This window comes from Gallinula chloropus (genome assembly GCF_964237585.1).
Source record: "Gallinula chloropus genome assembly, chromosome: 12".
In the NCBI taxonomy this organism is placed as follows: Eukaryota; Metazoa; Chordata; class Aves; order Gruiformes; family Rallidae; genus Gallinula; species Gallinula chloropus.
In genome coordinates, this window is record NC_140097.1 from 14,186,065 (window position 1) to 14,257,144 (window position 71,080).

The 71,080-nt window shown below is 42.2% G+C and overlaps 4 protein-coding genes across 4 annotated transcripts; 2 read left to right on the forward strand and 2 right to left on the reverse strand.

Moving 5' to 3' along the window:
- Positions 1–1,474: 1,474 nt before the first annotated feature.
- On the reverse strand, positions 1,475–9,551 carry CHCHD4 (coiled-coil-helix-coiled-coil-helix domain containing 4). The gene is made up of 3 exons (XM_084269748.1): positions 9,489–9,551; positions 7,478–7,576; positions 1,475–2,574 (listed from the first exon to the last, which is right to left on the reverse strand). The coding sequence occupies exons 1-3, from the start codon at positions 9,508–9,510 to the stop codon at positions 2,279–2,281; spliced, it is 417 nt and encodes a 138-aa protein (XP_084125874.1). The 5' UTR covers positions 9,511–9,551; the 3' UTR covers positions 1,475–2,278.
- Positions 9,552–9,840: 289 nt separating this feature from the next.
- On the forward strand, positions 9,841–21,810 carry TMEM43 (transmembrane protein 43; the record flags this gene model as incomplete). The annotated part of the gene is made up of 13 exons (XM_084269562.1): positions 9,841–9,991; positions 10,645–10,847; positions 11,412–11,546; positions 12,250–12,344; positions 13,976–14,025; positions 14,917–14,986; positions 16,190–16,260; positions 16,419–16,540; positions 17,158–17,232; positions 17,328–17,429; positions 18,920–19,037; positions 20,058–20,270; positions 21,680–21,810. The coding sequence occupies 12 exons, from the start codon at positions 9,841–9,843 to the stop codon at positions 20,258–20,260; spliced, it is 1,395 nt and encodes a 464-aa protein (XP_084125688.1). The 3' UTR covers positions 20,261–20,270; positions 21,680–21,810.
- Positions 21,811–23,630: 1,820 nt separating this feature from the next.
- Positions 23,631–34,930, reverse strand: XPC (XPC complex subunit, DNA damage recognition and repair factor; the record flags this gene model as incomplete). The annotated part of the gene is made up of 16 exons (XM_084269506.1): positions 23,631–24,009; positions 24,609–24,698; positions 25,241–25,334; positions 25,554–25,723; positions 26,213–26,347; positions 26,817–26,898; positions 27,153–27,313; positions 27,777–28,712; positions 29,130–29,219; positions 30,359–30,479; positions 30,692–30,849; positions 31,324–31,408; positions 32,056–32,179; positions 32,954–33,087; positions 33,973–34,171; positions 34,825–34,930. The coding sequence occupies 16 exons, from the start codon at positions 34,928–34,930 to the stop codon at positions 23,803–23,805; spliced, it is 2,892 nt and encodes a 963-aa protein (XP_084125632.1). The 3' UTR covers positions 23,631–23,802.
- A 103-nt stretch (positions 34,931–35,033) lies between these two features.
- On the forward strand, positions 35,034–38,256 carry LSM3 (LSM3 homolog, U6 small nuclear RNA and mRNA degradation associated). The gene is made up of 4 exons (XM_084269603.1): positions 35,034–35,076; positions 36,012–36,122; positions 37,420–37,515; positions 37,844–38,256. Exons 1-4 carry the CDS (start codon positions 35,056–35,058, stop codon positions 37,922–37,924), a joined length of 309 nt encoding a protein of 102 aa, XP_084125729.1. The 5' UTR covers positions 35,034–35,055; the 3' UTR covers positions 37,925–38,256.
- Positions 38,257–71,080: the final 32,824 nt, after the last annotated feature.

Consider the following 71,080-nt stretch of genomic DNA (forward strand, 5'->3'; position numbering starts at 1 on the left):
TTTTTATTCTTTTTAGTCCAAGTTACATCATTTCCACTTTTAAGGGATTACCCAGAATGTAAACGCAGTGAAGTGATGGCAGTCGTGCTGGTTTCTAATTTGACAAGGATAGGAGGAAAAGAAAGTGACAATTTCCACAAAGGATTAGAGCTACGACTTCCTTTCTCAAAGCATCTCACATGACATAGTGGTTTTCAATGTAATTCTTGTGAATACTCCACACTGTACTGTATCTAGCACAACAGGTTACCAAGCCACAGCAGAGTCTGAAACAAACAACTCCATCCTAAACACCTCCAAATATATTAGATGATACGCTCCAAGTTCTGTCAGTATCAGGTTGAGGCCCCAGGCTACTGTAGGACCAGTATTCTTGCATTTTGTGTTCTGTACACAGATGCTCTAAGTACTGTTACAGAGGATAAATCCAAACCAAGGTGAAGCATTGAGGAAACGTGAGAAAGAAAAGTACAGCAGTAAAAAAGGAACAAAAGCAAACCCTTCTTAGAACAGAGCACCCCTTCACAAACAGCTCTTGCTTCTTCACAAATAATGCATGTGATTTCCATTTGAACAACCAAAAGCTTCAGCACATGTGATTTTTTTCTCCAAATTTGGTGCCCAGTGTTTATCTGATTGCCAGAGATTTCATTTTCATGGTCCGATTGCCTATGAGCCAAGGTTTATCACTGCTGCTTTTGTGCCCATTTACTCAGGTTCACTTGGCATTTGTCTTACTGTGCCTGAAAGAGTCACACTGAGCAGCTCTGTCACACTCTGTTTCTCTTAAAAGCAAACCCAGGCTAAGAGTACCTGCTACCCATGCCCTCGGAACTGCCTACAATTTTTTTTTGAGGATCAAACAGCTGCACTGAAATGTAAACAGCTCAAAGACACTGTAAAGCTTAACAGAAATTCCACTCGAAGCTTCAGGAGCATCACCACCATCAATGAAATAATTTTAATAAGAAGATACCAAAGCATTCTATGGAAGCAGTGCAGCTGAGCACTCAAAACTGCTGCTGACCCAGGCAAGCGTTTAACTTAGTGTCCTGCATTACTGCCACTACAACTTTTGATGCTTTAAGTTAACCAATGCATAAGAAGAGAAGAAAAAACCAACACACGCAAACAATCCTGCAATAAACAGTTACTGAAGCCACAGGTATCATTTGTTCTTTATAATACAATTCTCACAGCCTAGTTTTTCCTAGGAAAGAAAAACAATGCAATTTTCAAATATTTTAACAGCTATTCAGGCCCTCTGTAGTGCTGGTTCACGATCCACAGACTACCATCTCTCCTTAAAACGCTTTATATGCCTTCCTGCCTAGGTCTGAGGAGAAAATGGGACAAGAATAAAAATCTGACAAGTTGGAGCAACTGATCTTCATAGGCCATAAATTCAAAGTCTGCTTACAGTGCAGAACAGTATTTCAAATCCAAAAAACACCACAGAAACAGAAGCTTTCAATGAAGGTAAAAAGTATTTGCTTTTTAATATGCACTTCAGTCACAGTATCTGTTTCGAGATCATTACACTACGTAACATTTTCATTGGATTCTCAGAGTTTTTTACAAGAGCCTGTCTATACACCAAAGGAACAGGTACTAAAGGATCACAAAGAAAAGCCAGTGAACAACATTCTTTCCATTAATCTTTATCAGTGCTTTCACAACTTACTGTTTTTAAAAATGCAAAAGCCATCACAGTAAGTAAATGAGGATATACATTTCAACAGTTACCTGATGCTGGTAGCAAAACACAAACAATCTAAGAACACCATTCAAATTATTTTATAAACTCTAGATTTAGGCCAATTTCAGTGTCCCACATCACACTGGAAAAAAAAAAATCTTTGAGGAAAAGCAATCATTTATGGTAATTTCTATTAATAGAACAGAATACATTAAAAGAGAGCAGCTGTTGATCAGAACATAGTGAAATGAAGGCAGACCTGGTGTGCTAGTGGAATTTTAGTTGAAAGCTGAATCTATTTAAAGACATTATTCAAGTCAAAACTCAAAAACTTGAGGGTAAGAAATAGCTGCTGAAGTGTTAACTCTGCAGGTTACACAACACATACTCATTCTTTTTGCTGTAACTATTTGCAAGGCTGCAGCACCGAGATTTCTCCTTCGGCAATAAATTATTTACTATGATACAGTGTACAGAACAACGCTCAAACATTTCCTGAAGACTCCAAAGACAGACATATTGCAAAAGTCCACATCTCTGAAAACGAGAAATGGAGACAACGGCCTCCTTGCATCTTCATTAGCTAGACCGCTTCTCCTCTTTGGCAGCAGAGGCTTCTTTGGGAGTAGCTTCCAAATCTTTGCTTGACTTCTCATTTTCTTCATTTTCATCCTCTTGAGGGTAAAGATCTGGGTATTTTTGCATGCATTCCTGCATGGCACGGAATTGGTCCACACAGTCTGATCCCTTTATTTCTTCTGTGCTATAGTGGAAACAAGAAAAGGCTGACTTGAACTGTTCCCCACAGGGACCACTAGCCATTCCACCCAGACACGGGCAATTCCAATTGATATCTCCATTGGGCAATATCAATCCTGAACAAACAAGAGAGAAGAAAAGTTAAGCGCTCCTTCCAAAGATTGATTTCCTTCAGTGAAAGCTGCTAGGTTGAAGGTCTAAACTGAAGCACTAGCAATGGCATTGGTTCTGTACCTTCAAGGGTGCTAAACACCTTTTGCTTCCTGGCCAGTGTGTTTCTCTCTCTGACCTGTACGATCTTTCACTGGGCAGAAGTGAGATTAAAAACGACTGTACTGAGAAGAGGGAATATCTAGTCCAGTTCATCATGGCATCTTTAGATACCTAGAGGAAAAGCAGAACTTTGAGACAGGGAATTGCATGGCTGGTGCCAGATTCCCAATTGCCAAGGATGACATAAAGCAGAAAGATGTTGATCATTCAATGTAGAAGTAGTATGACTTGCTTTGTAAACTAGTTGGAAGTCCTACATTCCTCTTCACTAATAGCAACCGGTCATTTTAAACAGTCACTTTTCTAATACTTCAAAAATATTACAAATTTAAGAATAAACTTAAAATTATTCCTTTTAGAACCATAATTGCCTTGGAAGCATGCAAATTTTAGCAATATAAGCTACATAGAAACAATACATTCTTGTTTATCACATAAGAGAATGGTTTTGCACCTATGTGATCACTGAAATAGTATCAGTTTCACATCTTATATGCAGAGAAACCATGCTTTAAAAAAAAAAAAACAACCAAAAAATGCAGTTGAAAAAGGCAAACATTTCCACACTGGTCAGTGTGGCAGAATGCATGCTTCAATGAGGTAGTGCATCAGCTAGCTTAGAACACAATTAACAGCGAAACAGATTACATTCATCACAGTCCCTAAACTATTTTTAATTAAAATTGAATTCAAACTACTGTCAAATGCAGTCTGAACCACACTGATCTAGTGGGTTATAATGTACTTGACCCTGTGCTTAGGTAAGAAAAAACAACCCTGTTTCCATTATAGCAGATCAAGGCTTGTGTTAGCAATGATTGCTGACATCACACAACCATATCTGTCTTAGCTCATGGAATCTACTAGTATCATGGGATGTCAACATCTGTCTTTGTACTTGCTGTAGTGAAGTCCCACTTTTGTTCTAAGAAAAGTTTCTTCCTTGTTATATGACAAGCATTCTAATAAAAAGCTTGTCTGCCAATGATTCACAGTGTAAGGTGACAGACACACAGGAAGCAGGATTGAAAGGGACATCATCAGGCAAAGCCAGCCCTGCACATCTGATCATTCCTCAAGTTTCCTTAGATGAAGCAAAAGCCTGAATTCTTTTATGGCATAAATCAATATTCTTTCCCAGAGGTGGCTGTTCTGTGTAATGCACAGCAGAAAAGATGAAAAAAGTAATTCTAGTTAAATGATGCCACGGAAGTTGAACATTGTAAACCTAAGTCTTCTATCCAAAGTAGAAGCTATATTAGAAAAGTCTGCATGTTACCTTATGTACTGCAAAGCCCTTTCCTATTTTCTTTTAAATAAAAAAAAACCTGAGCCAAAGCTTCTGTACTTCAACATGTTTCAGTGTTTTGCCCATGTCTCCTACCCACAAATTTCACTCCCAATTCGATGCAGCTGCATTCTATGTCAATTGTTTCTCTGCTGTGATCTGATGCATTGTAGCCCAAAATTATTCAAGTGAGTTTTCAGAGAACACTTAAAACATGATAGTAACTCACCACATGCCAAGACACACACAAAACTCCCCCCACAAATATCTAAAAGAACACAACTCAAACTTTTAAACTGTATTTAAACAGTGTTTACAGACTTTCACATTTTGAATCACAGATATTTTCACACTGTAAGGTGTTTCTGACATAACTAGCTTCTGGCTTTCTGTTTCCTTCCCTGCTCTACAGTTTAGGAAGTGATCTAAGATTCTGTAAATACAGGTTTGCTAGGGAAAAAAAAAAAACCACCCTCACTGCCTCTCCTCAGTATGGCCTTTCCACATCCAGCAGCATACACATAAGAGGAATCAGTTAATATGGCATTTAAACAAGGAGAAGGCGTCTCTTAATCTTAGCTAGCTTATTACCCAAATATATGGCACAAGACAATACACTTGTGGTATTTGTACAATCAGAAAAAGAATAATTTCATAGAATGGTTTAGGTTGGAAGGGATATCAAAGATCCTCTAGTTCCACCCCCTTGCCATGGACAGGGATACCTTCCACTAGCCCAGGGTGCCCAATGCCCCATCCAACCTGGCTTTGAACCCTGCCAGGAATCCAGGGGCAGCTACAGCTTCTCTGGGCACCCTGTGTTGGGTCCTCCTCACCCTAGGAGGATGAATTTTTTCCTAGTATCCAATATGAATGTTCTTAACCTGAAGGAGGGGACATTTATTACCTCCTGCCCTATCACTACCTGCCCTTGTACACAGTCCTTCTCCAACTTTTGGGGCAGAGATCATGAGATAGAAGAAAGAGAATCCCCTCTTTAGAGGTACCAAGAGAATTGTCTTCTATGCTCACATTCTAAGCATTTGTAGTATGTCTCTCTATTATGCTGGATTTGAGCCAAGTACCTTCCCTTTTCTCTTAAAAGGAAGTGTGAAAACAGATGCCCAGTCACAGGATCAATACGTATCCACATATTGCTGCTAGACACCTTTTACTATCAGAATATTATCACCAGAGACCACGAATGTAGGGAGGGAAGACAGGTGAACTGTAAACAGCCCCATACAACATCAATGCAGAATGCATTCACAACTTTACTTAGCTAAACAGCAAGCTACGTTGTTTAGCTGTACACCACACACAGTGACTTAACAGTTGAGTGAATAATAAAAGCTCCAATGTTTTACATGTTCTCCAGATGCAGGATCCACAAAAACTATCTTTCTTTGCTTTACTTTACTCTCCATTTTTTTAGAGGAAACAGACAGCTACAGGCCACAGAAAAGGAATGGGGAGCTCAATTTCATGTTCTGATCGTTAGAGACTGTGAACTCTTCAGTTAAGAAACTGGTAACAGATTTTAAATTTGCCTGAGACAGGAGTTAAAAAAATCTGATTTTGTTTTACTTCCACACAGCATACTCACAGGAGTAAACACTTAAAAATGAGCTCTGCTCAGACACTATTTTCCACCTAAGAAAGAATTACTTTACACAACTCATTTGTACGTCCCATCTTCCATCCTGGTCAAGGCAGTAACAGATATAATTGTTTTTAACCATCTTTCTGAAATTGAAATTCTATCACCATTTCTATCATTTGGGTCATTACAAAACTGAATGGACTCATGACTGCTGACAAGCAAAACCTTTATATATATATATATCTACTGATTACATCCAGTCATAATGAAGCCAAGATATGCAAGTAAACACAAAGTCATTCTAACACAAATCTATGTATGAAAAGTTATTTCGGTGACCGAGGAAGATACAGTTCCAATTAACCTGCAGACCCTACCAGTAACAAAGCCACCCTGTGCGCTCCAGCTGCTGAACTGTGCTCAAATGCTGCCCTCTAAAGGTCGCTGAGCCACTCGCATAACCTTTTCTTTCTAATATATATTTTTTTTTCAAAGGTGAAGAATTTACTTCAATCTCAGCTGAACTGAAAGCAATGAGATCACTTCACAAAGTGAAGGGGCTAAAAGGCCTGTAAGCATGAAGGCTATTAGGAAAGAAACCCAAACGCACAGAGGTCGATGACTCTTTATTAACCTAGGGCAGCAAGTATCTGATCACTATAAGATTATTTCATTTACTCATTAGGAACAACTTAAAACATGCTCTGTGCAATTATTAGAAGCCTTGATCTCAGAAATACTCTGAGCTCTTAAATTTCTGTTTGCAGGTTACATCTACTTAATGTAAGAGCTGTAATTGTCACTGAAAACTTTAAATTACACCTTCACTGGAAACAGAGTTAATTTGAGTTTACCTGTGTTCTGGTTTTGGATGGAATAGTATGGGGCTGTGTTTTGGATTTATGCTGAAAACAGTGCTGGTAACACAGGGATGTTTTCATTACTGCTACAGCCAAGGGCTGTTCTGCTCCTCACACCACCCCACCAGCAAGTAGTCTGGGGGTGCACAAGGAGCTGGGAAGGGACACAGCTGGGACAGCTGACCCCAATGACCAAAGGGGTATTCCATACCATATGATGTCATGCTCAGCATAGAAAGCTGGGGGAAGTGGTGAATTAATTCCTTGGTTTGCTTTGCTTGCATACATGGGTTTTGCCTTACTTTTACCTCAACTCATGAGATTTTCTCATTTTCACTCTTGTGATTCTTTCCCCCATCCCACCAAGAGGAAGGGAATGAGCAATCTGCTCCGTGGAGCTTAGCTGCCAACTGGAGCAAAACCATAACACCTATCACGTGCCACTGGAAGATATTACTACTAGTTATTGATTATATTGCTACTAGTGTAGTACAGGATTAGCAAGGTAGAATTTGTATTAAACCAGATATTGAGACTGCCAAATTAGGCAACTTCTGCTACACAGGCCAGTAAGCAACTCACACCAGTGACAGCGGTACGTAACTCACTTCACCTTCTCTAAAAACTGCACTTTGCCATTTAAAATCGTGAAGAAACAACTATAATTTTCACTGGTTAAGTTTTAACTTTAATAAAAGGAAAGGAAGGTTTTTCATGGATATCTCTGGCTACTAACTGAAACTAAGCCTTCAAGTAACATATTGGAACAGGCCACTTTGAAAGATCATTAGAAGCATACAAAAGCCCCACCAAGAGGAAAACACGTTATTTGTGACGTCCTGTTTATCTACTAAATAACCACCTGCCCATAGTCTTTAAACATTTATTACTAATTTCTTCCTACTTCATACAATGGGTTTGTTCGTTAGGTTTTTTAAGATTGATAGAATGTGATGTGCTTGCTGCATCACTCCTCACTTCCACCTATTACTAACCTTGTTCTTCATAAGGATCATCTGGGTCGTCTGCAACCAGCTCAGCACTGCTTGGTGTCTCGTGGTCCTCCTTGGTTGCAAATATAATTCTGTCTTTTCCTACCATATAGGAAACAACAAGCAAAATTTCAGAGAAAGCTGAGACAGGAGTTAGTTACAAAGCTGCTGAACACCACAAGATAATGAGATGTTAAACATGTTAATAGTGAATGCATTCTGTTGAACTTCTTAATCACCTTCAATTAGAACAGTTGTTGCTCCAGAGGAACACACACACACACAAGTGAAATTCTATTCTTCTAAAGTTACAGTTTTCACAGCAACATACTGTTGCAGATCACTGAACTGTGAATTTAAAAAGCTGTTTTATAACGGGCTCAATCTACTGTTACCAGGACTCACACAGATGAGTTAGACAAAAAAAAAAAACAACAAAAAAATGAACTGTGAAAGAAAAACTAAATTGAATTACAGGAAAGAGTTCAGTAGGAAAATTATTAATAAGAATACTCTCTATTAAAGACTGGTGTAATATTTTACAGTAATTATCTGAATTAAATAATGAAGAGCTTCATAACAGTGTAGAACCAACTATATTGAAAAGGTGCAGTGAACATTACCAAGGGCAGAATAACAACAGTGTCCTTTCTACCCCTGATTTAAGAAAAGTTATATAGAGTTGGAAGAAGGCTTGCCTGGAAACAGGAGTAGTTTTCTCAGGACTTGTAAAACTATAAGAAACACTGAAGCAGACACAAGCAGAAAACAAAACCCCAGCTAACTGATCAGAACACAAAACTCTGTATTGATCGAGGGGAAAAAATGGGTAAGTTCCTCAAAAACATCCTTTCATTCTCCAAATTCATAAAGGCCACTAAAGTGACTCAGCATATTAGAAATTAATATCTTCTTGCCCCTCAATGTGACCTCAACTAGCAGATGTTTTAGCAACTCCCTCTACCCTGCAAGCAATGCGCATTTAACCGCGCCAGAGACAGACACACAACTAAAGCCTTTATAAGGGGAGAGCTTTCTGTCAGCTCTGCGTTGTACTCCAGCAAACTTTGCAATGCACAACGCCCGGCCGTTTCTTTTACGTAAGAGCCTAGAAACACAGGAACTCTCACCCTGCCACCGTGATTTGCTAAGATGCCATATCACAGCCTGCAGACCTTGCAGAGCTTCAAGGTGTCAAATAAAGACATAACACAAAGAGGTCCGCACCTCACCAGTTTACAAGAGACATTCTGTGTGCCAAAGTTTATAAAGCGGCATTAAGAACTACCGAACGGCTTTTCCACCCAGTTCGGAACTTTATGAAGGAGGGAAGGGAGGAATACATCCTCCGGGATAGGGAGCGGCCATGTCTGCTAACACCACAACGCCTTGTACCGGGACAGGAACATAAGGCTCGCAGGCTGCCCACCTGTCCCCCGGCCACCCGAGCTGAGCCGCTCGGAATTCCCGCCCTGCGGGAGGACACCGTTCCGCGCCGCGGCGGGAGGTGCCCGCACGCCTCAGCCACGCCGCAGCGGAGCCCGGGGAGCTGAAGTCACAGCCGGGAGGTGCGCACACGCCCAGCTCTGGCCGTTCACCGTGGGTGTTTGAATCGCCACACGCGCGCCGGCACTCCCTACCTGCCGCCGGGACGCGCGTCCCCCGCAGCGCCTCGCCCCGGGGCGCAGCCGGGAGCCGGCACCCACCGGCCATCACCGGCGGCGGCCCCCGCAGCGCAGGCCGGCCCACCGAGCGGCGGAGGCCCTAAGCGCCCTCTCCCGCCTCTTGGCCAACCGCCCCGCCGCGGCTTCCCGCCCACCACGAGGAGAAAGGTCTGAGGAGAGAGCCAAGGCAGCCCTTCCCCCGCCGCACGGCCACAGGCGGCTTCGCGCCTCTTTTCCCACCCCCCGGCTGCACCTTCCCTCCCCGAGCTGCGGTGGGCGCGCGGCCGCCCCCCGGCGAGCCCGCTCGTCCCGTCCTGGCGGCGTGACATTGGGATGACACCCGTGCGCACCTTCCTGCCGGCAGTAGGACATGGCGGAGCCGTCCGGTGCTATCCCCCGCAGCGCGCGCTGACTGAACCCCGCCGGCACCCCGCCGCCCCCTCCGCACGGCCTCCGCCACCGCCGCAGCAACGGGCAGCGGCGCGCCGCTCCACGCTATGACCTCCCGCCTCCGGAAGCGCCTTCCCTGCCCGCCGGCGACCGCTGACGCACCTCCTGCCGACCGCGACCCGAGGGAGGGAACAACCAGATCCGCCACGCTCGGCCTCATCGCTGGACTACATCTCCCAGCGTGCCCCGCGCTCGGGGTGTGTGTGTGTGTGGGGGGGGGTCATTTCCCCGGCGGGAACTACGTGTCCCGGCATGCATCGCGGCGGCCCGGGTGGGGAGCGGCGGAGGCGGGAGGGCCGGGTGAGCCCGGAGGCGGGGGACAAGGCGCGGCTCTTGCGGTGGTTCCTGTGGTCTTTCTGGTGTGGTGCCCGGCGAGTGCAAGAATCTCAAGATGTCGAGGAACGTAAGTGCTGCTGGGGCCGGTCCTGCCGTAACTCTACGCTGTGCGGGGCGGCCGCTCCCCAGGGTGGTCTGTCTGAGACGGGAGGCCCCGCGTAGCGCCTGGGGTGGCGGAGGGGCCGCTGCCTCATCCCGCCTGGCACCTCGGGATGAGCACGAGAGAAGCCTCGTCTCCTGCCTTGGCTCCCTGTGCTAATGTGAAGTTACTTCTTGGCTCCTCCTCGCAGCCAGCAGCTACAGCTAAACCCCATAGCTTTTGTGCTTTAATGTGGCGCTGGCTAGGGCAGCAGTAGCAATTTTGCTTTAAGCTATCTCTGTTGCTCTAGAAGCAATTATTTTTACCACTGGTGAGGTGAAATGTAACTTGTTATTTATAGCTATGTTTTAGTTAGTCTGGAATTCAGGACTATTACTCAATTTGTCATGGCCTGAATGCAGGGTGTGGACACCAAATAGGGAATGTAGAGGCAGGCTGAAGAAAGCTTGAACTGAACCACTATAAGAGCAATTATTTTTTTCTATTAGTCTTGAGTTTTATTTATTGACACTGTTTCTGGTATCTGAAGTGTGGCATTTAATAAACGTGGAAAAGTTTTGATCCAGGTGTTACTCTGTAGAGCAGCAGTACTAATGAAGCTGAAAGACTTATTTTGAAAGAGAATGCCTTTGACTGTCACACCAATATTGCATTTTTTGTTTATCTCCAACAGTTCTCTGACACAGGCAGCAGAAAAGAACATGTTAAAATCACAAGTGAGCCTAAACCAGGGTTCCTGGAGAGGCTCAGCGAGACTTCTGGGGGCATGTTGATGGGACTCGTGGCATTTCTTCTGTCTTTCTACCTTCTTTTTACCAATGAAGTAAGTGAAATATTGTTATTGTTAATACATAGCTTTAAAATATCACAGCTGAGGTGGTGGTCAACTAGTTTTGCACTTATAGGCTTGCTAAAACGATCGTGTTAAAGCTTTATTCATCAGTAAGAAGAGGATATTATGATTTGGAGAATCTGGTGCTTATCCTTGGAATATAACAGGATAGTAAAATCACTGAGCCATGAGACAGTGGCAGTGTGTGATGAGAGACAAGATCCAAAACCTGTGAGCTGATTCAGAAGCAGGCTGTAGCATTACTGTAAGAGGGTTGCACAAGTCCGCCCCATTCCAGTCTTATCTCTTTTCTTGGGATAACACAAGGTCCTCAGTTTTAGTGTTGTTACAATTGTCTTAAAGCAATTCATACTGCATGTTTCAAAATTGAGAGTGTTAATTATTCAAAATGTTATTTTATGTTTTTTTTAGCCTTGAGGTGAAATATATAAGGGTTCCTTGTGGTCTTCAGATAACCTGTCTGCTAACCTTTTTCACAAAATACTACTGCACCATTAATTCTCCACAACTTGATTTTGCTGTTCGTGATTGCAGGGACGAGCTTTAAGGACAGCCAGATCTCTGGATGAGGGCCTTTCTCTTGTGGTCCCTCTCGATACCATCCACAGTGTGTCTCAACAGAATGAAGGGAGTCTGGTGCACTTAGCTGGCTCTCTGAGTACCTCTAAGGTAAATAAAGTAGTATCTGGAAGATATGAGTATATCAAGCTTGGAGGGAGGGAAGAGTCTTTGCCAATTATGATTATCTTTGATATCCAGGGAGAAGACACATAGCTTCTCTGCACTCATGCAAGTATTGCTGGCAAACACCCAAGTTTTGGGTCTTGGGTCAGAATCAGGGAGATGCTGTATAGCCTTGGTCTCCCTACTCCCAAGTAACATGCTATGTGTAGCTGTGTTTACCCTCCCACTGCCTTTGGTGGAGAAGTTTGGTTACCCTTTGTATAGGGAACCTGTTGTATATTGATGGTATTGTAACGTGGTACAGAGTCTCTGCAAGTTCTGGCTCTTCAGTAGCAAGAGCTGTGGTCAGCCTGCATTGCAGAAGGTAAAACAGCACAGTAGCTTTCAGCAAAATAAAAGATCCCCCTGGTGTAAACACTTTAACATGTGTATTATTAGCCAGCGTTGCCAATTTTATTCTTCGCTATGGCAATAATTTTTGATTAGGAGTCTTTAGGTCAGAGTTATGAGTGATGTAAGGTGACACTCCTTTTTGACTTTGCTACCATTTATTCTGTATTCAGTTGTGTGTGATGTAGTGCTATGCACAGTGAGGTATGTAAATGGATTTGATGGTAAAGGTTTGGTGGTTTGAGTTTGTGAAGTACAGCATTTGTACTGACTTGCATTTTCTTTCATTTTTAAACAGCCTTTGTTTGATCCCAGCTATGGACTCTCTATCCAGGCTGTCAAACTGAAGCGTAACGTGGAAATGTACCAATGGGTAGAATATGAAGAGTCAACGTAAGTAAAAGATAGCTTTAAGAGTTGTTGTATTAACAGAATCCCATTGCATTTTTTTTCTCTCCCCCGCTCCCAAAGGAAAAATTCCAACAAGTCTTTATAGCAGGAGAATTCTAGAGCTCTTGGGGTTTTTTTAGCACTTCAATTTACGGGGAGATGTCAGGTTTTGTATATGGTCAATGCTGCAGAATTTGCATATGATAAAATTTGCATAGCATCCAAGGCCTTTTATCAATTATTTTCACTTCCTGATTCTGTATATGTTCATGTGAGGTTTCTTGGCCTCTGTGCTGCATCTGTGGTGTCTTGTTTTCACTATTGTTGTCTGATGCTGGCCCACCTCAGACCCTGTTTTCTGTCCTATTGTCAACAGAATTCAAAGGTATTCACTGATTTATGAAACGTAATAGAAAAAACCACCCCACTTGTGTTTTTCCCAAATACTCAGTTGATTTCTGTCTTTTCTAATTTTCCTAAAACTTTTTTTATATATTGATGTACTTTCTGCCCATCAGGATTTCTGTAACTCCACCCCCAGAGTACTCTCTGCTTGCTAGTTGATTAGGAGAATCAAAACCATTGTCTCAAAAAATTCAGGACCAAGTATTTTAAAAATAAAATTTTGTAATCCTTTTTTTCTCTGCATCTGTTGGGCCTTTCCTGCTGCCATTCTCTAGAATATGGTCATGGACCCTCAAGCCAATTTTTTTCTTATCCTCAAAAGGATTGCCTGGTTGAAACCTACAGCCTAAGATGCACTGGAATATGTCAAAGCAATTAAAACCCCCCTATTGTATCCAATTGAATTTAGAAATGAGATTCTTTTCTCAGACTTGTTGACACTTGAAATTTCCTGGTATGTGACTGTGATGGAAGTCTCTTATTTTCTTTGGTACTTCATATGTGTCCAAATGGAAGTACTTAATTAAACCAGTATATTTTTAGAGTACTCAGCTGCTCATCCTTAGTAATCAAAACCCAACATTAATTTCTAGCTGTGGAAGCAACCTGAAAATTTTAGTTGCTTGAGAGACACCCCAGTTAGTTACATTGGGCAGTACTGCAGCCTAGGTACCTTTTCAAGGGGATTTACATAACTGCAATGAGATGTTAGCTACTCTGCTAACAGTTGCAAGTGAAAATAAAAATATTTGTGTTATAATATTTCCACTGGCAGGATTATAAAAGTTACTAGCCATCATGTAGGTCTGACTCCACAGAACTTACATTCCAAATGTCTTTTGTGTCATATAAAAAAAAAAGTTTGTTAGAGGTTGTGAAGGTGTGAAAAACAACATTTCATTTTTAACATGGTTATAGTGCAGCATCTCTAAAAGACTGGTTGATTTAGGTCAGCTTGTCTCGATTATTCCACATAGATCTAGTCAACACCTCCTTGTTGGCAGCATGGGAATAAAAGGGTTATGGCTGCTTAGCATTTGTGTGCAGTTTTCTACTTGTAAAAAGAATCTATGACTTCAGACTAAGTACTTCAGAGAAGAGTTAGTTTACTTGTAAAGATAAGTTTGTGTTGCCAATGAGCTGTCTGCATTTTTTGTAAAGCGCATTCTGCCCTGAGCAGGGGTGTGTGTACACTGTTTTGGTTCTCATCCCACACCTTTTCTCTGCAGGGAATATGAAGAGAATGGTGAGATTAAGAAGGAGACAAAGTATTCCTACAGTAAGTTGATCAGCAGAAAGTCCCTTTTCTTTTATGAATGTGACTTTGGGCTTTTACCTGTGTGTATTTTGATATTTCTTTGAGAAACTGTATTTTCTTCTTGGGGAAGAAAGAAAAGGAATGTGAAGAAATAAGCAAAAATTCTGTTTCCTAAACAAGTGGCAGGACCTGCCTTTCTTGAGGTAGCTGAGATGAAAGGAGGTGTGCTGTTAGCAAGCAGTGACCACAGAAAGTCTTGTCTTGACACTCCTAGAGGTTCAGGCAGCATCCCGAGATAGGACCTATAAGGTCCTCAGTGACTGGAGATGGGCAGAGGTGGGAGTGTGTTCTAAGTCACACCCCAGATGACTCTTTAGAAGTGGAGTATGTGGGCATATGTCGGGCTTGAGCAGAAGAGAATAGACAGGGAAGAACAATGTAGCTCTGGCCTGTAAAACAGCCTTTTGTGAGTCTGTTTAAGTGTTGAAACCAAGCAGTGAAAATCATTAGTGCCTTCTGATGTGTGCTGTGACTTTTGCCAAATGCTTTTTTGGCAGTAGCAGAACTAGAGGTTTATTCTGAACTAGCCAGTGGCAGAAAAATACTCTGAGTCATTGTGTATCTGGACATTGGTCTCTGTGCCTCGTTTATCTCTGACTGAAGCACGTGGATGTTTAATGTGGGTGTACAGTAGTTTCTGGGTGTGATCATAAAAATAATCCCAGTGAAGCATGAGACCCTGCAGCATGGATTTAAGTATCAGTAGAGACTATCACATACATACTTTGATGTAAACACTGTTACTCCAAGTGTAACTTAAAACTGATTTTTTGATTGAAATGTGTCTTCAGTAACTTAAGATCTGGGGCAATTTTTCTGTTTTCTCCTCAATCCTCCTAACGTTTTCTTTAGATACTGAATGGAAATCAGAAGTTGTGAACAGCAGAAACTTTGATCGAGAAATTGGACACAAAAACCCAAGGTAATGTGCCATCTAGCCCAGTCCCTCTAAATTCTGTCACTGTATCTGATCAAAGGTGAAGGCTTAATGCCTAATCTTTGTGACACAACAAAGTAGATGGAAACTGTTGATCTTTTGGTGGTTGTGAGAACTAATGCATGGAGAGATTAGAGAGCAGTTCAGAACTGCCTGGTGGAACCAGAATTAAGCTCTCCATTAGTAATGGCTGGAAGTCAGGCTATTATTATATTACTTCTGGACCATGTGGTCTCTATGTAGGAGAACTTGAATGGGTTCCTTTCTGACTGTTACTGTCTATTAGTGCAGTCTATTAGTAATTCTTTCCTCTATTGCAAGATTAGAATAGCAGTATCCCAGGAGCTTGTCATACCACTTCTGTGTTGCTTTTTTAAGCTAGCTTGCATGACCTCACAGGCTTATTTGTGGCAATCACCTATATAGAATTTGTTTCATATACCTCACCTGCAGCATTTTAGCTACATTACAGTGTGCCATTTTTAATGCTAAGTTTTAGCTTGCTCATCATTCCAGAGGACCTGTTTGGTTCCTTAGGATGCAGGCTGACATCTGGCAAAAAACATGATGTGTGAGTGAAAAAACATCTGGAGCGATAGTAGTACTAGGATTTCAATAAAATTTTTAACTTTGCAAAATCTCTAGTTACTTTGGTTTGGTTCTGTGGGCTCTTGCAAATACAGTGTCATTTATTTGGAAGTACTACTTCAGGGTAGAAAGTGAAGATCTGTGTGGTTTTGATACAGGTCCTAACTACCAGACCTGTATAGCTGAGAGATAATGGACAAAGGATGCACAGATGAAACCCCTTCTTTGTCTTGCTTCCCCATGCACGCATTTTGTTAATGAAAATTCTCCAAGTGTTCCCCAGTAAATGCAAATCTCCAGTTGAGAGTAAAAAACTCCATTTCAGCCCAGTTCAGTACAGAAAAAAACAGTGAAATCCTATAGTGTGAACGGAAGGTCAGGCCAGGGGATGAGATAGTTATATCTTGTCTTTGCTTGTTTTAATGGCTCCAACACTATGAAGTCTGGATAGTTTCTTGATGGATTTGGTTTTGCATTGTAACAGCCATTTAGCTCTTGGGATTTCTCATGTTTGGCCCTTTATGTGCTGCAAATAGACATACTGCAAATCAAGAGTTTGATCATGATTCTGGAACTAATCAGGCTGTCTCTCTCCCTCAGTGCCATGGCTGTGGAGTCCTTCACTGCCGTTTCTCCTAACGTCCAGGTTGGCAGCTTTGTTCTTTCCTCGGGTAAGGATTGCTTTGTACTCTGTCTGCTGTTGCATCAGCAGTGGACTTTGGTTCTTTCCACAATGACAGTCATTTCGAATGACGATCAGGAAGCCAGCCAGCAAATTGGCTGTTCAAGTTAGACACAGAACCTGAGCTTGTTTCTTTGTTCTGCTTAGGTCTTGTGGATAAAATTGATGACTTCAAGCAGTTGAGCTTGTCAAACCTTGAGGATCCACATGCTGATGTTACCCGAGGAGGAGATTACTTTTACCACAGTGAGAACCCCAGACGTCCAGAAGTAAGATGAGAAAGATATACCAGAGCAGCAATTACTATTATGGGAAAAAGAAAGTTGAAGCATGTCCCATTTCTGTTTAAATAATGTAGAAATTGGAGTCCAGACCATCACATAGGATGGCGTGCTTAGTACATCCCTTAAGAATGAGTGCTTCTCTTGCAGGAACCTTCTGGTTCTGCTGCTTTGTCTTCAGTTTTCTTGAGTCTGTCATACTTTTAAATGGAAGACATGGGCTGGTGGATGGGAGGTGGGTTCTACCTCTGCCTTATACTGAACAGAGTACAATGAAGTAGTTGTTGGCAGCTTGTGCAGCCTGCCCTCCTCTGCCAAAAGATGAAATGATAAGGGATGGATATAGGATCTCATTGGTGTTAAAGTGCCCCTGCAGCTAAATCAGAATGGGTATTGCAAAACAGCATTTGGGCTGTCCTGTTGTGGCTATCAGCTAGGCCTGGAAAAAGTACAGCTTGGAAATCATTCTGGGTATCCTCTGGCTTGACATAAACATTCAGGAAAAGTGTTGATACATAAGGAATGTTTCCATGCAGAGTTGTCTTTCCTGTGATTCTCCTTTGTAAAGAGATCATTTTGAACTTCCAATATTCTCCTCTTTGTAGGTAGGAGACCTTCGTGTCTCATTCTTCTATGCAGGTCTGAGTGGAGATGACCCCCATTTGGGCTCTGCTGATAAGGTGGGTCTTCAGCTGTTTCTGTGTTTTGCAAACTCTGTTCCCAACTCAGTAACTCTGTTCCTAACTCAGTAAAATATGTTTCTCTTTATTCCAAGGTGACTGTGGTTGCTCGCCAGCGAGGCAATCAGCTAGTTGCATATCATACCAAGTCTGGAGAAGTCCTGCAGATTCTGTACCCTGGGGATCTCTCTGTGGAGGTGAGATACCACACTGTACTAGAGAAGCATTAATACTGGAGATGGTAGTGCAGAAGCAGCAAGGGAGTAAGCTCTCATTCTTCTTCAGACCTGCTCAAGAAGAGGAGATGCTGGATGGAAACATTGGCTTTTCTCTCTCCTTTTTCTAGGACAACACGTTTTAGCCTGTGTTCGCCCTCTGGATTTCTGCATGTTCTTTATGTTGCAGCATAATGCTGTGTTTCACCTGTGAGCTGTGCATAATTTGGCTGTAGCTATTCCTGATGTTTTATTTTAAAAAGGAACTGTGGCTAAGGCACTGTCTTCTTTTTTCTAAAGTCTCCTTGTGTTGCTGCTAAACATCCTTTGCTTTAAAGGCTGTTTCTGTGCCTTCTCATTTTCCTTTTATTTGCTCTTCAGTAGTTTCCCACTTACACATACAAACATGTGCTTTTGAAAAGGTCGTATGTAAAACCAGTAAAAATCAGGTTTTAATTAAACAAACTGTAGGAACTGTTCTCTCTCCAGCTCCTAATAACAGGAGTTTAGGCTTGTTTGAAATGTTTATTGCTATTCTGGCTGAGAAAGAACCTTCAGGCAGAACATTATGCTCCAATAAATTCTGCATGCTCCAGCAATTTAGTGATTCATTTACTCCTTTTAGTAGGTTTGTTTCCATTAATGATTGTTTTATGCCCTGCTGCAAAAATCCCAGATGTCAGGAATTTACAGGAGCTCCCAAAAGCAGTTAAAGAGGCCTTTGTTTTGAGTTCAAAGAGAGTAGCGGTAGAATCAGCTCTCTGCTGCAAGCTCTGAATCTTCATTAGACAGAATTTTAGTTCACTGGAAATTAACTCACTACAAATTAATAATTTGTAGAGTACTTGCTTACAAGTAGTCAGTCAGTCATAGGTGTCTTGTCCCACTAAGTGCTTTATTATGTCTTAGCCATCCTTGTCTATGTTTTTACAGAGTCAGAGGTGTGCACAACCCATTTTGAGAAGATCTTATTTGGAATTCTTGCAAATAGCTTTGCTTTGCCTGATGCAATATACACATACCTGTTACCTTCCTGCATACTGCCAGAGTTCCTTCATACACCTTTCCTTTAGCCATCAGCGGATACTGTTGCCTTTTCTCTCTTCTTCCAAGTATAGTGAAGTCAGATCATTATTCTTTATTACATTTACTTGCTTGCATCTTATTTTCCACAGTAATGTTGATGAACCATTTACAGCAAAACCTGGTTTCTGCTTGTGGTTCCAACGTGCTGAATGGTGCTTGTTTAGCTGTCTTAATGTAGAAAAATGCTGCTTTCCCTTGTGCTGCACTTAGAAATCTGTTGTGCTGCACAGCAACACGGTGCAAAGAGATGCTGCAGAGTGAGCTGCAAAATCTCTTCTAGGAGAGAATTTGTACTCTTAAAATGCTGTCAGCTCTGATTTGTTCATATCAAGAGGATATGAAAATAAATTCAGAAACAGGCTGCATATATTGGTGTTTGTTTTCAGGAAGTGTTTCAGAAAGAGCATGAGAGTAACACCATGAAGACCTGGGCCCTCCGTGCAGCAGGCTGGCTGGCAATGTTTGTAGGCATCAGCCTAATGACCAGAATCTTTTACACTTTGGGTAAGCTTTTTACAAAAAAGTAAAATGATTTAGAAACAGGATCATAATCCCTAGAGAGGGTGCTCTTGCTCACATGTGCTATTAATTAATTTGGAGGTCAGGAGGAGTTGCATTGGATTTGATCTGAAAGTCACTGTAGGCAACTGCAGGTAAACGGGAACCCAGAACCAGATGGTTACTTTATGAACAAAAAACCCCCAAACCAACCCTCCAGACAAACAAATAAACAAAAAACCCCCCCACCAAACATCTAGTGCTGGTCTTGGAAGTTCCCAGCCCAGGGCCTACCGAAATCAGAAGCTGAAGCCCACGTTGGGCTGGTTCTTTCAAGTCTATTCATGGTGCTGCAATCCAGTTACTTTTTATACCCACACACAAGTGGTCCTCAACAGGTCTGCATTAGTAGTTGTATAGTAACATGTCTGTCTGGTTATTCTATGCCTCTGTGAACACACAGCAAAAAAAAAAAAAAGTTCTTTGTTTATCCTTTTCGCGTAGGAAAATGTTGGAATAAAACGTAAAGAAAAGCAGGATGATGCCTCCAACTTGTATAAACTTCAGACATCAAAGCTATCGTTTGCTTTGTAGTGGTGCACTCTTTTTTTTGTTTTTCTTCACCCCCGTTCCCCCCATTTCCTTACCCATAGAGATGCTACTGCCAAATTTACTGTTGCCAGAAATTACTTTTTTTGCATTTTGTATCAGTTGCTGTGGACTGGTTCCATAGCTGCAAGGCAATCAGTCCACTCTGCCTCTCCAGCTTTGGACAAGACTTCAGACTTAATTTTAGGCTACTTTCTGAAGAGATGAGGACACCATTGTTGTCTTTGTTTATCCGTTGCTGGATTATTGAATGTCTTGGGGATGTTCTCTGAAATGCCTTATCCAGTGCTCTTAATGAGTAATTCGAGCCTGTCATTTTGACTGCAATAGTTAGTGTGCAAACCCAACACAGGGATAAGACTCTTCCTTTTAAATTATCATCTTGTCAACTGCTTTATCCTGTGTTTCTTTTTGCAGTGGACTGGTTTCCTGTTGTGAGAGATCTGGTTAACATCGGATTAAAAGCATTTGCCTTCTGCGTGGCCAGCTCGCTGTCGCTCCTGACTATCGCAGTCGGCTGGCTCTTCTACCGCCCCCTCTGGGCGCTGCTGATCGGGCTGCTCTCCGTGGTTCCAATCGTGGTGGCGAAGTCCCGTGTTCCGCCGAAGAAGCAGCAGTGAGGAGGAACCGGTGGGTTTTTGCGCTGAATCCTGGTTAGAAACTTCCCAAGCGCGTCTCTGTCCCGATTACTGCAGCATGCTTACAGCCTATCACAGTTGAGCAGTGGGCACCAAGAATTGGGGAGGGGGCTTGAGTGTTTCTTGTGACACATTCATTATCTGTGAAAGATCTGACCATAGGGTGTTGGTAGGAAGCCAGTGCCATGGACTCTGGGGAAATCACAGCGTGTTTGCATTGATTCTGAGTCAGTAAACAAGCAGATTTGTTCCTCTTCCCACTTACTGATTCCCCCTGATGGTGGGGCACCTTGTGTCTCATGGAGAAGGTGCCGCCTTTATCACATGGTCCGTGATGAGATGGCCTCAGGAAACACGTGTGTGCACCTGTCAAACCCTGCCTCTTCCTCTGCATGGTCACAGACACTTCTTCAGCTGATCCGTTTGGAAGTGTACGTGTTCAAAGGGAAAACACAACTTGGTTCAATTTTCACACAATACTTATGTAAAATGAATGCTTTCTGGACTGAGGATTTTCAAAGTTACTTGAAATCAAGAGTGCCCAGGTTAGCAGTGCTCTGAGGTAGGGACGACTTGGCAGAAAACATCTATTTCCTGCAACGTTTTACAATCTGAAGTTGCTCTTGGTTAAGCATCCACAGTGGGAGCGTGGACACATAATTGTTTCAAAAATTTAACTTCAAATTGCACTTATCTAAGGGGCCACTCAGAGGCCATGAACCTTTACAAACAGAACCTGCTGCCTTGGAACAAAATTAACTTTTACAATTGAATGTATATTCTTTAAAATATCCAGGGGTTGTTCTGCTGTGTATACTTTCTTTCTTGAATTTCACTTTGTAAGGACAGTGGATGTACTCCATGAAATTAAGTAGCGACATTTTTACCCTCTTAGATTCCATAAACTTTAGTAGCCTAAATCTTGAGGTTTATATCATGTTAGAGGAGTTCCTTCTTGTAGTGTTGGGGTGGCTCATGTTTACGTATAACCAGTACTTGAGATTAGAAACTGTCTTGTACTGTTTTTAAGGCTGTAGACTACAGTGTGTTTTTTCTGTAAGAATACACAATTAAGTACAAAAATAATGTCTTCATTTATGAAATCGTTATGACCATGAGGAGAACTCTGCTCCCCATACCAAAGGAACTTGAACATAAACAGAAGCAAATGTTTGCTGCAAATGGTACTGAAGTAGTTTTGAGTTAAATGTCTTGAGAAGTAGTAATTACTTTGTCAGCTGCATTTCGTCTTATTCTCCTGGTGTTTGTTGTCAGCTCAGTTTCCTGTCTCAGTGGGGAAGCACAGGTGGTGTCATGCACACAGCTGGCAGGTGCCAACGGTGCTGCACAGTCTTTCTGCTGCAACTTCTGCTCCATCAGTTATGAATTGCACTCTGCTAGGGACAAGAGCGGGTATGGGGCTGCTGTTTTACCAACGATGTGGGAACTAACCAGCATCACTGTTCTGGAGGATACAATTTTTCTACAGCATTGCTGAGCTTTTGTATATTTAATAAAAGACCCTTTTCAAAAGGTTGGTGTGTAGGCTTCTTTTTTTTTCACATGGAAGTGCTGTGTATTTCGTGCCCAGGTACATGGAGTATTAGTTTGTGGCTTCCACATGAACTAGTTTTCTGTTGTTGGTTGAGATAAATGGGCAGTCAGGTTTTGTTTAGCCTGCAATGTTTTCCCATTTGGAGAAGCAAGTTCCCAGTGCCAGCACAGCTGCTCCCCTGGTCTGGGCATTGAAAGACAAATTCCAGCCTACCCTAAACACGGTTTTACTCGCCATTACTGATCACCGTAGCGACTTCCATGGGCCATGTACTGATCTTTCCATCAGCTTCCCTCTCTGCTGTGGTCTCCCTTGAAGTAGATTCACTCTTTGTCTCTTCAGCTTAGGAGAGCTGGCTGCCTATATAGCCAAGCAGCAGGACCCTGCCAGCTGAAGATGTTCTGGATGAGACCAGACGAGTCCAGATGTGTCACTAGACTTGTAACTTTGTGTACCTGTGCCACATCCTGAGTCAGGGCACAGGAATCCCTTTGGCACATCTAGTACCAGCTCCCATTTTAAACAGATGAAAAAACAGCAGATGCCAGCAGGAGCTGGAGGTGAGCCCTCATGTCTGAGGCCCTCATCTCACGGGGTATTCTGCATGTGGGCACCATGACAAACAGCAGGAACTACTGGGCCCTCTGCAGTTTTACTGGCTTGTGCAAGATTCAGAACTTTTGAAGGCTTACATAGTGGTCATACTGAGCCTCCAACTTAGGTTGGTCTTAGTTTAAAATTTGGTAGTGAAAACCAAAACCTCAGGAGGAAAGACCCTTAGTATTAAAACAAGTGACAAGCAGCCAGCCCTGTGAGAACCTGTACCCTGTTTGTGACTTCTGGAAATGTGAGAGGCCTTCCTAGGAAACAGCGCTGTGTATTGAAGAATGAGCTGGCTGGAACAAAGGTGTAATGGACAACACACTCTTTCTCCAGACTTTATTTTGTTCTACAAATGCAGTACAAAAATAGAGCTTTTTGTGAACATAATTGAAGTAAGCCGTTTTCTAGCGTGTCAGTCTTTCCTCAGTGCCTACCACCAATGAGACTGTATTTCCCTCGAGATGCTGTCACCATAATTGTAACAATCCTGTGAGGGACAAGACAGTGTAGGAAAAGCTTGTGTACATTCAACATTCCTCTGAACAGTGTTTAAAGGCTTCGGTCCTGGGTAACGTGTACAAGAGCACTCTGGTTTGGGGGAATTTTGTCTCTGACAATGACACTCAGCCACTTCTACAGGTTTTGCTCCATATGGTCTCAATAAAACAAAACTAAACCAAATATGTATACGTTCAAATTAGTTAGGAACACATGTTTAACCTGAAGTTTGGGTTGAGGACAGAGCTTCCTAATGCACAAGATTTCTGATAGTGAAGGAAGACTGGAGGCTGAAAAGTCAAAACAGTTTTCCTAAAAGACAGGTGTTCTTTAGAAAGTAAATTTTCTGATTCTTCCACATTTTGATTGTGTGTTTCTCTATACCTTAGGGGAAATATTTCCCTCTCTGTGACAATGAGACAGTAAGACCAGAACTCCGCATCACTGCTGTCTTGGGTGAGGGCATCATTAGTCCTTTGCCAGCTCACCGTAAGCCATTAAGCAGCAGCTGCATGCTTTAGTTCTGGGCAAGCAGGGAAAAATGGGGAAAGAGAGTGCTAATGAAAGGAGTGCATCAGAAAACAGAATTAATAGTGCTGAGTGGTACCAAACAGAGCAAAAAACCCCAAGACCACAGTGATCTTTTCTGAAGGTACAACTGCCCATCAACTTCTCATAAATCGAAGGATAAAAGGATGAGCCCAACTACCTGTGATAGCAAAAGAAATTCCTGATGCTGAACTAGGCTGGTCCCTGATAGCTCAGAAATCAAAGTGCACAGAAACACTAAGTCCTTAACTGGCAAAGGATACTTTTGTTGTGACTTCTGTTCTTGCTTCCAGAAATGGCCAAGAAACACTTGTTCTGATCACAGTTTCTCAAAAGGGAACAACTGCGCTGCTTCTCCTTTCTTTTCCCGCTTGCTCTTTCTGGTTATCTTCTCTTCTTTGCTTTTCTCCATCAGGCAGTTCTGGGGCCAAGACATGGCCACATTCCTTACTGCATCCTGTGAACTCGGACCTCCTTCCTCATCAGAAGAGAATCCAGCTCCTTTCTGTGTCTCAAATGGCTCTGTCTGGAAAAAAACAGGGGTGAAAACTGAGCAGTTGCTCTAGAAATGACTCCTAACTACCACAAAGGCTTCTCTTCCATCACAGTGATGCTTGATGGCATTGGCCACTCTGGTGTGGGCTTCTCACCCACAGTGTGTTGCTATTCTTGGATGTCAAACATTCTGCCAACACAAGCAAAATATTTTTGGCTGATGCCTTTCACCTTTCTCCATGGAGAAATGATTAAGAATTAAACCATATGACTTCGTACCAAAAAGCAGCCCCCTCTCATCCTGTTAGCCACTTGCTTGGCTTAGAGGAATAAATTAAGGAAGGTGGCCTGTCAGAACAGCAAATAATACCCAAAAAATAATGCTTTGAGAAACACTAATCTCCTGGTAAATGATAATGAATCTTTCATGGATACGACCACATCGAATTTCTAGTGTAGTTTTTTTACTAGTTGCTTGTCACATGGTAACAATAGGAGAAAAAGATTTCTGAGCAACTACGCTCTCCAGAACTTCCAGCTGGAAACACAACACACTGGAAAGACTGGAAAAGTCTCTAGGTAGAGAAATATAATCCTGAAAAAGGCATTGCTAACAGAAGTGCAGAATACCTTGATGGAGTAGCGTTGCTTCAGTCTCTCTCTGATGAGAAGTCCTTTTGTCAGCAGCTTCCAATTCCCCACAGCTCTCTTCTCACGCTTCTGTGTGGGATTGTTATTGGAAAGAGAAAAATTGACTGCTCTGAGTTTCAGTGGACTTCTGCCCACAGACAACAAAAGTCTTAAGATTTTAAAGTGCCATCAAAAAAAGCTAAGCCAACTGAAGGTGTCACATTAGAAGATGACTGGCCAGAAGGATTCCTAAGAATACAATGCATCGGTGTTCAATTATCTGCTAAATACACAAATGACCATCACTTTCTAATGTGCACCCTGACTGTGTACATTACACCTGAAGCACCCCCAAAACTTCAACCTCATACGTGTATTCCTCATTTTTTTTCCCAGCAGCCATGGAAAATTATTCCAGAGTATGCACTATCTCAGCTATACCCACTTGTATTGCATCCCACTGCAGTCCAGACAGCAAGCCCAAAATGGGGCACTTGGGGGTTGCAACTAGTTGCTCGGTCACAGAGCTCTGTCTGCTGCTTACACAGCCTGCCCTTGTCTGGCTGCCCACAGTTTAAATGAAATTTCCTTAACAAATATAACAATTAGGAAGCTGCAAAAATAATTCTCACCTCCTTCTCCTTCTTTTCTATTTCTGCTTGTTCATTCTCCCAGGCCGCAATGAGGACCTCTTTATACTCCTCACAAACAACGTAGCCATCGGTACTAGGAAGGAGAACACAATCCTCTGTCAGCTACTAGAAGAAAAAAGAAAGGGAGCAAATGCCTGCTGACCCAGCCAAACCAAAAGCTGCTGAATACTGACAGACTGTCTGTGTCGTGGGATCAAAGCATGCAACTCATCACAGGTAATGCTTAACACAGTGTGTACATTTTCTGCAGGACATCAACACCAGCCAGCAGCAACAAAGCAGCTGTACGTACACTGGGTGTGAGTAGCCGCCATGAAAATCAAATCCAGTGATGGCCTGAGCACAGTCAATGTCCAGCTTCCGCGCCAATCTGTTCAGATTTGGGAGTCTCAGCTGCACACAGCCAACGGGTAACATGGATGGCAGGAAGAGGTAGACATTCCCGTATTCGTTCCGAGGAACCTGTTATTGCAAAATTAAAGAGAAATGGTGACACTCCTCTCTGGAGAGAGGTGAAAATCCCCACTGCAAGTCAGGGTCTCTCCCTTCCTTCTGACCTGCTACATTCCACCCCAGGATTTGATTAATACTCACTGAGAAGGCACAGGATTTTAGCTGCATGGTTTATGTCCTAGCTACATTCTCTGCCCAGGCCCTGTTACTCAGGCTGTAACGCAGAGAATTAGCAAATGAAACATGGCCTAAGAAAAATAGATCAACGAATTTACCAAGTTACCAGTCTGCACTGCTAACACTCATTACTGGTACTCAGGAAAGAAAGGCCTCTGAAGTTCTGAGCGTTTCCTCCTGGGTGCAGTTACCTCTGAACTTCTAATCCTGAATCCAGATGTTACTGATCTCACCTCTGAAACACTCAACTTCCAGGAAACTAAGCCCACAACTCCATACAAACCACTTCCTTTAACACCAGCTCTCTGCCCTGCTCGCTACCTTTCCATCCACTGCTATAGGCGGCTGATACTCCTCTGTCTGCCAGCGACCGAACAGCGCCAGGTCCTCTTTGTCCCGGTTTGCAGGCTCTGCCAGGCGCGCCTTCCTCGCGTGGTTGGAAAATCCTTTCACCATCTGTGCAAACATAATGACCCAGCCTGTACCACCACCACCACCACAAGCTGCCAGTGATTGCAGGCTTTTCCTAGGACACCAAAGGAGAAAGCTCTGGGAGAGAAGAAATGTCTGTTTCCTAGCTTCAGTATCCATTGCTTATAAACGATAACCCACAGCAGCCATATGCAACAGGGAGCCCTATCCTGCTGTTCATATAAAATGCTAGGATGCCCTTAAGGATGAAGAAAAGGGTGCAGTTCTAGATACCCTCAGGGAGGGGGGTGGAAACAGATAGCCGGGCTTTGGGTCATATATAGGAAACTACAGGCACAGTAAATGGACAAATCCACAGTGCAGCTACCACAAAGCATGAAAGCAAGTGAGAAATCTATATCTGCTGACAGAGACAAGGCTAAAACCAAAACAGAATTGAGTCTGAACTTCAGAGGGAAAACGTGCTGCACAAGAGGAAGTCAAACCCTCTTACCTTGTAGGGCACTTCTCCAATCCTCACCACTCGGGCTTGCTTCAGCCAAGTGTCCTTGGAATGCAGCGTGTGTACGCAGTCTCTGCAAAGGCCAGAAGGAAACAACCATAAGTAGTTTGAAGCTTACCCATAAAAGACTTCCAAACTGTTGCTCACATTAGGAATGGTTAAAAAAATTGTACCTAAGTGATACACAAATGCTGTTTGAGCAGGTAAATGCCTCACCCTGTCTGTGTGTGTGGCTTGAGACTACTGCCATTATGGTCTTCACATAAATCATCTCTTGAAGTTGTTAGGAAGATCACAGTCACACATGACAACATGCACACCACTCACCTGGAGTAGACAGCCTCTCCCCTGCAGTAGCCCAGGATAGCAGCCGACTCAGGATAGATTGCCTGGTATTTCAAGAGATGCCTCTTCAGTGCATAAAGAGGGTGGTTTTTGTATTCTCCAATTGCTGTTGGCAGAGGCTGATCTTGAAGCTTAACTTGAAACTGTAGGAATTACACAAAGAAGAGTGATTTCAGAACTGTCTTGCACTACCCCTTGTAAGAAAGTAAGAATGATTAGAGTATGGATCAAAGGAAGAAACCACCAGAAACTTAAATCAGATGAGCCAACAGACCAAAGTGTTCTTGTTGCAAATAGGTACTTAGATGTGTACCCAGATCTATGTATTTTAAAGACTCTTTCTGAGAAGGGTAATGCTGAACTGTGCAGGAACCACAATAGTAAGCTTCCAGCATAGGCTGTCCAGTACTTTTGCTATCTGGATTTCTCTGAACAGCTTCCATTTGATATTATTCTAATCTATCATTGCATATTCCCTTGAAAACATGCTCAATCTGAACATTTCAAGCTCAAATACAAACTCCCTTTCTCACAGAAAGACTCATAATGATTTTGGCCTGAATGAGAATCCAAGGACTGGGTTCTGAATGACCTATTGCCATTTACCTCATTTTCCTCTTTCTTGTCTCTTTCCACATAGGGACTTTTATACGGCTCCAGTGTGTCTTCCCACCACTCCGGGTCCACACGGTTCTTCCTTGTTGTGGTCATCCACACTGGGTCATATCTTTGTGTCACATCCCTGACACTTCCATCGTTGTCAAACCCCACAATATAGAAAAGCGGCTTTGTGGCATGTGTGAAGCACAGCTGGGGCTGGCCAACGTTGCCATGAACACAGTCTACACACACCCACTTGTCCTGACGTTCAAGGAAAACCTCCAGCCACTGGTCTGTGCCCATCACTTTCTTTACTTCCTGCTGTCCATCATCCTCATCACTAGAAATTATTTTGTTTCTCTTTCTCTGTGCATGAGGCAAGGCTGAAGCTGTACTTTTTGCTGGTGTAGGCTCAACTCCACATGAATTTTTGGACAGCCTTGATACTGAAGCCTCAGGTTTTGGTGGTTTTATAGCCGTTACCTTTGACTTCTGGGAGCCTTGTGAGCTCCTCTGCCTTTTAGGGACAATTTCAGAATACTCGTCAGAGAGATCACTCTCTTCCTCTGAAATCTCAAAGTCCGAAGCACTGCCTTCATCACTTCCACTCTCTTCTTTGTAACACACTTTGGAGGCCACTCGTCTCCGGCGATCATTCTTGGGCCTGACTGGTACATCTTTTTCCACTGTACTGCTCTCTTCATTACCAGATACATTCCGTTCCTGGCTGCCTGTAGTCACCATTGACTTGTGTGTTCTTTTGCTCTGAGCAGTTTTGCGTTTCTTTGGCTCCTTGTTGTCTTCTTCACTCTCTGAGGATTTTTCATCCCGTTTGGCTTTTCTGCAGGGGCATTTTTTTGCCACAGCTTTGGGTGTTGTAGCAGAGCTCTCCTGCCTCTCAGAGATATTGCTGACAGACTGCCTCTTGGATGAGCTTTTTGCCTGCAAAGAAAGAGGCCAGGTCACTTCTATTACCATGGTTAAGAATACGCTGAAAAAAACCCACTGAAATCAGCACAAGATGCACATGGACCAAACGTTGGTCACCATGGTCAATCTGCATATCTCAGGGACTAGAAAACATCAGACAAATGCCCAAAGAGAGGTGTATTCAGGCAGCAAGTATTTACAGTCTAGGTTTTAAAGAAATTTAAAACCATTGAAGCATAAGTCTTTGCTGAAACACACAAAATGGGTGGGTTTTTTTGAAGGAGAAACGTAAAACTTCATGTTTGTGCCTTCTCACTATAGACAAAACATTGTCATCACCCTGGTTCACACAGTGATTCACTTCAAGCTGCAGCAGCCAGAAATAAACCACTGACCTACTCCTCACTCCGCACACCCAACAAAACCTACCTTTGCTCTTGTCTCCTTGAGAGGAATAGGCTGAAAAGACAGCACGAGGCGACACAGCAGCTGTAATGCTCGCAGAATAATTAGAAATATCTGCAAAAGAAACAATAAGGCATGTTTAACTTCTCCAGGCATGTTTCACTTCTCCAGGTGTATCAAAAAAACTCTTGAAACTCTTTTACAATCTGAGTTCTGTCACAGATGATTTTCATTTCTACCTTTTACCCAGCACTGTACACACTGTCACAGATGTGTAGGTAGGCTGATTGCTACCGTATTAAAGCACCACACAGTCTTCTTCTCTGGCTCTTGTTTACAGTACTACAGTGACAGGGGTACTGCTTTTAACTCACAGATGAGCAACCAATTCCTAAAGGAACTGAATAACCCATCCTGCTGCAACAGATGTGGTAAGCCACCAAATCCCACCTGCATTACCTGTCTCGTTCTTGAGGAAAACTGAGTAAGGTGACTCTCATCCTGCCTCCCAAAGGTGGCCAAAGACAACCACAAACTATGAGCTGAACCCAGCAGAAACACCAGCCGTTCAGAGGACATCACTGCAGTGACTAACAGCTGTGACCTGGCAAGTGCCCTCCTGCATGGGATTCAGCTGAAGCTGCTCAACTAATTTTTGTCTGTTCCTCCTGTCCCAGGAACTGACATCTCTGCCTTTCCATTCCAAGGTCACAAAGCCACCACAACAAATGTTTCCTGTTTTGTACCAGAGAAGCTGCAACATCACACTTCATCAGCAACAGGGCAGAGCTGCAAGCCATGCACCTGCAAAGCAGCAGCTTGTTTCTGCTCCTTCAAATGTCCCCTGACAATTTGATTTCCTGCATTTCCTCCTCCCTTAGTTATTTCACTGAAATCTCTGTGTTACTTGAAGCAACTGATTCAACTTTTTCCCTTAATCCAATTCCACCACAAAGTGACTGCAGAGTTGAAGTCCTTTCGAAACCTTGTCCTTGGGCTGCTCTAAATCAAAGCTCAATTTCTTTGGCCTTCAGTGGAGATCCATAGTAACAAACTGCCAACCTTCTAAATCAAATATCTGTAAAAAGTTTCTCTGGCTGAAAGTGAGCCTAAGAATTTTGAACTGGTGTTTCAGAAGAAAACTGTTTATCTCAAACACCCTGAAATACCACTTTGTGTACAAGCTGACAGCACTAGAGGACTGATCTAGCATCCAAACTCAGCAACCAACCCTGCACTTCCCAGTCACGTACATGAACCAACTCTTCATCATCCCGTGCAGCGTAGATGGCAAAGCGCCTCTCCAGGGTTGACTGAAGAGACTCTCCTTTTTCATTGGAAAGCTCATCATTGACAGTGAAGGTTCCAACAAACCTGAAATATGAGACACCTGCTTACTGTCTAGCACTTGTGATTGAATTCTTAAACTTCACAGTTTAGCCCTTCCTTCTGTAACAAGGACAGACTTTCACCCTTGTATTTAATATCAGAAAAATCACTGAAAATTGGTAATTAAATTTACCCCTCTCCCTGAATCCTGGCTCTACATTCTATGTGAAAGCATGATTAGGAAAGAGAGTTTTTACCATTTCACCAGGTTGGAAAGGTAGAGGAGGTCCACTTTGCCTGCAGGCACTTTCGTGAAGTGTGTGGGGATGATGGACAGACCAATGGCATGAAGATCTGGCTGGTTGCAGATCCTGTTCCTATAGAAACCATTTCCTAATAAACACAAGAGGTGAACCTGAGAGAAAAAAAATCTATAGTGAGTTCACATGAGATCTTCTTAGCTGGAACTACTGTCCATGGTAAAGATGAGGAAGGCTTTACTGCTACATTTAAGAGAAAGAAGCAACACTGAAGCCTCCCAAGCATACACAGGATGAACACAGGGCTGTCTTCAGATCACCATCAGCCTTGAAGCCCCTGTCACTGCCTCCTACTTTGCATGAGACAGTTTAACCCTGTCAGAACGAGCAGTTACAAACTCGATGGAGAAATATACACCCTACTCACATCTGCTTTGAGTTAGAATTTTACTAATGCAGTCACCGATGTTTCTAACTTACATTTCAGGAGAAGTCTAATGAGCCTCTGAACTACAGCCTTTACATTTTTTCTCTTCTAACCATGACCCCAAATGATGTGATCAAAATCAGTTTCTTCTTTAATACTTCTAACTTGATTACTGTCTGCCAGGTTTCTCTGTGACCAATACCTTATGCGTGTCCTCACGAACCTCCTTGCTGAAACGTTTCATCATTCTCCGAAGGTACATCTCAAACTCGGCTTTCCTTTTTTCTCTGTATAAGATTACAAAACAAATTGATGTTGTGAGTTTTCTAGTACCCTGTCTTTTCTAGATTCCTGAATTGGATCAGTTCAGAAAGGGAAACCACCCCAGAGAATCTTCTGTGCACATTTAGCACAAGTTTAGTTACTGGCTACATGAATAGGCATGCACCTGTGACCTCCACATACCTCACTACTGAGAACCTGGCTTCTACCTAACCTCCTGTGCTTACAGTTTAGACAGTTCCATATTAAATTTATAATTCACTGTCTGGATTGTTTGGCTCTTAGGTTACTGCAAGCATTCCATTCTGATTCTTGGAAAAATGGGGTGGTTTTTTTCTTTCTTGGTGAAGTCCTTTAATGTAGAGGCAGCAGATATTCTGGCTGCTTTGTTATGAAGGGCTGGCCTGGGACAGTGCCCACCCTGTAACAGTATGATGTATCATCAGACCTCTAATCGCCGCACAAAGCAAGCTGTCCTTGGTGTAACACTCCCAGATGCTGAGGGTGTTCATTTCACCTACCTGGTCACAGAGGCTTCCACCTGAGCTGTTAAGATATTTAAAGTACACTACCACCATTCACCCACAGCTCTCCTGTATGGAAATGTAGATATTAAAGCAGTAAGGCCCTCCACAGCCTTCCCTGTTCTCACCTCCTCTCTCTTTTCTTCGCTTGCTCTGGAGTTTCAATTTCTATCTCAACAGGCTTGCTTGGCAGCATCACCGCTGGAAGAGCAGCAGTGTCTTGTAACTTATCTGTAGCAGGTTCCTGGAGTTCTGGGAAAATAAAATATTATTAAATGATGAGTAAACATGGATTAGATGCTCCAGCAAAGTCTGACAACAGGATAAGAACCTACCTATTCCTTCACAAGTGTTTGAACAATCTAAAAACCGAACATCTCCAGTGATTACCAGCTCATGGATCTTCCATAACACTGTGTGTGCTCAGTTATTTCACGTAACTGTGGGATGCCAGTCACCTGCTGCTGAGGAATCAGCTCAGCACAATCAATCAGGAGAAAGGTGAATGAAACAGGTATGACCTGAATGGTACTTGTAGAGTAGCAAAGAAAAAAATCTGCTAAGTGTTCACTTTGGAAGGCATAAGTCTGAAGCAGCATAATAGAAAGATTATGACCATCGTGAATCTTATCACAGTTTGTTGATGGCCACCTAATCAAACAGCTCAGTCAGTTTCATCTCCACTATCCCATCTTGGAAAGTCAGTTTTGATCCTCAAACCGACTGAGTATCAGAAAACACAAACACTGAGAAAGTAGCATAATTTTAACATAAGTCAACATAGAATCAAATTCAAGGCACTACTCTAAGGTCAGTAGCTGTCTGTTTTTTCTTCTACTGTGGAACCATTCTAAAAGCATGATGAGATATAAGCTTTTAAAGATACAGATATGCACATGGAGCATACTTTAGGTATACAGAGTACAGACATTTACCTGAATCCAAATGAGATATAGTCCAAATATCAAACTACAAAAGTGTTTCAGAATATTTACTCCTTAAAATTAATAAACATGTAATTGTTACCTTCCACATCCTCCCACTCATCTTCACTTTCATCATCATTATCATCATCGCCAGTATTGTCTTCATCCATCTCTTTTTTAACAGGAGATTCACTCTTCAACTTTTTGTCCCTCTGAGGGGGCTTCAGTGAGTCACTGTTAAAATTATCAAAATGGATTTTGCATCAGGAAGTGTGGGTGCTTATTTATTTAAGAAACAGAGAAAAAACACACTACAAACAGGGAAACAAATGAAGCATGACATCTGCATCAGTAACAACAGATTGAATATTTGACAATTAAACCACAGCTATCCTCTATATAAATCGGTCATGCCATAAATAACCATAAGCTCAATGGAACAAGAGTTTTTCAGTGCAAACTCAGGTCTGGGTTCTGCAAGGAGATTTAGCCTGATCCTACAAAAGACTCCATCCTTTAGAACAGCTTGTACAAATGAGATCTTGGAGAAATGGTTCACTGAATCATTTGTTTTTATTGAACCTTCAAAAGTGCACTGAAAGTGGAACTGTTTCTGCTTCACCACATTAATACCCAAGGCTCTGGCTGGCCAGTGAAATGAGACCAATCAGTTTAATTTCTTTTTATCAATTCATTTCCTATAGCAATCTCCATGAGCAGACCATGCCACTATTATATCTGGATTCCAAAGAACACCAGAGAACCTGCTTGTCATTTTAAACTCAAATCTCAGGACACCGCTTCTATTCAGGCTGGATTCCATACAGCCTCCCTAGTCCCATGAAAAACACGTAACAAATGAAGTAATATTTTATATTTAAGTCACTGAATTGTAAAAGGCTCACATATATGCTTCCCAGACAGACAATCTTCCTCAGAACTGACTCTGCAGTGACCAAGACGGTACTTCTGTTCAGCTGTGTGACGCAAACATACTGAAATGGTCTGACAGCCTAAAATAAACTGCTCATATGCATATATGCAGCACTGGGCCCTGAACCAACTACATATAACCATGAAGACAGAGCTCCTATAGACTTAAATGATAAATACACTTACCTGCATGCTTCCTTTTTGTTACAATTCCCTTTATTTCTAGTAATTCGTTTGTGTTCTTTTATTAGGGTTTCTGCCTCTTTTTGTTTTGAAGGCTTATTTGCTGAGTTGGAAACTCCAGTATCACAATCCTCTTCCTTCTTCCTAGCCTGAGCTTTTGAGTTGTTCTTCTTTATGGTGGGCTTTTTCTCTTCAGAGCCATCTGTATGGGGCGGGAGAAAGGAAGACACGTTATGGATGACGTCTCATCTCCATGGCAATCAGAAAAAACACCTCCAAGAGCTTCATTTGAGCCAGCTAGAGAAGAAAGTGACTAGTCACAAAGATGAGCACGTTACAAGACCTGCTAAAGGAAAGTACTAGTGGACAAGAAGGACATAAAGATCCCTGCAGTCCTACTAATGGGGCCAGTTGAAAAACAAGCACCATACTTGCCATTCACAAGAAACTCCTACTCCGTGAGGCTGCCCCGGAGAAGTTTTATCAAGGCTCCTCCTGCGACACGGCCCCGCATGTCACAGCTGCCGCAGCCGGTACGGCCGAGCTGAGCCAAAGCCGCTCGGTACCCAACTCTCGACCTTCCTCAGTGGCTCCAGGCAGCGTGCGGGATGGGCTGAACCCTCCGTTTCTGCGCGCCAGTCGTCCCGCCCGCGGGCCTGTGGGGCGCACGGGCACGCACGCCCCCAGCCTGAGGAGACGGCCCGTTTCACGGGGCTGCCGCGGTCCAGTGCTGCGCTACGAGCGACCCGACACCAGATGCTCCGGGACGCCGCGGCAACACCAGCCGCCTGGAGCGGCCCCATCCTCCGGCGACGGCGCAGCGCCCGGCCCGCCACGGCCCCTTCCTGCACTCACCCTCCTCCTCCTTCTCCTCCAGCTCGCCCCACGACACGCCCGGCACCTCGGAGCGCCTCTTGCTGGCAGCCGCTGGCCGGGGCAATGCTTTGCGCTTCCTGGCCATGGCGATCCCCCGACAGGACTCTCCGCAAACACCGCAGTCGCCGCCCCGCCCCGGCCCGAGGAAGGGGAAAGGGAAGGGGAGGGGCCATAAAATCTCGCGGGAGAGCGCGGGAGGCGGTTTGAAACATGGCGGATGAAGTGGATCAGGTGAGCGGGTTCTCGCGTTCCTCGGGGCGGGAGGCAGCGGCGAGGCCGTCTTCGCGTGCCGGCTCTGCGCCGCCGTCCTCCCGGCGCCTCGGGAAACCTCTGCGGCTTCGAGGAGCGTAAGGTGGGGACGAGCTTTGGGCTGCCTGGCTGGGGCTGGGCGTACCTGCCGGCAGAGCCCCGCGCTTGGGCAGCCCCCGGGGAGCGCTTTCCCCGTGAGCTGGAGCTACTGCACGGCGCGCCTCGGGACCTGCGCTGCCGCCGGGGCTGCGGGCAGGGCTCGCCCCAGCCCCGTTTTCCCCAGGAACCGCCGGAGGAACCCTTGGCTCTGCCTCGCTGGGGGGGAACCAGGGGCTTCCCGTGCGTGGGGCTGCGCACAAAAGCGTTCGTGCGTGTTAACAGTGACCCTCCGAGCTCTCCTGTGCCGTAAAAGAGGTCTCAGCCCAGCCCGCGTTCAGGTTCCTGCCCTGCCTTGAGGCCTGTGTGCCTGCGGTGTGGCTGGGCTAGGCCAGGAGGAGAGGTGTGAGTTGGGGGGTGAAGGTGGGCACCCTGTTGCCCCGCAGATTGCCCTGTCCTGTTGAAGGTGACTGTGCATGTTCGGGTTGTCTTGCCAGTGCCGTGTGATGGCACAGGTGTGGGGCAGGTCCTGCTGCAGCAGCTGCAGCAGTTGCTGGTAAGGAGTAGAGTTTATGCCACAGTATGTGAGGTGTGATTTGCTGCAAACTAAGCTGGAGTCTTTTAGGTTACATGTGAATATTTACCATCTCAGGCTGGTGATAGCAGCTGTGCTTAAGTTCTATGTGAAGGAGTGATTTGCAATATTTGAATCTATGTCCTTAACCCTTTGTTTTCTGTCTCTTACTAACAGAGGAGGAGGTGCTGCAGGAATGGAAGTTAACAGGCTTCTTCTGTACAAATAACTTTCCATTTTTTTTTAGCAACAAACAACAAACACTGTAGAGGAGCCACTTGATCTCATCAGACTCAGTCTAGATGAGCGAATCTATGTCAAAATGAGGAATGACAGAGAGCTTAGAGGCAGACTACATGTAAGTAAAACTTTCAGAATGCTACCATGTGTATTCAGCTAAGCACTGAGCAGCTTTTTTTGTGTACAACAGCCTAGTAGACAGATGTCCTGTCCCTGGAAACATTGAAGGTTGGGTTGGATGGGACTCTGAGCAACCTGATCTAGTTGAAGATGTTCCTGCATATTGCAGGGGGATCGGACTAGATGACCTTTAATGGTTCCTTCCAACACAGGCCATTCTGTGGTTCTTCCAGTGATTGTTTAAAAATAGTGGTTTCAGTCAAGTAATTGTATCTTGTGGTTGGACATGCAGAAGTGGTTACACAAGGTAGGCTTGAAAATTGTCTTAATAACAAGGTCTGAACCCTTTCTCTTATCCACAGTGTGGAAAAACCTAATTTGCTTTGTATTCTGTCTGCTATTAAATGCTTCTCTAGAGATTCAAGAGATGTATTTGTTTTTCTTGTCTCCTAAATGATACCAAGCAATTCATTATACTGCTTTTGGCTTCTCTCTCTCTGCCAGTGAAATAAGCAATAATGCTGCAGGCTTGTTCTTGTGACGTGCCCAAAGGTCTATTTAAGAATGAGGTTGTCATTATCAACCAGGTATCTCTTAAGACACAGCCTGTGAGGGTATGATCGGTTATGTACTCAGCTGGATTCTCTGCAAATCTCCTTTGTCTAAGTGCTTTCTTCTGAGAGTCATATGTCTCTTGGCAAGACAGATTTTTGCTTTCTATGAACTCAGCCATCCTTCCTGAGTACTCTGCTCAGGAAGAGATCCAGCTGCCCCATGTGTTAATAACTGGGCCTCAACTCCTTTAGAAACACAGATATGAAGAGAAATGAGGCACGTGTGTAGTTTGCAACATGCTTTTGTAAGGCGTTTCGAACACGTGTTTAAGTTTTGTAGTGTTGTATGAATTGCAGCTTTTATATCTTTTAAGTTGCCCCCAGGCAATTTGTTCCAGGAGGCTGGACTGGCAGCAGAGAATGTATAGCTGATTTAAGGGTAACGAAGTGTGTCTGTCCCGGAGTTTTTGCATGTGTTCTCACTGAAAGTTTCAGAGCTATTTCCTGGAAGAGTGTTTCATTGAATGAAAAGGTCTTCCTTTTTTTTGCTTCAGAGCACTGATTTGTTGGCACTTAGGTTTGAAATGATGACTGCAGCTGATACTACTTCATTTTGATGTAGTGACACAATTTGGTCAAAATCAGGCTAAACTAATTATGTTTGAAAGTGTTTCTATAATTGTCATTAAAATGAGCTTCTGTTTGGATTTTGGAAGAAATAAACTAACTTCATTCCTACAGGCATATGATCAGCACTTAAATATGATCTTGGGTGATGTGGAAGAAACTGTAACAACAATAGAGATTGATGAAGAAACCTATGAGGAGATTTATAAAGTAAGGACTTCAGTGCATTTATTACTATAGAAAACTTTTAAAAAACTAAACTATGTTGTATTGCTCAAGTAATTTACTGCTGACTACTTTTTGAATAAAGATCTGAAAGTTTTGGGTTAATTGTTATGGAAGTACAAAGGATATCCAGGGACAAGCTGTTAGTTATATCGATCTCTTTAGCATGCCAGAATGTTTATATGTTTGAACTTAGGTTTGTTGGGGTTGTTTCTGGTGTCTGCTTATGATTGAATTTGGTCAAGGGTTTAGCAGATAAGTTTTGTAAACTATTGATCTTTGTAAATGTAAACTTTTCTTTCCTTCTTTGTAGTCCACCAAAAGGAATATTCCAATGCTCTTCGTCAGAGGTGACGGCGTCGTGCTTGTAGCTCCCCCGTTGAGGGTTGGTTGAAACAACAAAGGATTTGACCTTGGAAAGTTTCAGGGTTTTGGACAATGGTTTGTGATTTGCTCATGTGTCTCAAAATTCTGTACATGTTTTTTATAGAATGTTTTTGTCTGTTCTTTTCAGAATGGGAGGGAAGGGGAACCAGTTTGTCATGCAGAAAGTATATGTAGTCAATTGGAGCAGAATAAACCCAACCTGATTTTCTCAGAAATAACATAACTGCTGTAAATTTGCTGTCATTTCATTTTAGTAAAAGAATCCTTAATTTTTTTTCAGTCTTGGCAATAGCACTGTCTTAATTTTTTGTTTTAAATAAATATGGTGTATCTTTCAGATCTCACTTGTCATGTTTTTGTTGAAGCCGTTATGTCTATATTCTTCTACAGAGTTAGTGTTGTACTAGGTTGTAGTATGTAGCCTCAGGTTCTGAGAAAACAGTACATGGTATGTTGCATTAATTTCTGTGCTTACTAATACCTGAGTGTTGTGGATTAATGTTTATGGGGGGGCAAGACTACATGAATCTACTGCACTACAGTTTATGGCTTTTCTGTGTTCAGATTCCTGATGCATAGCAGGGGAATGGTGTGTAAGTGTGTGTATATATATGCATTTTCCACTTAAGATATGTAAAGAAGATGGGATGTTTTACAAAGTGTTCAGATATTTTTATAGTGGCTTTAACAGAGCTATGGTTTGCAAAGCTGTCAGGAGAGACTGAGATTGTGGCCTCGCTGTTGAGCTACCTACTGCATGCATTCATTTTCCCCTGTCCAGAGCTTATTTTGGTTCTTGAATATATTAAATTCTGCTGGGTGCTCAAGATGCTTATGAATTACCTGCAGTGAAGGTAACTGAATTGTTCAGAGCCCTGAACAAACCTCTTTTGTAATATAAACTTTCTTAGGCTTACCTTGTTTGCAATTTATTTTCTGTATTATATAAAAAAGGCATTATGTAATGAAGTGTTTTAATAAGTATGTTTGAAAGGCAAATGAGAGATGTAGGTCTACACTGAGACATTCCCTACAAAGCTTGACTTGTGACTTGATAAACTTAATTTATTAAGTTTATTTATTAGATTCTTAGGTATGCTCTGTGAAGTTAGCAAAAGCAGCTTGCAAATCTCTTGCAGTTAAAGTCTTCATAACAGCATCAGTAGCTCGTGCCAGTGGTGAGGAATGCAAGGTCAGCCTTGGTAAGCTCTGAGCCAGATTCTTCTTGAAGGAATATTAACTCCTTAGGCAGTAGCATTTATACTGTTGAAAGATGAATGTATACTTTGTGCTCTTTGAAATAAGGAAAGCAGGCACTGAGAGAAAATCAGCTCTGGCATCTAGGTGGCATCTGTAGTCTGTTGTTCTCATGCAATGACCTCTAGCTTTGGGATAGATTTAAGATACAGGACTGATAGCTGAGCTGAAATAGTGAAGCTGTGGCTGAGAATTGGTGTGTTAATAAGTGATTATAGTCTTAAACTTTAAATCATGTGGAGAGTTGCTACTATATTCCTTGCATTTCAGTCTAGAAAGGACAAATCACTTGTACACACAGGGGAGAATTTCTTAAATCTGTGTATGATGATGCCTTCATATATAGGTCCCTGGTATGCAAATGAAAGAAGAGAGCATCTGTAGACTTAGGACTATAACATCATTTGAATGAAGAACAGGTGTGTAGTGGCTTTGTGGAAAACTTCCCTATTTTCTCTGACTGCAATCTCATCCATTCCTAGCATGCTGACTGCAAGAGTCAGCTTGGCAAGCGTCACCTCCTGTTACTTTCCTGTTCCTTGATGTTGGAAGAAAGCTAGTGGTGCTGCAACTGATCCCCCTCTGGATTGGTACAAGGGTGACTGCACTGACATACTTTTTGGTCTGTTACCTTGTTTCCTACCACTCCAGGATGCCAGAGTAAGAGTTGAATAGGAGAGAGAGAGAATAAGAATAGGTGAACACAGTGACAGTCCTCCAGTTCCCAGGGATCTGCACGTCTGGGAATGTTTTACAGAGCCTGAGGGATTTCTCTTCAATTAGCTAGTCTACAGGAGTTATGGTATATCACAGTGTGAGCATGTGTTCTCCAAATAAATGCTTTTGGATTTGTCTTTCTCTGGTTCAGGCTTGGTTTTGAACTTGCTACCTGTCACTTCCATGTGTGTGACAGATAATGTTAGCTTGGTGGTATTCAGAGATAGCAGAGTATACATTTACCTTTCCATCTTTCCTATTCTTAATTGTCCTTTAGTTTTTTCTTCTCCAGACTGGAAGCAGATGTTTCTGTTTAATCATTGGAAGCTGTTCCTTTTTGTACCATATGATTTTTGCATTGGAGGACTGACATGATGCACAAGATGTTGGTACCCCAGGAACTTCTGCCTTGATAAATTTTGGAATGAATATCTGTTAATAACACTTAAGTTATCTGAGAAGGGTGACAGAGATGAGATGTACCTTTCCTCTACTTGAGACCTATTTGTCAGCCTTAGACCTTTATCTAGATCTCCAGTTACTTTGTATTAGAGTATCACCAGGTTGAAAAGTCAGCTCACCTACAGAGCTCCCCTGAATCCCTGTAAATCTCCAGCTGTCTTATTTGTCACCAACTACTTCCTTTGAAGTTGTGAGAGGCAATGCGCAGTGTTTGCTACCTTGACTAGTGTCTTAATCGTGTTCTTGGGTATTCTACTTGCATTCTGGTAGGTTTGAGCCTTTGGACCACATCTTTTTGGTATGTGGCAGAGGAACTTCTCAATTCATTGTCTTTAAAGAGCTTCAGATCTACCTGAAAACATTTCACACTCAGCAGCTCTTTTCTAACAAGGTTTCTTTTTTTAATATGATTACTCTTTTGAAGTGCTGGTATAGTTGGGCATCTGGTGTCTTACTGGTTTTGTGGGAGCGTTCGCTCTCTGAAACTTCTGTGTGAAATCAATTTCTGAATTGTGGGCGCTAGATGGTGCTGCACTTCCCCAAATTCAAGCTTGGATGGCTTTGCCTGACTGATGTTCTGTAGCCTGTGTCAACAGGCCCTGTAGTTGTACAATTAGTCATTTGTTTTTAATTAGGAAGGCACTTGCTGACAGTTTTAAATTAACTCTGCTGCTCACCCATAAGTAAAGATCAAAATATGTTTTGATGTTTATGTAGGCACAGACCAAGCCCCCAGAAGAGTTAAAGTAAAACAGTATGTGTGCCTTGCATTGTCAGATTTTAAAATGCATGAACTCCAGACTAGCAGCTTTGCTAGTAGCAAAAGCAGAAGAATTATGCTGTATAGAATAAATTGTGGTTAACCACTTTGCTGCTAAGCACTGCTTGGAGAAGAACAGCACGTTGTTGTGTGGCGTATACAAGGCTGCTTCTGCACCCACCGATTCAAGTGCTAGTTGTGTGGCTGTCCAGTAACTTCACTGGAAAACTTCATTGCAGCTTCAACATCTTGGATTTAGAGATGTATGTGTATTAAATTCCCCAAGTGACCAGTATTTCAGTTTAAGTCACCACTGCTGCTGCCTTTGTGAACCCACCAGAATAGATTTTGATCCAGCCTATGTGTTTGAGCAAGACAGAATTTTGTTCTAGGACTTGGAGGGATGTTTTAGTAAAGTTGAACAAAGATTGCATTGTGTTTGATTCCTATCCCCAACACAGGACAAGCCCAGGATTTGGTTAGTAGGTTATAGTAAGACTTTTACTAGTGTGAGCAGTGGCAGACTTGCTGCAGGGACTCAGGGTTGGAAAGGCAGAAAAGTATTGCTCATCTTGGGAGTTCTGCAGCAACATTGTCTCTTCTTGATGCTTCTGGTCTTTTTCCATAGGCATTGGAAATCTATAACTTAAAATATTTGAGAGGAAGGTTGTAAGCCTGTAGAATTCTTATTACAACTGTAACACTGGGAAGGGAGCTGATCCAGTGCAAAATGACAAACATTGTGCATTGTTTTTTTGGACTGATGATGACATGTACAGAAAATCCCATCAGGCTTATTAAGGTTTAAGGCATTCATGCCAAGATCATTGATGGGCTGAATACATCATTACTGAGGGTGTAGGACTCCCATGTTTCTAAACAGGAAGCTGCTTTCATATACTAAACAAAAAGAATGGGGAAGAAAAATAGAAAGTTCTACAGAAAAGTGAAGCACAGTGTCCAAGCCAGTCTTTTTGGGGGGGGAGGGGGGAAGAATGGGTGGAAGGAAGAGAATAGATGATGTGGGTTGGAGCGGAAAACAAGAACCACTGACGGAAAAAGATGTAGTCAGAAACCTTGTTTATGAGTGCACTTTTTCATTGTTACCCAAATTAGTTTGAATGGAAGAGAGGCCCACTCCCAAATTTTGGAAACTTAGGCCAAAAAGCCTATTTAATTGTACAATGGCATTTGATCAGTTGATGATGTGACTGCCTGCCACAGCGAGGGGCTCGGCGTGCGGACGGCCTGTGTGGGTGGACAAACGAATGCACAAAGCACTGCACAAGCCTTGGGAAGAGTTGGGGAATGACTGATCATGGGGGATGGGGGGAGGCAATGTTTTCTTGTGTATGGTACGTGGTAAACATGGAGGTCTGCTTAAGGTGCACATGGAAATCTTCAGAAAGAGATCAGGACATTCCAATGTAAAGCACATTTTGTGAGTTGGAAGGATCCAGAGCATGTACAGTGCTCCAAAGTCTTAGACAGTTTTGTATTCAGAAGGTAAGGGATAGCTTATACCTTAACTAGAAAATAGAAATGTTCTTATTTGTGAAAATAATTAAGTATTCATGTGGCAATACAAAATTGTTCTTCAAAACTGATACAGTTCCATAAATTTCAGTAAGCCTAATTCATGTTACAGATTTAGAGCATAAAATATCTTTAACACCTCAGGTAATTGATGCATTGAAGTTTCTCTTTGGTTTTAATGATGAAAATTGCCCTGGGTTTTTAGAAACAGGTTTTTAATTAACTGTTTGACAAAGACCTATGCTTATCCATCTGTGCTGGCTAAACATAATGTTCTTTGATCACAGACTGTTGGTTTGTGTCACCCAAAGCCCATGTCTGTTGCTCTCTGCAGTAGATGATCTAGTGTTTTTCCCAGCTTGTTTCCAGATGATTTGAGCAGGAACTTTAACCACCATCTTTAAAACTGTTTGACAAGTGGAAACCTCAATTCCATAAAGCCTATTGAAATAGAGGATCAATTTTAGCCTCTAAAGGAGACCTTAGTGCAGCAGCCTTTTGGGGTCCTGTTCTTTTCTCACAGCTCTCAGCTGTTGCACAGAAAGACTATTATCTGCAGTAAGGAGGCTGCGAAAACCTCTGCTAGAAGTGACACATGCCAGCATGAAATGATTCATAGTCTGATCACTACCTAATAAACTTACAGCTGTAGCACTTCTGCTAAAGTAAATTTTAATTTGCTCTTCTTGAATCTGCTAAACTGTTGGGCAGTAAAATGTCTAGTTTAATGTAAATCATTGCATCAAATGTGTATGTCACTGGAGCCTGTCACTTCACAGCATTTCACAATGATTAGTGTCAAAATTTTAACCAAGGAAGTCACATAATCCTTTCCTCAATCTGTTTTACGGAAATCACAAAGAAATTCTTTCTTTTAAAACAAAAAGTTTGACTCCATGAAAGTATGCTGTGCTAAATTTAAACTTAAAATATGTTGAATATTAAGTCTAAAGCCTGTGGCTGTCATAATTGAATGCATTGATTCCAGAGCCTTCAAGTTTCAGTAGCAGGGGAAAATTTTCAAACAAGTAAATGATGCCCCAAATCTTGATGACCACTGCCAGAGATTACTAACTTTGTCATTCACTCTTAGCATATAATTGATCTAAATTGGCTTTTTATGCTGCGAAGGTGACACAGGCTAGGTAGACCTAATTACCTTTTCTTGCAGCATGTGACTGCTACTGGTGCATCCTGTGCTGTGGGTGGTAAGGTAAAGCACTGTGGTGTAATTGGTTGAGGCACCTGTATTCAGTACTTTTTAGTAAAACAGTTGCCTCCAACTGCCCAGATGTTGCATTCCAGTGGTTAGCAGATTGAGAAGGAAGAAATGAGATACCAACAGATAACATCTGAGAGCTAATTTGATTTGTTCTACACTTGTAATGCATTCCTCCAAGCTAAATTCTTGTTGACTGAGGTGCTGTTTATAAAAGGCAAGAGATCCAAAGCGCTGCTGCAGTCCAGGAGAATACACTGTAGTTAAATTGAATGCAGCTCTACCAAACCTGATCGCTACTGCTGCCTGTTGGTGTCATTCAAACATTCAGGGTTGTTCCTGTAGTAATGTGGTGTCCATAAAGCACAGGCTCTAATCTCAGTACCAGCTAATGGAGATTTTCCTTCATAAATGGTAAGAGAAGACAGTCACAGCAGTAACAGAGGCATCATCGTACGTACAGCACATCTGTTGGCTCTTAATCCAGTGCCTCTTCTACTGTCTCGATTCTTTCAATACAGCTCTGTCTCTTATAATCTCAGTTTCTTTTTCAAAAAGGTTGCAAGCTATACCTTGGATTCAAGACAGGGGACTCATTTGATCACAAAAGAGTCAATACTGAGGACATAAACAAAACCAGTGACAAATCTCCCTTGCATTTTCCTCTTGCAGCTTATTGGTAGTTGTAAATTCAAGAGTATACTCTAGCATGTTCTTTATTGTGACTGATAGTTTTTTAACTTTTGTCATATAACTAAACCTAGTTTTTTTTAAAATAACCCAAACCTTAAATATCAATGAACAGCTAAACATCTACATGTTGATGGAGCTTCTGCAGACTTTGCATGGATCTCTCAGATCATGTCAGATGTCAGTAAAGTTGGCATTAGTGGACATCTGCAGCTTTGAGCTGATGCTAATCCCAACATACAAGTAGGAGAAATGTCAGGTATATGACTCTTTTCAAAAACATGTTTTCTCATCAGATATTTCTTAAAGAAATGCAGGAAAGATTTAACTTTTGACCTGTTCAAAATGTGAAAGTACATCTCTGAAGCATGTTTTCTGTTCAAGGTGCTTCTAGGAGAATAAGGGAAGGTGTTACACTGAGTTGCAGAGCATCCTTTGAACTAATTACCCACCCATTTGTTTTTTTTGCTTAATCTAAGCCTTGCCTGTGGCATTAGCAGTTGCATTGTTAGTCATTAATCCCTAGGATTTATTTCTGGTGAGAGTTAAATGATGACTGAATATATAAAGCCACATAGGAGTTGTCTGCAAAAGGTATACCAAAGTGTTTGAAAGACTTTTTGAGTCTGGCTACAAAATTTTCAGTGTCCAGGGATGTAACATACATGTGGGCTTTGTCATATTTCCTACTCTTAGCCGGAGATGATTCCCTTCTTCCTGCATTACTCTGCTCAGGGATATTCTAGTCTTGGAGGAGATTTGACTTGGTGAAACCTGCTACCGCAGCACTGCTTGAGTTGTCCTCTCCTGCATGCCTAGCTGATAGGTGCATGTCTATGTGATGGGTGAGGAAAAATGTCTAGGAGTTTTTAAAGTTCAGTTCTTGCTGATCAAAGTGTTTGCAGGGCCCAAGTAGGAGCTGCTTGCAGTGTCTGAGAAGTTGGGGGAACTGGCACAGGTAGAAGATCTGTAGCTTTAACGTGAACCGGTTCTGTGGTCAGTTAGGGAACAGGTGTTGCTTAAGCCAGCACTGCAATTGGGGGAAAAATACTCCTTAAGCTACTGCTTAAAGTACCATCAGAGTTCTCTTAGTGAAGCATGGAGGTCTGAGAGTCCCCTCTTTAGCTTGTTTAATACTGATAGGGAGCAGAAATATATACAAGAGAGTTCAGAAGAACTGAGCGTGGTGGGAATTATCACAAAAAAGAATTCCCAGGGGCTATATGGAAGATATCCCCAGTCATCAGACTTGGCCTATTAAAGATTTAGACACTTCAAAAACAAACAAAACTCCCCCTCAGCTAAGCATGTGACTGCGTTCAATTGAAATTTAAGATGAATGTTCAATAAGTTGCTTGTTTTTTACCCTTATTTAATCAGAAGGTATTCACCCACGTCTTATACAGCAGGACTGAGAGATTCATGCACAGAGCGATTGTAAACAGAGCATGAAAATCTGATGTAAGCAGCCAATTTGCCTTGAGCAGTTTTTTTTCTCTTCCATGGGGTCCTGTTGCATAACTGTTCCCTTCAGTCTGGCTCCGGCGTTTATAGGCTGGATGGTTACGTGAGAAACTCATCAGAACATTTTCTACTTCTAAGAACTAGGAATTTCTGGAGAGATCTGGAAGTTCTGCATGTAGGAATAGGATCCAGAGAAGCAAGGCTTAATTTCCACAGGATTCCTCTCCAGAGTTTTCTCCAAATAAATATTTTTCTACGTTAGGAATGACTTCAGTATTTTGTGTCCTTTGAGCAGTGAGCTTGGGACAAGGTGCTTTCTTCCCTCTCTCTTTCTCTCTCTCTCTCTTTTTTTAACTGTTCTTCTGTTCTAGGGAGTTGAGCAGGGTGATTGCTAATCCTTGGTGTGTGTCTAAGAGCAGCAGAAGCAATTACTGCAGATCATGCTGACCTCAAGCTAGGTTCCTTTTGGTTTCGGGTTGCTTATTAGTTACTCTTCTAACCCAATATCCTTTGTTTCAGACAGAAAGCCACTGCAGGAATGCAACAGCAAGGGAAGGAAGAATGCTTCATTCATAAATCTGAGAGGATTTACAAAGGAGGCAATAAATTATTATCTAATTTCTTTCATCTGAGAAAAGAAAGCAGGATATTGCAATTAAACATTGTGTTCAAGATTACATGCTGAAACCATGGCAGGGTTGCAAATAGCCCACACTGCTGTCCTCTGTAAAAGGTCTTTTAAATCCTAGAGCCCAGGAATGCAGGCTGCACCCTGAGTACATGGAGCAGTGTTTCCACTATGATACTGGTAACATGAAGGAAGCTGTTACCTCCAGTACTGGAAGTATCAAAATACAGAAAGTATTTGAGGTGCAATTAAATGGAACCCACAGGGTAAAATTTAGTTTCCTTCAATACATAATGCACATAAATGTGAGTAATGTTAGGAGAAAATGATCTTCAGTTTTAAGGTTTCAATATGGGGTTAATATTGAAAAAGATGAAAAAGTATTTTTAAATATCCGTCTTAAACCCAAATCTGTCCTGAATAACTCAATCTCATTCTCTACAGAGAGCTGATAGTGCTTGATCACACTGCTGTAAAGTTCAAGTCAACAAAAGGTCACTCAAAAGACAGAAGAGAATGCTAGGCTAAGAACTGAGACTCAATGTGAGGAACACATCTGAGATTTGGGAATGAGAAATTGCAAATTTATTCTAATCCTTTCTTATTCTGTTGCCACAGTTAAATAACTTGGGTGTCATTAGCACAACTGATAGTTGTAAAAGGACTTTCCTACTGGTAGCTGTGGATCTACACTAGGCATAAACTGACTTGAACAATGCTCCTGGTACACAAACTCTTTGCATTTCACTCTGTTGTTAGCTATTTCACATGTGTATTGAGAATTTGTCTGTAACATTTTTTAATAGTAAAATACAATATCTGAATTACTTAGAATTTTCCACTGGGAACCTGAAAAGGTAGATTATGCTACCAGATCTCTCCATTAGGGTTATACTGTGAAGTCTTGTGGAGGTATTGGAGATACAGTTGCAGCTACAGTTAATCAAGCTTGATTTTTCTAACAGTCCTTGTTATTTAACACTGGGTCATTTACCATGAAAATTCCCTTATTTATGTGAAGCTTTGCATGAACTTATTCCTGTCTTTTCAGACATCCAACCAAGCATATACTCAATTTCTATATGGTTTTGGTTGTGTGTCATTGGATTTTGGTGATCTAGGAGGGAAACATGAGGTTTGTATTTAGTGACTTGTGTATGTCCTGTGCTAATATTAACATTGCATGAGAATGAAGTTTGTCAAGAATCAGCAAACTGATGGGTGAATAGGTACACTGGCAATTATGAACTTCTGAACACGAAGCTGCCCTGTGGGAAACTGTGCTGTACGTAAGTTACACCTAGGTCTCATCTTCTTGAAATCCAAACTAAGCCCCCACCCCTCAAGTACTTAGATACAGCAAGCTGGGAGCCTCCTCGATTGTGGTGTGACAGGACAGCTCATGGAAGGTACAGGCCCTAGCATGTGAGAGGCGTTAGGTTGGAGCAAGATGGGGCACTGTTGTTGAGATCCTATAGTCCCTGTGGGCTGTACCTCACGGTGCTGAAGATGAAAGCTTCAACAGCGTGAAGCTCTGCGTGGGCTGTGTTTGGCCCACAGGCTATGTTCACCATCCCTCATGTTCACTGGAATGTAGAACTTTCCAGCCTAACACAGATTGCATTTGGGTTTTTAACTGTTTAACAAAATAGGACTTGTAATTATCTGACCCTAAGTGGGAGTCACTTAAAATGCATTAGTTGAGGCCAAAGGAATTTCCATGGCTCACACTAACCCTCGTTCTAAGCTCTTCTATGTTGAGAAACCGCCAACTCAACTGTGGGTGAACAGTCTTTCCTGGCATGATGTTGCTCAGATTGATGCCAAGCATTCTCACTTTAGACTTGGGCTTTTATGCAGTAACCCTGTGTATCCCTTGGGTACACCTTTACACGAGCGTTAACTCCCTGCTTAGCTCCGTGCTGCCTTTGATTTGATAAAACACAGCACCCCAGCTGATCTGGAGTGACTTCACCAAGAGGACTTCAATAAATTCTGAGTTTTACTTTTTAGAGAAATGAGGCAAGCAGTTGAGAGGAGCCTTCCAGCTAGACAAGATAACCCCTCCAAAATAAACCAGAATTCGCTGGTTATCTGGATTACAGTGTGCAGTGTCAAATAGTTTTCAACAAGGGTTCAGACTATGAAGTTTGTCTATGGTAGAATTCAGCTTCTTCAGCATACTGACAGTGGCTTTGTCCTTCTCTCCCATTCTCTTTAAAGAGTCTGTGTTGGTATTTGTTAAGAAGTCCCTTTGAAGGTGGATGGGAATTCGCATTTAAAAATCAGTGTTCGCTACTCAAAGTGAAACACCCTGTTTCACATTCAGATTTGTAGGGGACAACGTACAGCTCAGATTCAGATGAATGTAAGCATCTGCCCGTCTCCTTATATTCCCAACCAAGGAACCACAAGGAGGCTTTGTCTTTTCTTTCTCTTTAAAGAAAACACCTACAAAGGTGATGAGGCATGAAGAGAGATAATACAAAATATCCTGAATATGGGATTATGTGCATGACCAAATGCAAGGGAGGAAGGAAAAGTGTGTGTGTGTGTGTGTGTGTACAGCAGTTCTGCCTTGGCTAGCCTTGTGCCCTTAATGACTTGATGATCTGGGGGGGTGGAGTATTTTTCCTGTTTTTCCCCTTGAACTTCTCTGATCAATAGACTTTCCAATAGTTACATGATGGAATGACAAAAATGGTCCTGTTTCCTAAGAAATGTCTCTGGTGGCAAAGTTTTTAAAGGTCTGGGAGTTTCCCTATTGTATTTAATGGGGCCTTTGGCTCATAAACACATTAAACAAAGAAACAATAGATCCCTAGGGGAATTTTAAAAGCTGAAGTGTAGGAACTTTAATAATATTATGAGGACCTAATATGTCTGATGTGGGAACTTAAATCTGAGGCAAGAATTATGAAAAGAATGTTTGAAGTGAAGATTTAATTACATGATTTATTGTTCATCATTTATTATTATATATACAGTGCCAGGGGCACTCCTGGTGCTTTACAGATGATTACAGAATAGCAATTCCCAGATCAAAGATCTTGATCATGCAATCTTTATTCGTGTAAATATTCCCCATGGTGCCTGATCTTGTTCCATGTTAAAACTCAATACCCCCCCCAACACAGCCCGTCATAGACAATTAAAAGGACTTCAGCAAGAGAACACAGATTAATTATCTTTCCCAGAACACTGAATATTTTGGTGCCATATATTGTATGGATAAAAGATATCTATTGTTTTTTAGCAAACCTCACATTTTTCCGCAGCTTTAATTCTTAATTACAGTGTCAGCAAACATTAAGATTATTTCCATGATAGAAGAGGCTTATTTCTGGAAGAAAAGAAGTCCACTGGCTTGTCCCCATATGTTTCAGACCCTGTTGATTTAATGGAGCCAATTTACTTGCTTGTAATTGTTCCCTCAGTGACCGGTACAGAAAGTTTCACCTTCAAAGGCAGATGCTGAATGTGAAATACTCCTCCAAGCTATGCAGATGCTGAAAATCTCTATTTGCAGAAGGTTCTGCTTCTCTATGCTTCATCCTGTGACACTTTGCTCTCCACTGGAAATGCCACCAGTGAGCTTAGATGGTTTCCTTATTCTTCAGCTGAACTGGCTGTTGTTTATTCACTGGGGTGCTGTGAGCAGCCACAGAAGTGAACACAGCTTGTGCAGCCATCTTATGCCTTATGTCTTGGAGACGTAACAGCTCTGGTGGGGAGAGATTGAGGCGGTTGTGTGCAGAAGGCAAAGGAGCTGCTTTTATCTCTCCCCCCTCCATCTGTTACAGGATTTTAATAGAGCTTTTTGCAGTGTGCTGTCCCCTTGCTCTAAAAGCAGTGGCATGTAGCACAGAGAGGAGCATTCTGGCCAGTGGTGTGTGATGAGCTACATGCCTGAGATTCCGGCGTATCGTTGGTCTAGACAGTGGGAAGGGAATATTGCTAGAGGAGGCAGTTTGGATGCTGTCCAACATTGCCTGCTCTTGAAAACACCTTTTTCTTTTCTTTCAAGGTTGTGTTTAATCATTAAGATTTAAACAGTCTAAGGTATCATATAATTGCCCAGGATGTTAATGAAATCTAGTACTTAGTGCAGGAATGAACGTGGCTCTGGCCAGTAGCTGGATGGCACTGACCAGTTTTGTGTTTACAGCTAATAACAGGGAAGCTCTGTTTTGTGCAACTCTAATTACATTTAGAAACTTACTGCCAGGTGATGGTGTGGAGGTCAGAAGTCTGTGTGGGTTAAAAATGGGACTAGGGTAATTTATGGAGGGTAGGTCCATTTGTGATTGTTAAACATGATAGTTCTGGTGTGATCTCTCAGTGCTAAATTGTTGATTGCAGGAGAGTAGGAGGATGTCCCTGGGGAAGAATTGCTCTACATACACACCCTGTTTCTTATTCTCTTTACCTTACTGTTGAAAACAATGCACTGGGGTAGAGAGAGCTTTCAGCTGGCTCAGTGTGATTGTTCTCACATGCTCACGTGTTCCAGGTTTCTTGAAAACCTCTGGTTTCAGAGCCTAATAATGTGGTTCTCAGCATTATTAATCCTCACACAAACCTTCCTAAACTCCCTAACTCCTGTCTCAGCGTGCCTAGGGTTGAACCCTCACGAAGGGCTGGTCTGTAGTTGCTGCCAGTTCTACATATAAAATTCTGATTCCCTTAAATCAATGGCAAAACTTACAGGGGACTGGAGATTCATGCACAAATAGATCCCTTGGAGATTACTTGGATCCAGCAGTAAATGAATGTTGCTTAACTAACCTCCACAGCTCCCTTCTAGCTCTCTCTTAAATACTTTGGCAATAAGCAGTTTTGTTGTACAAAGTTAAAGTATGGCTGTGGAGTCATTTATTTAAGATACCAGTGGAGGAATTGTGAATGAGAATTAGGATTATATAGATAATGTCAAGTTTCTGGATAAATAATTTAACAGCACTTTTGGAGGACTTCTAAGCCATGAAATTGTGGTGGTTTAGGCCTGGCTGGAGGCCAGACACCCACCAAAGTCAGTCTATCACTCCCCTTTTCAGTTGGACAGGGGAGAAAATATATATTGAGAGGTTTAGGAGTCAAGATAAAGACAGGGAGAGTCATCCCATAATCAACGTCGTGGGCAAAATGGATTCAACACAGAGTGAAGGAAAGAAAACTCATTTATTACACTGCACTACACACACAGTGACACCAGAGTTGGATAATGAGAAGCACAATCAGATCTTAAAGCACCTTACCCCCACCCCTCCCTTCTTAGCAGACTGCACTCTAGTCATTATTTCACTCCCTTCTTCCCCCGCATTGTGGCACAGGGAGGGGCAGGGAATGGGAAAATGGGGGCTTTGGTCAGTTCCTCACAAGTTGGTTTCCTTCTTGGCTGGGGCAGGTGGGGTGGGGGGGCATTCATTCCTAAACCCTTCCCCTGCTGCACTGTGGGGTCCCACCCACAGTAGCCCGTCCTCCACAAACTCTACTGTGAGTCTTTTCCCACAGGGTTTCAGCTCTTCACCAGCTGCCCCAGTGGGTCACTGCTATGGTGGGCAGTCATAAATCACAATGTCTCTCAGTCCCAGTCCTCCATGGGGCCACCAGCCTCCCCCCAGCAAACCTGCTCCAGCATGAATCTCTCCCTTGCTCATCTCTGTGTCTCTGTCTCCCTCCATGGGCTGCAAGTGCTGGCAGGGGCTTGCTCCAATGTGGGTCACAGCATCTCCTGTATATCTCCACCTGCTCCAGCGTGGGGCCTCTCCAAGGGCTGCAGGTGGGGTCTCAGCCTTTTCTATGGGCTGCAGGGGGACACCCACTACACCATGGGTTTCTCCAGGGACTGTGGGGGCAACTTTCTCACCCGCACCTGGGGTACCTCCTCCACCCCCCTCACTGGCCTTGGTGTTTGCACAACTTGTTACATCTTCTCACTCCCTTCTCTGGAGGCAAAATGCAGCTACAGAGGTGCTGTGAACATCACCTACTGGCTTGGCCTTGGTCAGCAACAACTCTGGCCTTGAATCAGCCGATGTTTACTCTCTGGGGCCTTCAGAGAGCTTCTAGCTGCTTCTTAGTGCAGCCATTTCTGCAGCCCCCCCCTTCTCTACCAGTACCCAGCTTCACAAAACTGCAACAGCAATATAGTATTAAGGATCAACTTTGCACTTACGGGCAGGTCTGTCAACAGTAGAAGACATAACCCTGCCTTCCCCTCTGGCTTTCCCCTTTTCTTGAGCTGTCAGAGCTCCTGGTCTAACATACTAGCACAAACTGCAGCTCATTTCAGTTTGCAATAATAAAGGAAGCTCCATTGCATGGTAGCTGAATAGGGCTACATATACCATTCAGTCCCCCTTGTTGTGAGACCAGTGAACTCTGGCATAAAAATAGTGTAAACAGATGGGATGATAACTGCTTTAGCTCCCACAGCTACATCCACTTCTAATTGTAAACCAGAGACTTAATGGTGCAAAATCATTTGGGAGTGGGAGAGACTCATCCCATAGGTCTGATAGAGTCTGTAGGCTGTCATTTCCTCTGGTCTAGACAGCCATGGTATTCAGGTCTAAGTCAGAAGGCCTCCTAAACATGGTAATTTTTGTTAATTATTCTTGTGCATATTCTGGTAGTGCTTGAAAGCCCAAACTGAGATTGAGATTCCATTGTGTTAGTACAGTGCTAACACACACACAGCGTTTCCGTTTTCAGTCTGTCTTGAGTTCAGCAAGGAGCATCAAAATGGAAATTAAAGGTAAGGGATTAGTGATCTGAATTGTCATAACTCCATGGAAAAATGGGCATTCCCAGGTTCTGCTTTTTCCCAAGTCGTTTTTTTTTCTGGAGACCAGAAAGCTTCTTTTCACTTTTTTAAACAAATTTATAAATTTTTAATTCTTAATGCGTTACATCAACATAAAACCTTACAACAAATCCTGAAACAAGACAAGTGAACCTGACGTGATTACAACCAATCTTCAGCAGTAAATAGAAGGAGAATCAAGATTCACTTTATCCAGAGCTGTATGTTTTCTAAGTTTAACGTAAATAGATGCTTAAGAAACAAGTGACCTCCTGAAGACCTCAGGATTCAAAGAGTAGCTCAGAAGTGTCCATACAGGTTAGTGTGACCCACATTACTCATTCCTCTTTAATTATGAAACAGCAATGCCTTTGTTTCTTTCTTTCTCTTTTTCTCTAACTTGAAGGCAATAACAGGACCTGTGGCTTTGCTCTGTACATGTCACTGCCTGCCAAGAACAGCAGACAAATGAGTAATACTATTACTCCCTTGGAATTCTTTCCTTGAAGTGAAATTAATGAAAATCTTTACCATGAAAGAAGAATCCAGTTTTGTGGAGAGGCAAAGGAAGGATTTACACTTAGATTGGCTTACCCCATTTCCAATTGTTTTTACAAAAGCAATGGTGGAAATTGCTAGAAAAACAATGGGGAAAGGAAAAAAATAATTAAGTATTAAAAAAAATTAAATCCTTATCTTCTGGCAATTGTCTAATTAGAAGCTAGTAAAGCGAACTTAGGACAGCATTATGATCAAAATGGGAAATCCAGTCATCATAAAAATCCCTCTCTAGTTTTGATACTGGAAGAGTCATTGTTAACCTGGTTTTGCACCAAGAACCTGGAGCTTCAGCACTTTGTAAAGGGCATCGCTTGCAAGAACAAAAATCTCTTCACAACCAGCTCAGCTGCTCTGTTGATTCTCGAAACGATGAGGTAGACATATAAACCGTCTCTAAAGCAGCAGAGGAGATGAGTGGTAAAAGGACTTGCTCCTTCTTTCTTGTGTTTAAACAGTGTTCCCCAGATTTTGGTGGTGTTATCATCAGCCAAGTATTCTCTTGTAAAATTGATACCTCCCAGCGTACTTATTAGTAATGTAATAGCCGAGTTGAAGTCATGGTGGTCTAAGGATAGAATGGAAGCGAGGCACTCAGAGAGAGATGATATCTTTTATTAGATATTTGTATGTGTGTTCTGCCTTCCCTGAGAGCCCTTAAAAGAATCTAGTAGGCAAATTTATAACATAAGCTGATGAATGAAAGGGATGCTTTCTCACCCTTAAACTTGTTCTCCCTGGGCATGGCACAAGAATGATGGCAGGGTAATGTAAAGAAGGAGCTTCCACTATTGTTGTCTGTGCTGTTTGCAATGTGAATAAACTGAGGACTGCAATCTCCAGCACTGTTTTTGCTATGACGAATGTTTTGTATATGCTGATGGATGGATCAGGGGAGTATAGAAAGACAGACGTCTGACACATCTTGCCAGTACTGAATTCATATATGGATTGAAAATGAAGTGTAATTACCACCCAGATCAAATTCTTTGAAGAGCCAGAGCTGTCTAGACCAACAGCAGATATTTATTTTTAGGGTTGATCTTTGTGGGTTTTATTAGCAATGCTGCCTTCCCCGGGGTAAAAGCAGGGGAGGGAAGAACACAAAATCCTTTTGAGCTTCTATTGTTAAAACAAGCCATGTAGAGCTTACAGGAGAACCCGTAAGAGAGAGCAAGTTGTATTTTTGTGATGTTCCTTCTGAAAAATTCCTGCTTTAACTTGGCTAAAGGAATCAATGTAATCAAACTCACATTTGAAAACTAAATGATGTTATTTAGAGGAAAAATAACTTTAACTCAGATAAAGGGTGTGACAATGAAATGGGTTTTTTTCTTTGACTGCGACAGTCCTGGCCAGTTAATTCTACCAGTAGTCACGATGTGTAGGTAGTAAGATTTAGAGGTTAGTGCAAACCTAGATATGGCTCTGCTCACTATAAGTACACAGAAGGAAGGACCCATTCTGATAATAGTACCCTTTTTTTCAGCAAATCGGTTAGCCATTGCTAGACTGATGCATGTTGTTTCTCTATTTGGGTTTGCCCCCACAGAACACCTGCACACAAATCTTTCAAACATAGCAAGCACCAGCTTTTTCATTTATCTTCATCTGGGTCAAAAGAAATGAGCAATTTGAAGGTGTGTTGGGAAGTTTTTCAAGTGGGTTACTCAAATGGTAAAGCTGAAGAGCTGAACTTACTTGTGTGTTAAACAACAAATCTTCTAAAGAACCTGGAGTGGGATCCTAGCAACATGATTTCACCACCTGTAAGTGGGTGCTAATACTCCTCTTTGACATCTGGGTAGAAGACAGACCTGCTTAATACTTTCAGAATATTCTAAGGGTCTCACATTGAAGTTCTCCATACAAAATCAGATGGTGTTTCTGCAGCATTTTGTCTGAACAGGACTGTTCTGCCCAGAAAAGATTGGTAACTGCCTACTCATAATGTACTAATGTCCTAGTGCTGGAAAGTATTTGTACTTGAACATGTTGAATCACAGACCTCCAGCTCTGAAGAACCTTCCAGCTAAGGCAGAAGTAAACATGTTTCCTTCTGATACCCTTTCCAAAATGGATATATGGGGAGGATGAGAATCAAAAAGTCTGGAGAGCAGAGAATTCCTGTCTGATATTCACCAGTTTATAGGTGAGAAGCAGCAAGGTGATAGGTAGGTGGGTGACTACTTTCGCCTCCTCATGCCAGGCCCTGGGCACTGTAGCTCAGGTGCTGTAGGAGCAGCTGGTTCCTTGCTCTCCAGGCTGCCCTCCACTAGATGACGGTATTGTACCAAGTTAGCTGGAGAAGGACTGTGCCCGATCCTCCTGGATGCAGAACTTCTGTATTGAGTAGGTGCTTTGCCTGGTGGATTTGCTGTACAACTGCATAGGGAGATGCTGAGAATGAAAAGACGCCCTGAGAAGTGCTGCAGATGTGTCAGGTGGTTGATCTGGGGTTACAGAGCGGCCGCAGGATTCCCACATGTCAATGGACAGGTCTGCATGAAGAGGAAGGAGTTTCAGCAGAGTTCTGTACTCCTGTGCACACACACTGTGCAGTTACTGCTTAGAGGTGGCTCAGAGACCTGTGTGAGTTGTCTGTAGCTTTGAAAACACCAAAGTGTTCATCCTGGAATGGAATTAGGTCTTAAGCAAACGTGTATTTATTGCCCGTGTTCTTATATGGGAAATAAGATTCAATGGCCAGGATTAGCACATTGGAGTTTCTGGTTGCCAATCCAGTGGGGAGAAGAATGGATGAGAATTGATTTTTGCCTTTTTCCCTGGGTATGTCAATACCCTTTAACCCTGACATGCTGTTTCTACCATTCCTGGACCGACAGTGAAGATTTTACAAAACAGTGAGTAAAACAAGACAAGTGGATAAGTAGATCAGGAACTTCTAACCTCTATCTTAAGAACAAGCATCCATATAATTTTCTGACAGCTGACAAGTTCATACTGGATAAAAGAAAATGCTCTCAGCCATCATAAAACAAAGTTCTTATAATAAAGAGTGGAAAACGTGCAGTTGATCTTCCTTGTTGCCAGACTCTTTTCAAGATATTTGGAATAAATTACTGCATAAAAGAAGATTTTACAGTTGCTTTACATTTTTTTTAATCTTTTAAGAGTAAAGACTTTGTGAAAGCAGTTCTTCAGGACCAGCATGTGTGGAACAGTGTGATTCTGTGTCTGAACTGAGCGCTTTCTTAGAACTGTGGTAACCCCCCACGTACAGCCACCTGTGTGGTGTTCTGTTGTTTGTGTACCTGGAATTTTAAAAGCACACAGCCTGGAGGACACCACAAATATAAATGCTTTGTTATGTTAAATGGCACATGGGCTCTTGATTGTCTATGGCTTCACGTGGTACAGGTGAAGCAAATGTCAGGGTGATGCTGCAGTGTGGGTGTGTGATCTCTCTGCCTTGTAAATGGGACCTTCTACCTACAACCTCCAATATCCCAGCTCTTTGAGTCTCTCCTTTTCCTATATTCCCTTTGGGCAGTTGGATGGCAGTTTATACCACTTACCTTCTTGATGTGCCAGTCAAGACAGAGCTCAGAATATACTTTTCTTATGCTCCTCTTATAACTTTATCTGTGGCATGGCTGGTTCCATTGCTTTTGGTGATGAGTTTCCTATTGTCCCCTGGTTTGGTGTAGGAGGCCTCTAGGTCTGACACGAGAATGCCTGCAAAGCAGGCCCTGTTCCCATAGGAACATTCCTGCTCCATCCCGACCCTGTTAGGATGTCCGTTACTCCTGGTGCAGTATCTCTTCTGTCCTATACTTTGACTACAGTCTCACAGTCAAAAATACATGTGTTACCCAAGTTACTTAAGAAGGCCTATACCTACCTCACACTCTTCTAATGATGTTGCTGTCCTGGTTCTGGCCAGGCTAGAGTTAACCTCCCCAAGCAGCCAGCACAGGTGAGCTGAGTTAGCCTGGGCTGTTTCCACACCACCTGACATCACTCTCCATAAGAGGGGCTGGATGGGGAGGGGTGCTCCTGGATGCTTCCGGGGCAGTCTGTGTGGCTGGGCTTTGGGCTGATCCTCACATGGATACAGTACTCTGTGCTATCATCAGGTTGGTAAGTTACTCTGTGTTATCACTGTGTGTGAGTGTAATTGGCTGTTATTGTTCTACTTTCATGGTGATTTTGTTGGTAAGCTGTCCTTATCCCAAGCCACAGATGCCTCTGGGAGAGAGCAAGTGGTGTGTGGTGCTCAGCCACTGTTTGAGGCTGAACCACTACAGTTGCTAAAGAAGACTCTTTATACTTACCAAGAGTAAGCAGAACTGTGGGGTTGGTACTGCAATGTTTGTAAAAGTTAAGATAATGAAGAGTTCCATAGAAATCTTCTCCCAATTTAGGGAGAACAAATCACAGTAGAGAAGATGCCAAAGGAGAACGAAGTCTTGATTAGGCCAGAAATTTGAGGACATCTGGATCCAGATAAGAAGTTGTGATCCACTTTCTTCTCTAATATGAACTGAATCCAGACACCCTTGGATTTTGTGCTGAGCCAGTTCTGGAACCTATCCCCCTCTCTAATCTTTTTTGATCTATGTCCCTTTTTGTGTGGAGCTAAATTAAGAGAATTTGGCATTTTCACGAAGTGGCCAAGCCAAGCACTCAAAACTTGAGAAATGCAAGAATTTAAGTTATTGCTACAAATTCGCTACAGCCTTTGTGCATATGCATTATAGCATTGTCTTTAAACACAGGCTTGCATACTATTAAATCTCTGGTCTGTTTAAAGTGCAGGATGGATATTGCTCGCTTAATGAGCAGCTATTTAATATTTTCTTTTATCTTCATTGTTCAGTGTGTACCCCATGGCTTATTTACTGCACAGTATTCAAAGCCTGTTCTGAATACAGAATTATTAATTTCCTTGGGAGCTTTCCTTCAGCAGTCATCGTTATTGTATCTGTGCTCTTCACAGACATGAAACAATCTATTTTCACACCGCCTAAATGAAGTGAGGGGATAGTGCACCCCTACTTGGACAGATGGCAAACAGAGATATGAAGATGAAGAGAAAGCATTGCCAAAGGGTTTTGAGTGTCTGGGACTTGATTTGTTTTTCTGTGAGTTCACAGCACTGCAAAATGTTTTATATATTCAAAGCACAGTTCCTACCGATTTAAGTTCTAGCTGTGAATGCTCAGCAGTTTTGCAGGTCGAGCTCTAGGGTCTCCTGTTGGGTCCCTAAGAGGATGACTGACAAGTTGTAAAAATGTGGATTAATTGCTTTGCTTAGCAACACATAAAAACACCATGGTGGAAGGTGGGTGGAGTCCAGTTCTGCAGGAGCAACACCCATATGTCTTTAGGAGAGACCTTGATCAGTAAGCAGAGGGAGAGGAGACTCAGTTCCCTTATTCCCAGATGAATTTCTAAACTTTTTTTTCTAGCTGAACCCTGGCAATGAATCATCTCTTGCCTTTGCCTTTGTCACAGCTGCCCTTTCACAGAGTAACTTTACCCTCTGGAGGCTCATTCCCGGGTGAGAAAGGTTTCTCCAGAAGGCAATTTGAATCAGGAGCTTAGCTTGGTCACTGTTACCAGCAATCCATTTGGGTGAGTGCTTTTCCCATTGTCTGTAGAGGGACCTGAAGGACAGCTCACTAAGTTGAAGTTACTCAGTGTAAATGACCTATGCTTCCATCTCTGCTAGCTGTATTTAAACCCCACTCTGCGTTTCTAGGCTGCCAGGCCAATTAGCTGTTTTATCTTCTTCCCCCTCCCTCCGTCCCTGGTTCTTAGACCGAAGCAGCCTTGCATTCAGTGTTTGCCTGTCCTCTAGTCCTTGCATCAATAAAGTGTTTCAACCAGTTTCTTTCTCTTCCTACCAGTCTTGTAATCTTTACCTTCTGCACCAAGACAGTTTTGCCATCAGTACTACTGTAGTAACTGCTGGGATGTCTCAAACAGGTGGGAATGAGAGTACACAGAAAAAAAACCCAGCTCCAACAACATAGTCCTGAACGCTGCATGCCCAGCGTAGAGGGAGAAGTGGGTTGGCACATACACACCTTTCCCATGTAGGTGATGCTGGGGAGCAGAGATCTGTAGTGAAAGTTGATTTATGTTTAATTACAGATTTTTACCTGGTATTACAGATATTTTTGCCTTCAAGAAATATTGATTAAAGTCTTTGAGATGCAATTTCTGAGTTTTACGGGACTAACACAAGATGTGCATGGTAAAAACTCTCACTTTGGGATTTTTTCTGAGGTGTAGCAAATTCCAGTTTTATTTATTTTTTTAACATGGCCAAAACGATGTCTTTTTCTCTAGTTTCATTCTTGGAAAAGACAGGCTATTTTGGCTAAAACTTCTCTTTAAATAAATAAATCAGCCGAAGAGAGGCACTCAGCATGGAAAATTTCAGCCTGGATAGCTGAAGGTTGGCAAAGTTTTCAGCAATTGAAAAGAGGATTTTATAATGAATGGGAAGTGTCAGGCAACCTTTGTAATAATTGATGCTACCAGCCCCTGCTTATAATAAGTACAATTATCAAATGTTTCAGTAAAATCATCCCTGCCACAGAAAGAAGCTCCATTTTAACGCCAAATCCTTCAGGCTTAATACCCTTGTTACTAAATGAGGCCTAAATTGCCAACCTCCAAGTACTTAGAAAGGAATGTTCTACTTAATTCCCATTCACAGTTGTAATTCATGACTAGTCTGAACTTTGAGTGCACCTGTGAAGGCACTGTTTGTGTGCATTGTATTGCTGGCAACAGTGACTGGAGTAAAATGCATGGAGTAGTTGCCACCGTTACAGTGTTTTCCCGAGGTAAGAGGAATATTAGTCAATTAGAGCAATCCAATCGAGATCAAAATCAGTAGAGATGGTAAGAAGATGAGGTAAGTGGCACCGCTGTTACCTGCGTGGTGTTTTCTAGAGAAACAGAGAATGTCACTCTCCAGCCTGAAGTAACATCACTCTGATGATGAGATATCAGCAGTGAAAATGAACACACTGTATCTGTGGGTAAAGGTTATTGAAATCTGAGCCTAGCTTAATTTTGAGGGTGTGCGTGTGTAGATGTGTAGGTGATGATGAGTTCTGAGATAGGCTTTTCAGATAGAATTCAGAGACCAACTGCAAGGAAGGAACCCAAGGTTGGAGTTGGGAGCTGGTCGGGGGTGGGGGTGGGGGGTAGGGGGAGTGGGGGGATGTTCAAATAGGATCTTCCCACTCAACTCATTTCTCAGCAGAGTCAGAGTTACAGGCTTGGTTAAAGCAAACACATTTCTTCTGCCTTTTGCTTTGTTCTCTCCTTAAAAGCCAGAGCTGTGTCAGTGGGAATTAGACAGAATTCCTCCTTTCAGATGGTGCTTATTACGTTATGATGGGTTCCACTGAGGTATCAGTGGGGTTTATTTTCAAGGGATTGGAATTGGGTGACTGCCTTTGAAACTTGGCCTGTGGAATCTTTACAGATGCTAAGAACAAAAGAATCTAGTCAGACTCCATAAACTGCACACTTTGCAGAGTGAATTAAAAGGTTGTTTGTCCAGGATTTGATTTTTAATCTTATTTTTAGGAAATAAGAAATGAAAACTGATAAGGAACAACTTACAAGAGAAACTCTGCCTGCAGTACTCCATTCAAGGGTGGGATGCAGTCCATGTATCTTGACACTTCAGCAGATCTTCAACTTAATTTTGTTTCTCCATCTTGTGGCAATGTGCAAGAGTTCTTACATCCCATCAGCTTCCATCACTGAATATAGTAAATATGTAGGAAAAGTCAGATGGGGAGACTAAAGGAAGGCAAACCAGACAATTGCAGTAGGATAAAATAATAACTTAGGAAAAAGGGGTGGCAACAAGCTAAGACCTAGAAATCTACCTTTCTTTTCCTACCTGGTTTATTATTTTGATGGACAAGTGTCCCTGTCAGTCAATCAGATTTGCCCAGGAGTCAGTTTGGCAGGCCGTGTGAGGCTTGTAGCATTACAGCTGCACTGGTACCCAGGAACTCGAGTTTTAAACACCTTCTCTCTGATTTGGATTTAGGCAAGAAAATGCCTCACAGTTCTGAGGAAGGGATGGCTGTACTTTCCTAGAAAATACTCTCCTCAGAACAAAAAAATTACCAAAACCAACCTGAACTCATGTCCAAGCCACATTCTTAAATATCCACAAATATGCCTCTGTTTCAGTAGATTTTCATCTGTTACCCTAAAATTTCATAACCCCATGACAGCCCCTGTAGGCATGGAACTTTCAGTCTATATAAGACTGGTTATGTTCACTTCAGTTTTATGCCTTCATCTAATACTTTCTTCACGTAACTTAATAGGTAGAATTTTTTTTAAGCTACCAGGACAATTCTTCTGAAAATCAATACAGTATATTTTTAATTCAAGGTAATTATAAGTAACTGTAGATTAAAGAAAACCTTTTCAGCTTTAAGGAAAATCCACGCTCCTTTTTGAACTCAGATCTGAAATGTAGGACTTCCCTTAATACGTATTTCAAATCCAACAAGCTTTTAGCTGACCAGACCAAAATTTGTGGGAATTTTAGTTGTGGATATGAATCTAGGAATTAATTTTGAGTCAGATTAATCTTTAGAAGGAAAAAAAAAAAAAACACCCTTCTTTAATTTATGATTCATGTAGTATTTCAATAATAATAATAATGACTAACCAAAGAACAGAATGGAATGCCTCTTGGCCCTGTGAATAAGCTGCTATTTATTTTTTTTATTATTAGATAGTAGCAGTGGTTGACAGAGGCCTTGGGCCGGAGAATGATTTCAGGCACCAAGTGGAATATTCTCCTAAATTACTGTCTGTTTTCAACACTGTTTGCCAGCAGTTGGCAGAAATATTGCATGTAAATATTGCTTTAAACTGCTTTAAACTCCAGGGATGGTGGCTTTGTTGTCTCTACCTACCCATTTCATGTGATTTTAACAAAATATTGACTTCAAACACAATCTTTGCCCCGGAGTTGTACTCCCCTGACATTTTGTCCGTGACTTCTGCATTGGAAGTATAATGTCTCAAAGCATTGGATCCAGCTTCTCTTCATCACATAACAATGATAATGATTTAGTTCTAGGGAAATATTTGTTAAAAGCAAAATCTATGTCACTTTTACTACTTCACTGGCTAAATAAGAGTTAAGAATGTCCCTCTGTAAAAAGAGTTTAAAACATGCCACTTCAGACATGCAGTCAAGTTCCTGTTCAAAAGATTTCTTTTATCCCACATAGATCATACCTGGAAGGACCAATTCTCTCTCACTGATCTGCAACCACTTCATAAAGGTGGGGAAGACAGAGGGGGGTTCCTGACCCTTCCTTTAGTGCCTTTTCCATTTGACTGTGCTGGCTGACATTTAGTTTGTCAGTAAAAAAAAAGCCCAAACGCTACGTTTTGTGCTAGAGGAGATTACATCTCCTCCTCACTGGTGCAAAGCATTAGGGGCCAATTCTATTCTCCCAGAGTACAATGGTAGTGCTCCCAATGAGGGGCAATCAGTCCTGGGAATCGCTTGCTTCACCAAGTATCTGTTCAAATTGCTCTCTGATGTCTCCAAATATATCCCTCATTTTCATTGCACTGTGTCTTCCATGCCCCAGTACACAGGCTCCTGCAGGGACAGTACCAGCTCCCCTAAGATGCTTGTGATCTTATTGCAGCATTGTGCAAACCCTGCTAATGTTTTTTCCCTCTTCAGATAGGGGAAGCAGTACAGGCTTTTACTTGATAGATTCTGTGGCCATATTCCTCTATTTGTAAGATACTTCTGCACTCTTACTTTATCATCTTCATTTGACTGTGCCCTGAAGCATCCAAGTATTCTTAAATATATATTACATCTCCTACATTGCTCCATTTGATTGGCATAAGATAGAACGCTGCAGCTGTCGGTGAGCTGCTGGTGGGTAGGACCCCATTTGCAGTTCAATTTTTATAACAGAAAAAATTGCTGTTTGAACCAAGCTATTAATCTACAAGCAGGGGAAGGACTTGGGAAATTAATAAATCTCTTTGCTCATTCATTTCTCTATTTTTCAAACTGTAATATTCTTGTTGTTAAAGAGGACCAGAAAACTGTTTCTAGACTCTCAATAGGGAGAAAGCTCTTGCCCTGTGATTGATAGAGTCAGATCGAGTGGTAGATGTTACAGATGATATGGTTAAGTATCTTTAGGGAAAATCCAAGCTGTACATGCTCATAAAGACAGACAAACAGCATCTTTTCTTCTTCTAAGCTGATTCTTGGGTGCAACCTGTGTGACAGTTGTAATGTTTAATTTTCTCCATGGCCAAAATCAACCTTGAAATTGTGTTTTATTCCCCACATAGTTTGTCACTCTTATGCTCTCTAATATTGTTCTGAAGCCACCAAATGCAGAGTTTGGAGATGGACACTGACACCGTGCAATATCGTGTCATATTCTGCCTATGCCTGTTTTTATCCTAAACTGTATCTGTAGTATAATACGTCACCTGGAAACATGCTGCAGGGAAGGGCTTGAGTGTGGTACTTCACTTCCATAAGCAAGATATTTATTTTTATTTTTTGTTAATCTGCTCTGATAGATTTGGGGCTCTTGTTGTATTCCAAGAACAAAACAAAAGCACACGTCGTCTTAGGGGAAGAGTCAAGATAGTGATATGGCCAATCAATAACCTCTTAATAAATGAGGAGCAGGATCTAAACTTAAGCTTTCCAGGCTGTGTGAGAACTGAATCTGGTAGCTGCTAGGGGATACATAGATATCATCTGCAGCTTACACTTGTATACTCAGCTTTATCCACATTTGAGCTGGGTCTCCACAGAAATAATAAACCTGATGACTTTCAGAGACTTACAGCTTCGAGACGCTTTCTGTAAACAAAAGAAAAACCTAGCCAGTCTAGAATGGTCTAAGCTGGATGAAATAAAACAAAGACATCATCAACAGAACAATACTTTAAAAAATCATTTTGAATAGGCTAGAGTGTTATTCCAGATTTATGGTGATTGTGCCCCTTGAAGAACTAGCCCAGTTTATATGCAGTTTGTGTGTGGTTTTTGAATGTTTGGCACAAAGTGACATTGAGAGGGGTTTTTTCACATGCTCTGCTTCTCCTGTTAATTCAAGCTCCCTAGGGCTTCTCACAGAATAATTTCAGATATTGTTAGCTAATATGTTCATCTGCATAATTCCATCTTTAAGATTTTCTTCCTATTAAGTGTGTGATAGGTATGAGGTTTGGGGGATGTCATTATCTGAACTGTACTCTTAATGAAGGGGACTAGATATTCACATGTACATCTTGAAGAGCTCCGCCTCAGTGCTTTCATATTTGAGGACTGCCTAAGGTGTGCTTTGTGCCAAGAGACAAATTAAGTGACTGAAGAAGAGGGGACAAATCAAAGTGTCCAACTGATGCGTACAGTGCATAGGTCAGGATGAAACAAAATGTTACCTAAAGCACATGTATTGGCTTTGGAACACTTTGACTCATGTCTTTGACTGCAAGAGTGTTTCCTTTAACAGAAACTGAAGATTAAGCTGAGCCCTTGTTGTGATGCCTGGGAGAAATCTAACAATTAAGTTGAGATGCAAAGTTGAGTAGCATTTGGAGATAAAATGACATTACTCAAAGCCATTAAGCTGGACAGTAGCTAACCTCCCCAGCTATGTAGGGTTATCATTAAGGAACTCATCAGGAGCTGTATGACAAGATACTTTTCCTCCAAATATGCTAATTTGTCAAGAGTCAGCTGGAACAGATGTGAATATTAGCCCTACTCCAACTTTAATGGTCACAAAAGTGCTATGGAACTTCACCTGCAACAAGACTGAGCCAGGATTCAAATCCAACTCTGTTTAATTATCTCAAGGGACTTCTGCTTGGCTTTTTGTTGCCAGGCTGTAGTTCACTGATCTCACATCTATGCACAAGCTCTCACTAGTTTTGGTCCAATTTGTATCCAATTATTTATACAAAATAGAAATTCCCAAATAGAAAAACTGGGACAGAAATAGATTTAAAAAAAATAATAGTCGGGCTATTTAACTTGGATGACCTAGGAACAAGTCCTAGGCCTGACTTGGGCAGAGCAAGGGCCTGAATTTTTTATTTTCCCTGTTCTTTGTGAGCACACAGAGCACTGAGCAGGTGGAGCTCTCTGGTCATTGGTGTTTTTCTTCTCTGATTAGCCCCCAGCCTTGACTTTTGCAGCTTGTTTTTGAACTCACTTTACTCCCTCTTTGTGGAGTGCCAGGTATGGTGAGACCCTGACCCTGCTCAGGAGCTCCGGCCAACATGAAGCACACTGCCAAAGTGGATCATTGCCCTCAGGAACTGGTCACTTGCCAGCAAACAACAGCCTGCTCTTGGTTAGAGGCACTTGTGCCTGTAGTTTCAATGCAAGTGCCATAGATTTGGGGGATCTTGTTTAAATCCAAAAGGGTTTGAGTACAGACCCAAGCATCTACAGAGTCACAGGCTGACAACTCCTGTGTGAAATACTTCAGCGCTCACAGGACATATGCTTGATATAGACCAACCTGTTGTAGTGGCTGTACAGCTGCATCAACAGGAGATTTTACTGTCCAAAAATACTCTAAGGGACATTAGCCAAAGGGAGTGATGTTATACCAAAATACATGCTGGATGGTGCAGCCAAGGTGTTTTATACACCTAGACAGAAATCTGTTGGTTCTAGGGAAGAACAGGTTTTATCAAACTTTTCACCCCTCAAGTATTTTGAGCCTTAAACAAGCCTGTTTTACTGCTTCCTGCTCTCCAGAAATCTGACAATTTACTAGGACAGGATTATTAAGTAGAGAGCTTCATGGAATTGTAGGTAAGAGGTAGCAAAACTTGAGCTAACCCAGTACTTCCTCTACTTGCTGAGCACGAAACAGGTGGAAACTTTCTAGCCACGACAGTTACAGTTTCTGTACAGTCATTTCTCATTATGTCCTTGGGCTACACTTTACAAGATATTTTGTCCATTTGGACTGGCACTCATAAATGGCAGCAGCTTCTGAGGCACAATTTCTAGTCATGAAACTGTAAATTACCTGTGACATCAATGTAACGCCAATTAAAACGTCTCCTTTGCAGTGTCATTAGAACAGAAATGGTTTCTAATACCAGTCTGGAGGGAACTGAAGTGATGCTGTTTGAATGTGAAATCTTTTGGCGGCAGGGGACACACAAATTTGTGCTAGGCTAAAGTTATTGATTATGGTGTTTAAAATGTGACAATCCATGGAAAGCTATTCCGAAGAGAGTTGGTCTGTGGAGACCAGAAGCACTATAATACGTGAGATATAACAGGAAAATGGTTTCAATGCAAGTCTGAAGGGAAAAGTAACAATGTCACTTTACACAGGAAAATTATTTCAGTGCAAGTCCACAGAGACCTGTAACAATACTGTCTGGGTGAGAGATTCTATGGGAAATGAATTTCAGTACCACTCTGTTAGGCTGCATAAGGTCATTAGATTATGATGAGGAAATTATCTGATGGGAAGAGGGATAAAACAATCGCCACAGAACAGATTGCCATCAGTAAGCTTTTATTTGAGGTAGCAAAGATACCCAACCTTTCCTGTTCCGTAAGCAGCGGTGGCTCAGCTTGGGCTCCTAAAGTAACGTAGGAGCCTTTAAGCACTTGGTGACCTCACTGGGCCTGTGGGATGGCTGAGGAGCAGATAGAGGACTGGACACTGCCGCCTTTTCCTCCCCTGGCCTGCCCACTCCCCAGTCTCTGCCTCTGTGATGGGGAGTGTGTCGATCAGTTCAGAGAATTCACACCTACTGCTCTGAGGCAGCTACAAATGTGTTTTGCTCTGCAAAGCTCAGCACAAAACAGTCCAAACTGGGAGTATGGGAACAAGCATCATGTCAAGGAAATAGTTTTCTCTTACTCACTTCCTCTAGGTATAGTTGTAGCAAGCCCAGTGGGGCGTTCTTGATCCAGATTTGTTTCAACAGCTCATGATGTATTACACAAGTCTGTTAGTCTCCCCGTGTCCAAACATAATCACAGTTTAGGGAAATTTGAGCTCAAGTCCTCCTGGCTGTCTACAAACCTTGGGATTTCAACAGCTTGTAACATCGCTGCAGTTTGCATTCAAATCTAAATTTCATAGTTCCACCCAAACTACCTCAGCACGAGGGTGCACATAAATGAGATTCCCATTATAAGAGAAGGACGATTTCCAGGCAAGTGATTCACCTTGAGTCCTGTAAGCACAAATTCTTGGAAGATAGCACTAAGTAACGTCTCTAGATGAGGTTATGATGAGACAACTTCAACATTCTTAGGTGTTTCCTATGTGTCATGTACACAGAAATAGCTTTTAACTGCCAAGGTCATCAGCACCCAAGAAATACTGTAGGTAGGTGGGAACAGGTGTGAATGAGTGGACTGATTCTATTGTGTGTTTTGAGAATTGCTATTAAAGCTGCGTTTTATGTAGTTTATAAGCAGGGCCTTCCATAATATGACTATAAGAAGCTGTTTGAAAGCTTAGTGGTGCTTTTTGTATTAATATGAAGACAATAGCTACCAGTAGGACAATCATGTAAATCATTACTGACTTGCTAGTCAAAGCACAAGCTTTCCTGAAATCTGTGTGGTCCCACCTTGTTCACCAAGTCACGGTTGGTTCCTCTGACTGAAGCTTGCTAAGCAACTGTCTTCATGGCAACCCATTTGTTCTTTCCCCTGTCATTCCAGACAGATACCTGAACTCCTTCTTGTTTGCCAGGAATTTCTTTATAATATGAGGTATATTCTGGGTGAGGGTAATGTCCCTCTTCTAAGTGTTCACAACAAAAATAAAGAAACATTGTGCAGAGAGTCCAGAAAGAGCTGTTTGTCTGAAAGAAAGACACTGACAAATTGTCCATCAGTTTGGGTTTGTGTCACAACATGCATCACATTTCTTATGTGGCTCAAGAAGATGTGTGCTGCAAGGTATAAAGGCATGTCTAACTCTGGAAGGACATTCAGATGCAAAAATCAACTTGTGTCCATCTCTAGCTCTCAAAATATGTTGATGTGAAATTTAAGGAAGACACTATGCACTGTTTTGTGGATTTCTTCTGTAACGATCAGCAGAAGCAGTAAATCATGTCAAGAAGCATGTAGTCACAGCAAATGACTCAGTTCTTTCTACTAATAAAACCAGAGGCTTCAGTTCCTGTCTTACATGATAGCTGATTGATTTACAATCTAACAGCTTCTCTTTCAGGATTCCCAGCATTTGTGTGCAAATACATTTGGAATGGGAACTGATGAAACCTGAAGATAGGGACCAGATTATGATCTTAATTGCTTTTGAGAATGGATCTCTTTAGATTTTCTAGATTGTAAAGGCAGAAAACCTAATTTATAAAATCTTGTAACAATTCAGTGGAATATTTTATCATTGCTTGAATTAATCATCTGCCTATCATTAATCTTGATCCTTTAGAGAACATGGACGGCCTGTGTCCCATTATCTTCCAGCAGAGCTCCCCAGGCTTTCAAACTTTCTCTTAAAAGGGCAGAGGAAATATTGTGTGTTGCATTTCATCATAGCCATGTTGGCAAAGGATCTCAGGGATACTCACAGCATGGCTGGAAGCAACAGAACCTTTTATTATTATAGATGCCTTGGTTTTAGATAGATCCTCCCAATATCTTGGAGCAGCTGAAGCTTATTTTTGCTTTGATCAGCTTTGAGCCAATTCTTGCTTCTTGTGTATGGGAAAGCAGCAGCAAATCTGCTTTCCCTGGGGATGTATTTGGTGGATGCTGCATGTGAGAACCCTGGGAGATTTCCCTCCCACGTACTCTGATCCATTGGGCCTCACTTGCACAAAGGGTCATTCTGCATGGAGAAACTACAAAGACTTAAAATTATTTCCCAAATCCTCGCTGTAGATTGGTACTTCTCTGTTACATGGATGTACTTACACTCATTTAGCCTAACAGGGTAACAGACCAACTACAGGCAGTAGAAGCTTGATGAAAGAACAAAGCTTCATAAAAGAAATCGTCTCTCTGTTTCTGTGCAACAGTTGGGACTGCAGTTCAGATTCTCAGCCTGGCACATGTTCATCTCAAATCTCTTTATGTTTAATGGAGTCACTCTGAATTTGCATTCAAAGAAGGGCAGAAGCAGGATTTAGTTCTTTTAGAATTCCTGATTCTCTGACGCTTTATTTCCAGCCTTTGCATTAATATGAATCTCTTAATTTTTTTTATTGCTCTTTATTTGAATACCTGGTTAGCCTATCATGTCACAACACAGAATATTGGGAAACTGTTTATGCAACCTTCCATTACTACTGAGGAAAGCAAATGAAGTGTCAATTAAACTTGTTAGTAAATGAAGAGGGAACAGAAGTATATAAGCTTAAGCTGTTGTGAAGTCATTCAAACTAAGTATTAGGTAAACCTTTACATAGAGTATTGTAGCTGTGGATCGAGATGCCTAGGGGAGTTGTGGAATCAGTGTAAATGGCACTTGCAGTTTAAGGAATGTGGGGGATAAAAGACCAGTGCTGCGCATGATGAAATGCTTTGGATGAGATGGCAAGTTAATATTTTGTTTCAGCTTAAATGACCTTATGTCCATTCCTCTGTAAAATAAAAAAATCCTTGGGTTCAAAAAATGGAATGAATGTACACGGGAAATCAGGTGAACAGCAGAAATTACCAGATCCTCTCAGTGCTGGAAACATCCCCTTTCTCTTCCCCCCAAAATACACACATCAGAGCAATGAGAGATCTACACTTTGATGTTAATTCACATCTATACAGTCTAGAGCACACACACAAATCCAGTAATCCTTTGGGCTTCTGAAGCAGAGATTCCTTCTCAATTCCCAGTGGTAGAACAAAGAATCTTGATGGATGTCAAACACCCATCAGAATGGACCCTACAGATCAGGCTTCTGCTGTTCACCGAATACCATATGCAGGCCATCGCACTGAGAGCACATGCAACCATGTCTTTGCTTTAAAAAAGCCAGCATTATTTTATTATTTCAGTCTTACATAACTGTGTG

Coding starts and splice junctions, on each gene's coding strand:
- CHCHD4 (XM_084269748.1), bottom strand. CDS start 9,510: ATGTCCTACTGCCGGCAGGAAG. Junction 7,577..9,488: donor GTCCTACTGCCGGCAGGAAG/GTGCGCACGGGT, acceptor CCTATATGGTAG/GAAAAGACAGAATTATATTT. Junction 2,575..7,477: donor TGATCCTTATGAAGAACAAG/GTTAGTAATAGG, acceptor TTGTTTGTTCAG/GATTGATATTGCCCAATGGA.
- LSM3 (XM_084269603.1), top strand. CDS start 35,056: ATGGCGGATGAAGTGGATCAG. Junction 35,077..36,011: donor TGGCGGATGAAGTGGATCAG/GTGAGCGGGTTC, acceptor ATTTTTTTTTAG/CAACAAACAACAAACACTGT. Junction 36,123..37,419: donor AGCTTAGAGGCAGACTACAT/GTAAGTAAAACT, acceptor TCATTCCTACAG/GCATATGATCAGCACTTAAA.